The sequence below is a fragment of the Artemia sp. Qi Xiang Cuo genome, chromosome 7 (assembly GCF_049724085.1).
Source record: "Artemia sp. Qi Xiang Cuo chromosome 7, ASM4972408v1, whole genome shotgun sequence".
NCBI lineage: Eukaryota > Metazoa > Arthropoda > Branchiopoda > Anostraca > Artemiidae > Artemia > Artemia sp. Qi Xiang Cuo.
Genome location: NC_142800.1, coordinates 57,701,153 through 57,773,241, shown reverse-complemented (window position 1 = coordinate 57,773,241; position 72,089 = coordinate 57,701,153). Strand labels below are relative to the sequence as shown.

General features: G+C 35.6%; 2 protein-coding genes across 2 annotated transcripts; one reads left to right on the top strand and one right to left on the bottom strand.

The window, feature by feature from the left end:
* Positions 1-5,707: 5,707 nt before the first annotated feature.
* LOC148950489 (uncharacterized) lies at positions 5,708-6,301 on the bottom strand. Its single transcript, XM_089091879.1, has one exon. It carries the CDS (start codon positions 6,299-6,301, stop codon positions 5,708-5,710), a length of 594 nt encoding a protein of 197 aa, XP_088948005.1.
* Positions 6,302-52,343: 46,042 nt separating this feature from the next.
* On the top strand, positions 52,344-55,604 carry LOC148950488 (uncharacterized). Its single transcript, XM_089091878.1, has 2 exons — positions 52,344-52,571; positions 54,966-55,604. The coding sequence occupies exons 1-2, from the start codon at positions 52,344-52,346 to the stop codon at positions 55,602-55,604; spliced, it is 867 nt and encodes a 288-aa protein (XP_088948004.1).
* Positions 55,605-72,089: the final 16,485 nt, after the last annotated feature.

Genomic DNA, 72,089 nt, shown 5'->3' with positions numbered 1-72,089 from the left:
ATTAGGATTTCAGCGTCAAGAAACACAAACCGTCTATCCAAGACCGTACCCAGATGGGGGGTTAGGGAGTTTGAACCCTATCCGAAATGTCTGTCTGATACGTTAACACGTAAAAAATGGATATAAACAAATTTTGTATGCGTTTATTGAGCTTTTTTGCGCACCCCCCCCCCCCGAAATTTTTTTTTTGAGTAAAATCCCTCCGAAAAAAATCCTGGGTACGGCCTTGTGTCTATCTAAGCACGTTTTTTCTTATTTATTCTATCAAGATTGTTTCTGGCCTCCTCCCTCTGGCCTGTTTTAAAGAAAAGGAATGAAAAAAAAAACAGTTACAAGAATGAAAGTGGTGACAAGCAAGGCCGCATCCAGAGGGGGGGGGGGGGCTCGGGGCTTTGAACCCCCCCCCACCCCACCTTCGGAATTTTTGTTTGACTCGTATAAATGTAACAAAAATGGATATACACAATTTTGTATGCGTTTTTGGAGTTTTTTTTGTGTAACCCCCCCCCCACCCCGAAAAATTTTTTGAGTAAAACCTCCTTAAAAAAAATCCTTGGTACGACCTTGGTGACAAGTGACAAGTTATACATCACTAAGGTCAACCAAAGAGACAGCTAAAATGGTGCATAGACAGGTAAAATATTCCGGCACCAGTCAGGCTAGACACTTCATAAGAGAGAAGAGATAGTAAGACACGTGACATCGTGGAGAAGCCAAATCTCTTTGGCTATTAAAACTGCTGAAGATAATTATATGAGGGAAAAACTATTTATCAACGTTGAACAAAAATAAAACGGTAAATAAAGTTAATTGGCAAACAACATCCCAAATCAAAAATAAAACCATAGGATCCTTGCATCATAGTGCTAGTTTAGCAAAGAAGGATGTTTTAAAAGTCCCCTTCCCTTGGCTTTATGCTCTTGGACAAATTTTTCTTTCCAAATGAACGTCTGTGGGTGAGGTTAGTGTAACTAAAGTCATAAACAGTCAGAATCGGGTGTCTACAAACTACATGCTAGAGAATTAGAACGGCCAGAAAATGCTGAAGGCGATTTGTAAATTATCATTGAATGAAAATTCTGCGAGTTTCCTGGTATTAAGCCCAGAAGACTATAATATCCTTCCCAGTTGAATCAATACTTTATTTGTCTTGGAAGTTACGATAGTGGTATGGCTGTCAGTTAAAAAAATTTTACTTCAAGCTAGTAAGAAAGGGTTTACATAGAGATGACAAACATTTCTGTCATTTTCTCTCAGATATGTCTAATTACATCAAATCATGAAAAAACTCCCTGTCGCTACAAAACTTCATTAATTTTGTGTTTCAATGCTTGTTTATCTTGTCTTTGTTTTCAGGGGGGATGCTGTTTCCAATGCACACACAGTTCAAAAGTCAGGTAGGCTTCTTATAAATAGCCTATCAACGCCGTTCCTAGGGTTAGTGGTGCCTGGGGAAAAATTTATTACATTGCCCTCCTTCCAACTCAAACATAAGCACAAAAAACCGAATCAAAGTGAAAAATAAGATCAAAGTGGACAATCCCCAAGCTGTGAAGGGAGCATCTGACTCTGGTTTCGACCGCGTCCATACTAAAGTGTTAAAAGCAGTATTGCCTTCCCTACTACAACATTTAATACATTTGGTAAACCTCTCCTTAGAGACGGGCGTATTTCCATCACTCCTCAAGAAGGCAAGAATAGTTCCCCTCCACAAAGGTGGCCCTCAGGACGACCCGCCCAATTTTCGACCCATATTTATTCTTTCGGTATTTTCCAAAGTGTTTGAAAAACCTATGAAGTACTAACTTTACTCTTTTCTGGAAGCTAAGGGATTTCTGAACCAACGGCAATTTGGATTCAGACCCGCATATTCGACGGAAGATGCTCTGGCGTCACTGAGCCTATTCATTAATAAAGCACTTGACCTGGGACTTGTGCCAGGTGCTATTTTGCTTGACATAAAAAAAAGCGTTTGATAGTATGGATCATGGGATTCTATTAGGTAAACTAGAGTACATTTGAGTTAGAGGAGAGGCTATACGATGGTTCCGGTCTTACCTTAGTAGCCGACGTGTTTATATAGGAGAAGATCCATTGAATGACACCGTTGTCAACTTCGGTGTGCCGCAAGGCTCAATTTTAGGCCCAATGTTATTCCTGGTTCATGTGAATGACCTAATTCGCGTTCTGAAACGTAAATCCAGAATTTCACGGTGCTGCAAATTATGTTGCGGCCTAAAAATATTGAGCAACGATAATGAATCGGATGAACTTGTAGCGTTCGTGGATGACACTACAATTGCCTCCTGTGACACCGACATGTCAGCGCTCCAGAGTAAGCTTGAGGTCATCTTAGAAGAAACTTACATTTGGATGGATGCCAATGGATTCGTAATAAATGTTGACAAATCTTGCGTTCTCTTCTTCTCAAGGATTGAAACTGTTCTTCCAGAAGTATTGGGAATAACGACTTCGCGAGGAATCATCAGACGACCAAAAACTGGCTATGCCAGGTACCTAGGTGTACTCCTTGACGAAAACTTATCCTTCGTACATCCTATCGTACAAACCCGGCCATGTTGAAGAGTAAAGCGAGAGTCGTAAAGCAATATTAGGAGGAATCGTTATTTTTTTTTTAAGGGATTCAACGTGCTTTTTTTGCATAGAGAAGTTTATTTATGTTTATTTATTTCTGTTTTCTTCAACAAAACCCGATTGAATTGTAAATTCAATTGAATTGAAAATTGAAATTGTGGCAATTCCAAGCCAAGCACTTTTTTCCTGGGCCCCCCCCCCCCCCTAGGAACGGCTAAGATCCGTATCTTAGGTAAGGGCCCGCATTTGGAAGTAAGCAAACTTTATATCAGCAATAACAAAACTCAAACGATTTTGAGAAAGGGTGTTAGCGCAAAGCCCTTCCCTCCTCAACCCCGATGCAAGAGCTGGTGATTCTAAAAGTAGATTTATTACTTCAATAAGAACTATGATCATATTTGAGACTAGGTACTTGGTTTTCTCATCAAATTCAGGAGTAATCGGAGGTTAAGATTTGAGATAGCCATTTTGTTAGGCATGGTTGAATTGTCCAATAACTATGTCTCTGGAGATATCAACCCCCCATAACCCTCAGGGAAAGGGTTGTAAGTTATGGAATTTGCCAAGATTATACTACTGCTTCTGTAGTTACTTCTACTAAGGCCGAGGATATTAAGTTAAATAATTGAGGAAATGTTCAGGAGAAGGTGGAACTGAATCGAAGCATCATATGTGCAGACAGATTGTCAAAGGGGTGTATCAGCAATATATTAGGAACAGCTTAGTTTATGAAGCTGAAAATTTCAGGGAATGACCAAGGGAATGTTCAATGACCAAAAGGTAAATGTGCATACTATTAATGCTGCTTATATTATTGCTACCGCTGCTAATACAAGACTACTACTACTACTACTACTACTAACAACTCACTGCAGCACCAAACCGCCTGAGGCCAACACAGCTACGCACGCTCCTCCTACACCCCAATCTATTCAAAGCCTCCCTTTTTACACCCGCCCACGAAGTTTCCATTTCTTTTAAATCTTTCTTTATGACGTCTTCCCACCCCAGAAGGGGACGACCTGCTTTCCGTTTAGCCCTAGACGGTTGGCTGAAAAGAACAATCTTCGGCAATCTATCATCCTTCATCCGCACAACGTGGCCTAGCCACCTCAACCTTTCTTTCATTATAGCCCCAGAGAGCGGTATTGAACCATATTTTTTGTACAGTCTATTGTTTGAAATACGGTCAGTCAGCCGGGTACCCAGAACAGTCCTTAAGCAATTTCTCTGGAAAACATATAGCAAATCTTCATCCGCTTTTTGGAGCGTCCATGCTTCAAAGCCATATTTGACCACTGTCATCACTATAGCTTCTAATATTCTAATCTTGGTTTGCAGACTTATCTTCCAATTCTTCCAAACTTTTTTTTTAACTGTGAAAAAACACCCTGAGCCTTGGCTATTCTATTTTCAACATCTTCACTGCTCCCACCATCTTTACTAATAATACTACCAAGGTAAGTGAAGCTGCCCACCTGATCAATCTTTTCATTACTCAACGTCACCATTTCATCTTCACTTATTCCTAGCCTTAGTGACTTAGTCTTCTTAACATTAATTTTCAAACCAAGACTACTACTACTACTACTACTACTACTACTACTTCTAGTAGTAGTTCTACTTTTACAACTCCTACAACGTCTACTTTTAGAATACTAGTATTTCTGAGGCCAAGAGTATTAAAGTAAAAAATTTAAGAGATTATTAAGGAGAAAGTTGAACTAAATCAGAATACACTGTGTGTCTTCTGCTTAGTTTATGAAGCTGAAAGTTTCAGGGAATGACCAAGGCAATGTTCAATGACCAAAAAAAAAATATATGCATACTATTACTGCTTCTTATATTACTGCTGCTGCTGCTAATACAAGACTGCTACTACTAGTACTACATCTTTTACTCCTACAACTTCTACTTTTACAATACTAGCACTGCTAAGGCTAAGGGTATTAAAGTAAAAAAAAAAAAGAGATTATTAAGGGGAAAGTTGAACTAAGTCAGAATACACTGTGTGTCTGCAGGTTGTCAAAAGGCGTGGGTATTGAACTGATTTTTTTAAATTGTCAAAAGGGTATACCATCAATATCTCAGGAACGGCTTAGACCATATACTTGAATCTTTCATGGTATATTTAAACGGAATTTGAACTAACGGAAACGAATATGCGCATATTACTACTACTACTATGATTACTTAAACTAGTATGGATAATCGTAATTAGGTGAAGATTTCCGAGAATGCTTAGGGGGAATTTCTACTAAATCAAACAAATTATATGCATGCAGGTTTTGAAAAATGCATAAAACAATATCTGAAGAACGCCTTAGAGCATTAAATTAAAACTTTCAGGATATGTTGAGGGGGATGTTGAACTAACGAAAAGATACTATGTGCGTTTTACCATTATTGCTACTATTATTACTGCTAAGACTACTACTTCTACTGAAGCTAAGGGTATTAAGGATAAACTTTCAGGTAGTGTTTATTTGGGGAGAAGTTGAACTAAATCGAAAAAAACTGTTTGCATTCAGGTTCCAAAAAAGAAGTATGAGATATATGTCTCAGGAAAACCTTAGGCTATTAAACTGAAACATTCAGGGCGTTATGAGAAGGATGTACATGCAATCTACTTACTTGTACTTGTATTTGTTGCACGTTCAAGCCACAACCAGGCTTATCGTGGCGCCCAGCAGACGACGACATGTTTTTTTTCCAGAAATTTCGCTCGAGGGTGGCAGGCTCCATAAATTCAAGCCAGTGACGATCCCAGTGTCGCCCAATTTTTCGAAAACCCCCAATACGCTCTAGGTCAGCCTTGACTGTTGCAAGCCATGTTTTCTTTTGTCCTCCTGCTTCCTTCTTCCATGCTGGTAGTGGAAGGTATTTGAGGCATTTTTTGGTAATATGGTCTTCTAATCTCCGCAGGGTGTGACCAAACTAGCTCAGGCGCCTCATTTTTACAATAGCAGAGACAAGTGGGCGATCCCCACCTCTTCTCCTGCCCTCTTCGTTCGAGACTCTGTCTGAGAGGCGAATGACTAGTATGCAGCGCAGGCATTTGTGATGGAATAAGTCCAATTTTGACGCTTCCGGTGCTTTCAGTGACCAAGTTTCACACCCATAGAGAAGGACAGAGAGTACCACAGCTTCGTAGAGTCGGAGCTTTGTGCGTGGAGAGATTTCTTAGAAAGGCGTTCCTTGCTGAGGATATGCGATTCCGGATCTCCTCTGATGATTGCCCAGCTGCATTTATCATTGAGCGAAGGTATTTAAACGACTGAAAGTTCTCAATTTGACTACCATTTAGGGTCACAGGGGTGTCATCCATCCCAGGTGTCCACATCGTTTTCGTCTTCGGTAGACTTATTTGGAGGCCAGTCAAAAGTGCTCTGCTTACGACTTCATTAATCATGGCCTGGGCATCTGTAACAGACACAGCAAGTATATCCAGTTCATCAGCGTAATCAAGATCCGTGACAGAGAAGGACAGGCTTACTTCCACACCTTTATACTTGTCGAGGGCCACGAGAATCCAATCAATGACGAAGTTGAATAATATCGGTGACAGAACGCATCCTTGACGCACACACTCCTCAATCAGGACCAGATCCGAAAGATCACTATCAACTCTAACATGGGCCTTTGTTCCATCATAATATGCCTTTTGTAGTATGATGATCTTCTCAGGGACTCCGTCCTCCCTCATTGCGACTCATATGGAGTCCCGATGGACAGAGTCAAAAGCCGTTAAGAAATCGATGAGGATTTGGATTCTCTCCTGCTGGTGTTTGAAGCGATGTTTTAGGACCTGTCTTAAGCTAGAGATCAGGTCACAGTAGCCCATACATGGTCTAAATCCTGCTTGGTTGGGTCAAGTTCGGGAATTTCTAGTGTCTCGGAACCTATTTAGAAGTATAATTGCGAACATCTTTGCAGCAATCGGGATGAGGGATATGCTTCGGTAGTTTTTACATTCCATTCGGTCTCCTTTTTTGAAGATGGGGACAATTATCGATGTCTTCCACTCATCAGGAATGTATTCGTCATCCCATACATCCGTAACAAGTTCATGGAGCTGATCTGCGGCCGACTCAGGTAGAGCTTTTAGCAGCTCAGCCGGGGTGCCATCTATTCCAGGACTTCTGTGTTTTTTAAAGTAGTTTAATTACCTGGCCTGCTTCCTTTTTAGTAGGTGGTCCATAGACACATTTTCATAAGAATATGTCTTTGACGGGTTGGGTGAGGCTATGGGGCATCGGATTTCACTGCTAGTAATTCCTGGTCTCAGCAATTGGTGGAAGTATGCCCGCCACCTTTCGCTACGTTTTTGCATACTTTTGAGCAGTTGCCCGTCTTTTGCTTTAAGCAGGGGGATGGTAGATTAATTTTTCTTCCCGGTATATTCTCCAAGAATTTGGTAAAGTTTACTTGTATTATTTCGTGAGACGGATTTTCCATCTCATGGGCCAAATTTAACCAGTAGGCCTTTCTGTCAGCTCTAGCAGACTTATGACATTCATGACGCAGCAGTTTATATGCAGCGGACTTTTTGCTAGATTAATTAAAAAAAAACTTTTTTCCCAAATTAAGGTTTTCAAAAAAAGTAAAGAACTCCATTAAACCAAAAATGAGCAAAAATAAAATAAAATAATCTACGAAGTATGAAACTACCACAAATCAGCATCGATAAATAAATGAAAACCAGAACGAACAGAAATTACAATAAATAACCGATTCAAACTCAAAACGGGCAGAAATTAACATAAGTTGGGCTCAAAACCCCTATGCCTTCCCAAGGCCAGAACATAATTTGCACTTTACTGAAAAAAAAACAAATGAATGTGCATTGTCAGTTGAATATATATATATACTGATATTAAGTAATCAAAATGTTAAAATTATTTATTTTATTAAAGTTATAAAAGTAAAACATTTATATTTTTTTCAGTAAAGTGCAAATTATGTTCTGGCTTTGGGAAGGCATAAGGGTTTTCAGCCCAACTTACGTTAATTTCTGCTCGTTTTGATTTTGACTTGGCTATTTATTGTAATTTCTATTTTCAATCGAATGAGCCCTTTTCGAAGTTCCTACGACAACTTCTTCGATATGTTGTGCCCTGGTCTAAACAACAAAAAAAAAAAAAACAAAAAAACCTTTTACCCACGTCGATCTTAACAAGGGATTATCTTAACTTATCTAATCGATCTTAACTTTATGGGAGGAGGGGGATTTGTCATTCTCAAAGACCTAATTTCCAGAATTTTCGTACTACGTTGAACAAAATGGCTGTCTGAAAAATTTGATTGAATGTGTTTTGGGGAATGGTTGGCGTGAGAGGGGGTATAGTTACCCTCCAATCACTTTCGACTATTAAAAAGGACACTAGCCCTCTCATCTTTAGCCCTCTAATCTGGCTGTCATCTTTAAAGACCTAATTTCCAAAACTACGTTGGATAAAATGGCTATCTAAAAATTTTGATTGGATGTGTTTGGGAAAAAGGTGGCCGTGAGAGGGGGGTTAGTTGCCCTCAAACCACTTTTGACTATTAAAAAGGGCAGTAGCCCTTGACATTTTCAATCAAATGAGTCCTTTTTTAAGTTTCTACGACAAAGATTTCAATAAAAACTTGCATGCCCCCGGGGCATAACTTATAATCCTTGCCCTGAAGACTGTAGGGGGAGGGTCCTGCTCAAAGGTATAATTTCCTGAACGTTAAACTGTATGGAACAAAATGGCTATATCAAAATGTTGATTGGATGTGTTTGGGGAAATGGTGGGAGTGAAAGGGGTTTTAGTTACCTTCTAATTACTTTCGACTATTAAAAAGAGCACAAGCCCTTTCAATTTCGAATCGAATGAACCCTTTTTGAAGTTACTACGACAATGCGTTATGTAAAAACCTTATATCCTCCCAGGGAATAACTTGCAACCCTTGCCCTGAGGGCTTTGGGGGTTGTCATCATTAAAGACCTAATTTCCAGAACTTTCAATTAAGTTGAACAAAATAGCTATCTTAAAGTTTTGATTGAATGTGTTAGTTGCCCTCCAATCACTTTTTACTATTAAAAAGAGCACTAGCCCTTTGGATTTCCAATCGAATGAGCCTTTTTTGAAGTTTCTATGACAACGTTTTTTATAAAAACCTTATATGCTCCCAGGGCATAACTTACAACCTTGACCTAAGGGCTGTGGGGGAGTGTCCTCCTCTAAAACATAATTTATATCTGGATATCAACTACGCTGAACAAAATGGCTATCTCAAAATTTTGACTGGATGTGTTTGGGGAAATGTGGACGTGGAAGGGGTGTTAGCTGCCTTCCAATCACTTTCGACTATTAAAAAGGGCAATAGCCTGTAAAGTTTCTTTGTTCACTTCTCTGTGAATTGTCTATTTCTCTGTACAGTGAGACTTCTTCTCTTTAGGGCCTTATGGTAGCGTTGGCCTATTATCTGGGTTCTACCGGTGGAGGATGCCTAGAACCTCTAACCATCACATAGTCTGTGTTCAGAGTATAAAACGTTTATTTATACATATAATACAGTGAAGGTACATATGGCTAGGACAGATACAGAATTCGAACTGACTCAAATAATTCAAATTGGTACCCACATTCAGATACACATCTGGCCACTTGACAGAACTGATAAAGAGAATTTCTAAGAAGTGGGGTTGTTGATTCTTGACAATTTGCAATGTTTGCATTTTAGATAATGGGTTTATTCCGGGTTCAAGTGACCATGGGAAGAATTACACATACGAATCTCCGACATATATTTAGAATCTTAATTATTGGTTTTAGGCAAGAAAAACCTATTTCCAAAGTTTACAGATTTTCCCCGGGGTTTTCAAAATCTTTTTTTTCCCAAAAAAACGATTTTCTATCCTCAAACAAAGGTACAAACAAAGGTACACTTTACAAGAACATAAAATAAATTCTGACACTAAAACTGAATCAACAAGACACAAGAAAATATTTTCCCAATTGGCACTTTCATTTCACTTTATATTGTCATGCTAAGTTCGCATAAAATTTGCATAGCTACACCTAATAAAAATTTGCACATCGTCAGAATATCTTTTAAAAGAATTTAAATTTGAACAGAACACTAAAACAAAAACGATGATCTTCGACAGAAACACAATGAGATTTTCTTTCACTTTCCTTTTTCCAAAGCTTTAATTCTTTTTTTTTCCAAATTATTCGGTTATTTTATTTTATTTCGGTTATATTATTAATTATTCGGTTATTATCCATAAGATATCAAAAGGAAGTAAATACATCATTTGAAAAGGGTTGGTCAAAAATCTTTCGCTTGTCAGTTTTATCTTTCTATTTTTCCTATTTCAAAGAAAACATTTCTCCTGTTCAGTTAATCAGCATAAAAACCAGCTACATCCTCATTTTGACTTAACATCGAGTCCCAACACCGTTTGTACTGCAGTAACATACTAATCTCCACAATCATCTTACTCTACTTATCTCTCTACAATTGTTTCAATACTCTCTATAATAACCTGGGGGTTTATGTCCTGTTTTCCTATTACTTCTCCCAAGACTACCTGATTCTCTACTCGAGCCTGCCTTAACCTCGATTTCTTCTTTATCTACTTCTACACTAACTAGACTAGGTTCCATTTGAACCTCATGTTGTTCGCTAGAAACGGAGCTATCCTCCATTATTTCTGAAGTTACTACTGGAGTTTCCACAGGAAGCTGGTATACAAATGACGTTGAATCAATTTTCCTATGCCCACGATTCTCTAACTCCAATTCTACGATTCTTGATTCCTCCGATATTGATTTATTTGTTATTACTGGTTGCTTAAGACAATTTTGAACAACCAAAAGTTTAAACACATGGACTGGGTATTTCGGCTCTTCATTTTTTTTCCTAACGTAGGTTTGACATTCTGATGCATTTTATTCCTACGTAAGCACAAATTACAGTTCTCGCAATACTCTCGAACTTGTGCACCCATTCTATCAAATACAAAGATACGGCTCACTCGACCTAATGTCTTCTCCATAGACATGTGACCACCAATGAGTAAGTAATCATGAGCCAGTTTTATTGCCGAATCTACTAGGACACTTGGCAAGACTATTTTAGCTGTTCTAGGGTTCCCTTGGTTCTTGCCAACGCCTCCTAGCGGATAACAATAAAGAACACCTTCCTTCAGAAACAGGCCGTCAAAAATTTTCAACAGCCAAGACACAAAATTATTATTTGTCACTCCCCCTGGCACGGAACTCTTTTCCGCCCTGTCGACTCCTGGCACGGAACTCTTTTCCGCCCTGTCGACTATTTTCCTTTCTGGCACGGAACTCTCTCCCGCCCTGTCGATTCCTGGCACGGAACTCTTTTCCGCCCTGTCGACTATTTTCCTCTCTGGCATGGAACTCTTTTCCGCCCTGTCGACTTCTGGCACGCTCTTTTTCGCCCAGTCGACTATTTTCCTTTCTTGTACGAAACTCGTTTTCCGCTCTGTCGACTTCTGGGACGCTCTTTTCCGCCCTGTCGACTATTTTCCATGGTACGAAACCTGCAGGGTTTTCGAGGTTCGGTGATCCACCACCTACCTCTCTCTTTGCCCATGGGAGCTCAGACCTTCCTTTCCCAGGATCCTCTGAACCCGTTAACCGCTCAGACCTTCCTTTCTCAGGATCCTCTGAAACCCGTTAACCGCTGGTCCGTCGGTCGACCGTCGTCCGCCCCTTCACCAGCCTAATCTCTCTCGACACAACGCCTCATTACGTTGGTTCCTAATAAATTTTCAGTTATCTGGTCCCTCGGTCAACCATAGTTCGCCCCTTCACCAGCCTCATCTCTCTCGACACAACGCCTCATTACGTCGGTTCCTTATAATAAATTTCTTGTCTCTCTTGATAATATACCTTTCTAGATCAATGCCTTATAAAAAATTCTCAGTTTCTCGTCATAATTTTTTTTTCCAAAAATTTCTGCTTAAATTCCTAATATGACCCCTACATCCTGCCCTAAAAAAAATCTACCTCTCCCGCTGGTCACGTATTACGTCAGGCCAGTTCTGACGAAGTTCTTTATTCTGTCCTGTCCAACAAGTTCCAGCATCTACGATTGCTGAAAAAATTCATGTTTTTCTTCACCAATTTCTTTTGCAATAGCTTAAAAACGCTGCGCTATCTTATACTCTTCAGAGAGGGAATTATAAGCATCCTGGTGTTCTAATAAATATCTCTTAATATTTATTCTCGAGCCTTCAATAAAACACTCCAGGCCTATACTATCAAAAAAACCTACTAATTCGCCATACCCCGATCGATATGATTTTGTGGCAATCTCCACCCTCTTATAAAACTGATACAATGTTTCATTGGATGATTGCCTCAATTCAGCTAAATCTTTGAATTTTTTTCAAGCTGTCTTTCCTGGTAAATATGCCTGCGTCATTTCCTTTTCAAGTTCCTCTAAATTAATAATATTGGAGGAATCTCTATCCTCAAAAAAATTAAGTAATGACCCTGTTACTCTAAGCGGTACTGCATCTATTACCTGCGAGTCTGACCAGCCTAGCAATGTTTTTACCCTTCTCAATTGGCTAAAAAAAGGTTTTATAAATTTTGCATTTTCAAGAACTGGAATATTTCCCAGGGGATCCATTACTGACCCAATTATTCTTTGATTCATCAAGTTGCTCTTATCCTCAATAGGTTTATCTGTTATATCATCCTCAGAATTATCCCCCATATTTACACTACTTATTTCCGTGGCATTTTCTTTGGCCATTAAATTACCCAAAGTAGTCAAAAATTTTACGATTAAAGTGGGATTATAATCCCTCCGCTGCCACCACTTTGTAAAGTTTCTTTGTTCACTTCTCTGTGAATTGTCTATTTCTCTGTACAGTGAGACTTCTTCTTTTTAGGGCCTTATGGTAGCGTTGGCCTATTATCTGGGTTCTACCGGTGGAGGATGCCTAGAACCTCTAACCATCACATAGTCTGTGTTCAGAGTATAAAACATTTATTTATACATATAATACAGTGAAGGTACATATGGCTAGGACAGATACAGAATTCGAACTGACTTAAATAATTCAAATTGGTACCCACATTCGGATACACATCTGGCCACTCGACAGAACTGATAAAGAGAATTTCTAAGAAGTGGGGTTGTTGATTCTTGACAATTTGCAATGTTTGCATTTTAGATAATGGGTTTATTCCGGGTTCAAGTGACCATGGGAAGAATTACACATACGCATCTCCGACATATATTTAGAATCTTAATTAATGGTTTTAGGCAAGAAAAACCTATTTCCAAAGTTTACAAGCCGTTCCAATTTCCAATCCAATCAGCCCTTTTTGAAGTTTCTACGACAACTCCTTCAACACGAAGTGCCCTGGTATGGAAGAAAAAAAATTGATTGAATGCGTCTGGGGAAAAGGTGGGCTTGATAGGGAGGTTAGTTGCCCTCCAATCCCTTTTGACTATAAAAAAGGGCACTAACCCTTTGAATTTCCAATCAAATAAGCATTTTTTGAAGTTACTACGACAACTACTTCTATAAAAACCTTATATACCCCCAGGGCATAACTTAGAACTTACAACAGAACTTACAGGGCATAACCTTACTGGAAATCAACTATGCTAAACAAAATGGCTATCTCTAAATTTTGATTGGTTGCGTTTCGAGAAATGGTGGGCGTGGAAGGGGTGTTAGTTGCCTTTCAATCACTTTCGACTATAAAAAAGGGTACAAGCCACTGCAATTTCCAATTGAATGAGCCCTTTTCGAAGCTTATACGACAACTTCTTCGATACGAAGTGCCCTGCTCGAAAAAAAAATACAATGTTCCAACATTGTTCTTATATGCCCCTAGGGCATAACTTAAAACCCTTGCCCTGAGGGCTTTGGGTGAGTTTCCTCCTCAAAAACATATTTTCTATCTGGAAATCAACTACGCTGAACAAAATGGCTATCCCGAAGTTTTGATTGAATGTGTTTGGGGGAGTGATGGGCGTGGGGAGGGCTAGTTTCCCTCCTATTACTTTCGAATATTAAAAAGGGCACTAAACACTCCCATTTCCAATCGAATGAGCCCTTTTCCAAGTTTCTACGACAAATCTTCCGATACGAAGTGCCCTAGTATGGAAAAAAATAACACATTGTGCCAACATCGTTCTTTACTTAGGCAGCGCGATTACGCTGCCTATGATATCTACTTCTTCATTGCAGAGAGTCTTAGTGTTTTTTTCAGAGATTAATTTTTTGGCTTTTTGTTTTACAACTCCGAGGAAGTTTGTTGCGGTTTCCTTTACGTGGCCTTTGAACTTGCTTCATTTTCTCTCTATCTTAACAGCGGGGCATCTTGATGAGTTGGAATCCTGATCAATATCTTCGGCGTCGTCTAGTAGGGTGGCGAAGCGGTTGGAAAGCTCAAGGACAAAGGATTCTCGGCATTTATCTATTTTTAACTTAGATAGCCTACATTTATTTTCCGACTTGGCATATGCGCCTTCTTTGTGCTTAATCTGTACCCTAGCTTGGTCTTTAGCAAGAAGTTGTCGCATCCATTTTTGATCCTGTGTCAGCGCCTCTGTGCACCCTCGAGTCTAACTTTAAAGTCTTCCACCTTCGAGATATAAGCAGGTAATGAATTTGAGCTTTCGTTCTTCCATCGCGGGATTCCCAGGTATATGTGTGGCAAGGCTTGTGTCTAAACCAAGTATTAGCTAAAGCAAGATTGTTCTGCATTGCCAACATGAGCAGTCTGTTTCCATTAGAGCAGCTATCACCGAGACTATGTTTGCCAATCGCCTGTTCGGAGTCGTTTAGCCTGCCACGAACCCTTGCATTAAAGTCGCCTCCAATCACGAGTGTATCTTTTCGGGGGGTCCTGTCAATGACAATCTGAATTTTGCTCTAAAACTGATCTTTTAGGTGTTCAGGCGCATTTCTGGTTGGGGCGTATACGCTAAGGACGTTCATGTTGTTATTTTGGCCTTTAAATCTCTCCCATACAATCTTGCAAATTATTGCCTCATATTCGAGGAGCCCAGTGGCCGCTTTTGGGGACAATATGAGACCTACTTCGGCTAAACCAGAACCATCAGTTGGTCCTGAGTTGTAAAATACGACCTTCTTCCCAGACGGTGCTTCTAGGTTAGAGATGTCACGTCCATTCAGCCTCGTCCCAGAGACGCACAAGTTGTCAAGATTATAAATAGGAAATTCTTCAGCTACAAAAGCTTGTTTATCAGGCACTTTATCGAGCATAGGTTCCAGCAGCCAAAGTTTAGGCCTTGTCTTCTTGATATGATGGTAGCTAGCCAACTTTTCGATGAGGGCGCAAGTCCCATCACATTGCATAAAACCGGGGTTGCGGTAGACAAACTTTTACTCTGCTTCACATTCCTCATCATATTTTTGGTTAGCCCACTTTTCGACGAGGGCACAAGTTTCGTTTCATCGCATAAAACCGGGGATGCCGTAGCCAAACTTTTACTCTGTCACATATTCATTATCTTTGCTGGACGTTTCTTGGGGATAAAATTCACCACAAGGTCCCCAATCTTGCGGTCACACGGAGAGCGTTAACCACCACCTTGCTTGGCGTGAAGCTCTGTGATGTTTACACCCTTTCACCACTTTCAGGTGCGCTGACGGATTTCCTATGCTGCCTAGGGATGGAGGGTCGAGCCTCATTGCCTGGAGTTCCACCACCGCTGCAAAAATTTTCAGGCTTAGCTAGCCTGTGCTCCCACCTAGAGCCAGCAATAGGCTTCAAGAAAGGACATACAGTCTAGACCTACTGCTACTATTACTACCGCTGAGACTTCTGCTACTATTGCTACGAATACTACTACAAACTTTCAGGGAAAGTATTCAGAACACATTGACAGATATTTTTTGTCAGCTGAATACCTATTGTTCTTTGATATGAACCTTTCTGAGGGCTAGAGGAGTTATTGGTAGATGCCACTAGGTACCAAGACTGGTTTATCTGGAAATTTGAGAGAGCAATTTTGGCAAATGTTCTGTCGGTTGAAAATCTTTGGTCATTGAGATGAAACTTTCTGAGGTTGTTAAAGAGATAGAGAAATTCAAAACCATTGCTATAAATAGATTGATTTGACTTTGCCAAAGGCATTTTTTTTTTTGCTCACGTACTTTGATTGTTTGCAAATCTATCATTGATTTTTTTTTAAGAACAGATGATGTAGCATGACTACTTAATTCTCCATTTTTATTTTACGACAATTGTAAAGGCCTGATGATAATTCTCCGTGGAACTAACCCTTTGAAGCAAATTAAATAAAAAACACATTTTTTTCAACTGAATGTAAGGAGCAACATTAAAACGAAGAAGCGCTGCAAGTTATAAACTAGGCCCCCTCCCACGCTCATTTTTTCCGAAAGTCACCCAATCAAAATTTTGAGAAAGCTATTTTGTTCAGCCTGGTCAAAAAATATGATAGCTATGTCTTTCAGGATGACTTAATCCCCCACAGTCCCCAGGGAAAGGGCTGCAATTTATAAAAGACAATAATGGTGTCTGAATATTTGGCCAAAACGTAGTTCCAATATCGGTCTAAGATCTCCTAATATATTTCTTTCTTCACCCAGGGGATCCTGCGAAGCAAAGCGCCCCCGTCTAATGCGTAGATGCAGTTCAGACTATGTTTTTACCCAATAGTATCAATTTCTGAAAGTCGCTTGATAACTTTTCCTAGCTCTGGTTTATTTGGCTTTTGGAACGTGCCAAAATCACCAAAAAGCGACGCAGGATAAGAGCAAAGTTCATATTTAAATGATGATTCTTCGACCATATTGAGTGTTTTGGATATAGTCAGAAGACGCTGAAACAGCAATGAAGAGTCTCAACGGTGGATTACTCCCCATTTGTTTGCTTCACCGTCATAAGAACTGTCTGATCCTTCTCTGTTTGGATCCGGCCCCGTGTAATATCTAACGCATATTAATGCGCGCTTTATCTCGCGCTTATGTGTCTGTGTGTGTGGGGAAGGGGGGGGGGACAAATAACTAAGGGATGGTCAAAACACAGAAATGAGTAAAAAAATGCAAGTTTTTTTTCAAAGTCGGTATTTTAGAAGAAAAGACAAAAAACGTCAATTTCACCACGACCGATTTTGGCCGATTCCTTATATGTTGTAGATAGTTGTTTTCGGTTCAAATTATACCCGAATCAAAATTAATGTAATTTGTTTGAGGTTAATTTGTTATTTGTTGACAAAACAAACTTAGTTTATAATACCATTTATCGTACCTTCACGTGATTGATCTTTTTTTGAAATTTCTATTCATTTCTGAGAAATGAGTGGCTTTTCTATTTAGGGACAGGTCAATTAACTCCCTAAACCTAAAAGTGTATTTCTGTCGAGCTTGTAAAATTTTCCACATGCACATCAATATACAAACCTGTCCCCTTAGTCAACCTTTTGTGTCAAAGCCACTCGCCTAGAGCTACTTTCTTAAGTGCTACTAAACTTTATTTTTATACGCAAATAATTAAAGATCTATTTCTTGAAGAATTTTCCATGAAGGGGGTGCCGGATTTCCCAGCATTGTTTAAAAAACGATCAGAAATTAAATTTAAGACATTAAGTTTGATTTATATTCTTGTTGCTTAATATAAACTCTACACCCTCATTTACTCAGTGTCTAAGAAATTTGATCTTTTAACATTCATTTTTGAATCTAAAGCCCCTAAAACCTCCAAACTTGCTCATTTAATATCATATTTCATCTCGGACACTCAGACAACTTGCATAACATAAGTCTAGGAGACTTTTATCTTCCCATTTGACATCAACAAAATAGATTTGAGCAATTCGGCAGGTAACTAATAAATTATAATCATATATTTTAAATGTTAAGTCTAAGACGTGAAAAGCTGTAGAAACAATCATTTTATAAACCAATAAAAAACTTCGGGAATAAAAAACGAATAGAGATTAATCTTAAAAAAATAGCATAAAATGAACTTTGTCCCAGTAAAGTTATTAAACTTAAGATTAGTAGAAATAATGGTACATCAAGAAATCCACTTGATCGATATCAAAATTCATTTTCAAAATCTAAGCTCCTAAAACCTTCAAATTCACTCATTTAGCTAATATTTTTACCTCGGACATTCGAACCACCTGCATAACCTAGGTCTAGGAGACTCTTCTATTCCTATTTGATTTCAGCATAATACATTTCATCAATTCAACAGTTAAGTAATAAATTAGAAACGAATACTTCAATTTTTTAGTCTAAAACATGAAAAACCGTAGAAATATTCATTTTATATAACACTGAAAAAATGTGGAAACACAAAACAAACCAAAATAAATTTTAAAAAACTTGTGCATAAAAAAAAAATTTGTCAAAGAAAAATAAAGAGCTGCATTAAATTTAAGATTAGCAGAAATAACGCTAAGTCATGATATTCCCTTGATAGATGTTTTCGTTATCGTAATGGTAGGTTAGGCTTATGAATTTTGGGAAGTCTGTCTAATTTAGGGCACAAGGAACTGCTTGGCAGGCATTTGTAATAAAGTTGAGGTGTAATTTTTCCTTCATCTTTTAAGCACTTCAATTCGTTCTTAAACTTATTTGTAAAAGTCTGTTGGATTATACGATAGCTTCTTGTATGTTTTTTCACCATTAAGTGAACTTCTTAATTTTGATTCATAGTCCTCAGTATTCATCACAACTAAAGTGTTACTTTTATCTGCTTTTGTAATGGTAATTGAACCATCCTTTTTCAAGTTTTTAGGAATTATTATGTCTTTGAAGATCGTAACTGGAAATTCCGGTTTCAATACAAAATTATACAGGGATTTTACGGTAGAAGCTCTTACTAAGCTAACATCTTTTATTAGATTTGTGTTTTTATGCAAAGATGTTTCTATTGAAGAGATAATGTCTTCCACGGGGACTTTATCAAGTTTAAAACAAAATTTCGGACCCTTAATTCAATTTACAGTTTAATTGAGATGTGGGGTTGTTTCCACAGATGGAAATTGAGAGGCTAGTACAGCCAATTTTTCAGGATGGCTGGCATCATCGAATGTGCAAGAAACGGATTCTCTGCTCCTCTCAAATGTAAATTTCGTGAGAGCAAGAAATTTTTTATTTTGCTGTGCAAGATAAAGCTCCACAAATCTCGTGGATTCTTCATTCTTTGAAATCCCAAGCTTGAGGAATATAGCTGTACAGACAATAGCTTTGATTGGTTGGACAGAAATACGGAATGGCAATGGAAAAAAGCTAAGGGGATGGTATAGTCGCGAAGCCACAAGCCAACGGTTAGCTGCAGTGGATATGTACAAAAGAAGGAAGAACAGACGATAAACAAGTTTGATGATTTTGGAATTAAGTGGTATATTTGTAAGGGTGGACCAGCTTGGCGCGTGGGTTGTCATTTATCTTACGGGGGAAGGTGTTGGGGTTCCACCCCTGCTTCTTTTCTTTTCAGATAAATGACCCATTTTCCTTTCTGTAATTATATTTGTCTATAAGATAATTTTTAATCCTAAGTTAAATTCTGGTTGCTAAGTTAGATTCTTTCGCAATAAGTAAGCTTTGAACTAAATTCTATTTTGGACTTGCTGGTCTGAGTCATAGAAAGGTAATGTTAAGAAAAAGTAGAATGGATTTTGAATGGGGATTTAGAGGATTAGCCAGGGCCAAGCGAAGGTCCACCCCTATGCAGAGTTTGTGTACAAAATGATTATTATTTTTCAGTTAGTCTACTTTGAGACCCCGTATAGGGAGTCTGTAAGGAGAATTTATATATGTGTTTGTTGTGACCTTTTGGAAGAATACAAGTAAGCTATTTTCTGCAGCCATGTGAGATTATTTTCCAGGAACCCAGACAGGGTAGAAACAGAGTTACGAGATACCTCCATTATTATATTGACAGGGGGTTCGTTACATCCAAGGAGATAGTTAGAAATTAGTGGTAACTCAGGGTGGGTAGCCTTGGCCTTAAAGTAGCCATTTGGCCGCTCGATCACGTTATCATACCCTGGGACAGGGTATACTGTAAATTGGGTATTACCAAACCCGATATTTACAGAACCGGCGTGGAAGACGCGGGCATTCTATAATATTTGGCACTGCCAGGGGCTTTTCTCTCCAATAAGTGGAATAACACCATTTTTCTACCAATAAGTGGTGACACCCGTACATTACCACACCAATATTGGTGGCATTGTAACCTACCAGTAGAACATCTAAAATACACAACTTTAATTTGAGATGAAGCAGAAGATGGAAAAGTTTTCAAAATCACCGCCGGAAAGCTACAGTCTAGCTAAAATATCCCTTCTCATATTGCCCCTCAGATGAACGAGGGAACCGAACGTCTTTCTGATCTTAATTTCCAGATGGCTTATTATTAAAAGAGATGATAGTCTTTTTACAGAAGAATATAGGACTCCTAGGTATATTACCGAGTCCAAAGCATGAAAAATCCGGTCATTACCGGAATCAAGAGGAGGAGAACCATGAGGATCATTAATCACTAAATACTGGCATTTCGCGAGGTTAATATCTAGATCTTTTTTATTCAGCTCATTCGCTAAAATCTTAAAATTTTCAATCAACACAGTCTTCGACCGACTAAGTAAAATAATTTCATCAGCATAAGCCAAATAACTAATTTCAACTGCTAAGTAAATCAGAGAGGTTTTTAATGAAGCAAAACAATCTTTTAGACACAAATTGAAATTAGACGACGATAATATCAGTAGGGGGGACCCTAGTACTCGTGAAATAACCACATGGTAGCACCATATATGGGCATAGAATCCCTAGGGAGAACACCTGTGCTGTCAGTCCCGATCCCACACCATATACGGGCATGGAATCCCCAGGGAGAACACATGTGCTGTCAGTCCGACGGGGCACCATATATGGGCATGGAATCCCCAGGGAGAACGCGTTTCTGAGAAATTGGTGTTCGTCCATGAGAACTGTTTCCGGGCGAAGTCTATTAATGTCTGACGGATGATGTCAAGGTTGATTGATTTGTTGATGTATTTTCAAGGAGAATTGTCTCCGGGCAAAGTTTATTAATGTCTTTGGTGTTCGTCCTGGAGAATTGTCTCCGGGCGAAGTTTATTAATGTCTGAAGAATGATGACAAGGCTGATTGATTTGTTGATATTTATCCAGGATAAATGTTTCCTAACGAACTTTGTGATCCGGGAGATGAAGAGATTAACATGGGATATAGTTTTATATGAATTCCAAATATGATAGCGCACGGTTGTCGAAAAAAAAGGGACACATTTAAATTAAGCTTAGATATCATTTGGGTGAAACTATTTTTAGACATTTTAAACGATGATATAAGTGAAACCGGGTGAAGTATTTTAGAAGATGATTTTAGAAGATGATTTAGAGGAGGATTTGAGGGTGAAACTCTATGGTCGTTATAATACACAAGTTCTATTTGAACAGTGTTGTGAGGTCCTGTAACCCAACCCCAAAGGGCTCCGATCCCCACTGCCCCAACCCCGAAGGAAGGCCCCGGCCCCCAAAGATCCCCCGGGCTCCCAAAGGACCACCCGGCCCCCAAGGGCCCCCCGGACCCCCAAAGGTCCCCCCGGTCCCCAAAGAGCCCCCGCCCCATTTTTTTAATACTTTTTTTGTGCACGTGAGACACAAAAGGGTCCCCATATTTCAAAAGGCTTTATTATATCTTTTCAGAACAAGTTCCTTTCTTAATGTCGTTCCTAAACCCATTTTACAAGTTGAAGTACCCATCTTTTTCACCCACAACTTTACTTTACAGCTTTTTGAATGCCCCAACACCAAGCAGTACTTTTCAAAAGGTATTTCAGAACAAGTTCTTTTTTTATAATGTCCCTCCTAAGCCCATTTTACAAGTTGAAGTACCCATCCTTTTCCCCATAACTTTACTTTACGACTTTTTGCACATCCCAGCATTAAGCAATACTTTTCAAAGGCATTTCAGAACAAGTTCTTTTCTTAATGTCCCTCCTAAACCCATTTTACAAGCTGAAGTACCCATCCTTTTCCCCATAACTTTACTTTACGACTTTTTGCACACCCAAACATCAAGCAATACTTTTCAAAGGCATTTCAGAACAAGTTCTTTTCTTAATGTCCTTTCCAAACCAATTTTACAAGTTGAAGTACTTATCTTTTTCACCACAACTTTACTTTACTACTTTTTGCATACCCCAACATTAAGCAATACTTTTCAAAGGCTTTATTATATCTTTTCAGAACAAGTTCTTTACGTAATGTCCTTCCTAAACCAATTTTACAAGTTGAAGTACTCGTCTTTTCCCCCACAACTTTACTATAAGGCTTTTCGAACACCCCAACATCAAGCAATACTTTTCAAAAGGCTTTATTATATCTTTTCAGAACAAGTTCTTTACGTAATGTTCTTCCTAAACCCATTTTACAAGTTGAAGTGCTTATCTTTTTCCCCACAACTTTACTTTACGACTTTTTTGCACACCCAAACATCAAGCAATACTTTCCAAAGGCTTTATTATATCTTTTCAGAACAATTTTTTTTCTTAATGTCCTTCATAAACCAATTTTACAAGTTGAAGTAGTTATCTTTTTCACCACAACTTTACTTTACGACTTTTTGCATACCCCAAGATCAAGCAATAATTTTCAAAAGGCTTTATTATATCTTTTCAGAACAAGTTCTTTTCTTAATATCCTTCTTAAACCAATTTTACATATTCTAAATTTTTCCTTAGTAGATAGAAAAAGCTATATCATAGTCGTGAATATTTTCTCGAAAGATAAGCAGTTCTATTTCAATTTTAAATTTTCTCAATGAAGTGAAGAAAAGTTCAAGTTCTCTTCGGGATTTTCTCAATTAAAAAGAAATTAGTTATTGATCATTTCTATTTTTCCAAATAATATACAAATTTTCCACTTTAGTTCAGATCTGTCTCGAAGGGTTGGAAAAATTTAAAATACTGTTCCAAATTTTTCATAGAAGATAAAAAAGTTCAAGTTCACTTCTGAATTTTACCAAAGAACACAATTCAATTCTAATTTCTACAGAGAAAATGAAAATCTTCCACTTCATTTCTTTATTTCACAAATACAGAAAGAAATTTCAAGTTATATTCTAAATTTTTCGGTGGAAGATAGAAAAATCTATACCATAGTTGTGAATATTTCCCCGGAAGATAAAAAGTTCTAGTTCAATTTTTAATTTTCTCAACGAAGTCAAGGAAAGTTCCAGTTCTATTCTGAATTTTCTCAATGAAAAATAAATTAGTTATTGATCATTTCTATTTTTCCAAATAATATAAAAATTTTACACTTCAGTTCAGATCTGTCTCGAAGAGATGAAAAATTTAAAATACTGTTCCAAATTTTTCATGGAAGATAGAAAAGTTCAAGTTCTCTTCTGAATTTTACCTAAGAACACAATTAAATTCTAATTTCTACAGAGAAAATAAAAATCTTCCACTTCAGTTCTTTATTTCACAAAGACATAAAGAAACTTAAAGTTCAATTCTAAATTTTTCGGTGGAAGATAGAAAAAGTAATACCATAGTTGTGAATATTGTCCCGGAAGATAAAAAGTTTTAGTTCAATTTAAAATTTTTCCACCGATGTGAAAAAAAGCTAAAGTTATCTTCTGAATTTTACCAAAGAACACACTTCAATTGTAATTTCTCCAGAGAAAATAAAAATCTTCCACTTCAGTTTTAAGTTCCCCAAAGACATAAAATAATATGAAGTTCTATTCTAAATTTTTCCGTAGTAAATAGAAAAAGCTATACCATAGTTCTGAATATTTTCCCGGAAGATAAAAAGTTCTAGTTCAATTTTTAAGTTTCTCAACGAAGTGAAGAAAAGTTCAAGTTCTATTCTGAATTTTCTCAATGAAAAAGAAATTAGCTATTGATCATTTCTATTTTTCCAAATAATATAAAATTTTCCACTTTAGTTCAGATCTGTCTCGAAGAGATGAAAAATTTAAAATACTGTTCCAAATTTTTTCACAGAAGATAAAAAAGTTCAAGTTCTCTTCTGAATTTTACCAAAGAACACAATTCAATTCTAATTTCTCCAGAGAAAACAAAAATCTTCCACTTTAGTTCTCTATTTGACAAAGACAAAGAAATTTAAAGCTCAATTCTAAATTTTTCGGTGGAAGATAGAAAAAGTAATACCATACTTGTGAATATTTTCACGGAAGATAAAAAGTTCTAGTTCAATTTCAAATTTCCTCAACGAAGTGAAGAAAAGTTCAAGTTCTCTTCTGAATTTTCTCTATGAAAAACAAATAAGTTATTGATCATTTCTATTTTTCCAAATAATATAAAAATTTCCACTTCAGTTCAGATCTGTCTCAAAGGGATGAAAATTTTTTTAAAACTGTTCCAAATTTTTCATAGAAGATAGAAAAGTTCAAGTTCTCTTCTGAATTTTACCAAAGAACAAACTTCAATTCTAATTCTCCTGAGATAAAACTAATCTTAAACTTCAGTTTTAATTTCCCCAAAGACATAAAGAAATTTAAAGTTCTATTCTAAATTTTTCCGTAGTAGATAGAAAAAGCTATACCATAGGTCTGAATAGTTTCCCTGAAGATAAAAGTTCTAGTTCAATTTTTAATTTTCTCAACGAAGTGGAGAAAAGTTCAAGTTCTGTTCTGAATTTTCTCATTAACAAAGAATTTAGCTAATGATCAATTCTATTTTTCCAAATAACATAAAAATTTTCCACTTCAGTTCAGATCTGTCTCAAAGAGATGAAAAATTTAAAATACTCTTCCAATTTTTTCACAGAATATAAAAAAGTTCAAGTTCTCTTTTGAATTTTACCAAAGAACACAATTCAATTCTAATTTCTCCAGAGAAAAAAAAATCTTCCAGTTCAGTTCTTTATTTCACAAAGTCATAAAGAAATTGAAAGTTCTATTCAAAATTTTTGGTGGAAGATAGAAAGAGTAATATCATAGTTGTGAATGTTTTCCCTGGAGATAAAAGTTCTACTTCAATTTTGAATTTTCTCAACGAAGTGAAGAAAAGTTCAACTTCTCTTCTGAATTTTCTCTATGGAAAAGAAATAAGTTATTGATTAACTCTATTTTTCTAGGAAAAATAAAAATTTTCCACTTCTGTTCTTTATTTCACAAAGACATAAAGAAATTTAAAGTTCTATTCTAAATTTTTAGATGAAAGATAGAAAAAGTAATACTATGATTGTGATTATTTTCCCTGAAGATAAAAAGTTTCACTTTATTTCTAATTTTTCCTAAATTCAGTTCCGATTTTTCTCAAAGAGATGAAAAATTTAAAGTCCTTTTCCAAATTCTTCATAGAAGATAGAAAAAGTTATACATTGATCGTGAATATTCGACATGAAGATAAGGAGCACCACTTTAATTCTGAGTTTTCTCGAAGAAGTGCAAAATGTTCAAGTTCTCTTCTGAATTTTCTTAAAGAAGAGAAAAAAGTTAGCTCAATTCTGAATTTTATCAGTGAAAATGAAAAAACCTTCCACTTCAGTTTTTAATTTCTCAAAGACATAAAAAATTTAAAGTTCAGTTCTAAATTTTTCTGTAGAAGATAGGAAAAGTTATACTATGATTGTGATTATTTTCAAGTGAAGATAAAAAGTTTCACTTTAATTCTTATTTTCTTAAATTCAGTTCCGATTTTTCGCAAAGAGATGAAAAATTTAAAGTTATGTTCCAAATTTTTCATAGAAGATAGAAAAAGTTATACATTGATTGTGAATATTCAACATGAAGATAAGGAACTCCAGTTTAATTCTGAGTTTTCTCGAAGAAGTGCAAAATGTTCAAGTTCTCTTCTGAATTTTCTTAAAGAAGAGAAAAAAGTTAGCTCAATTCTGAATTTTACCAATGAAACTGAATTACAATATGAATATTATCAAGAATTGTTTACAAGTCAGGTTGGCCGAGTGAAAAAGGAGCTAGACTTAAGATCTGGTCCCCATACAGGGTCGTGGGTTCGAACCCCACACCTGACAATTTTTTTTTATATACTTTTTTTCTTTCATCATGTCTTGTGATTTCACTAAATAACTTCTGTAAAAGGATTTATGCAGAACCTAAATTGTTAGGGCCTTTAAAAGATTAAATAAAAAAACTAGTTTTTTTATGATAACTGAAAGTAAGGAGCGACGAGGGCTCTGGAGGCTCTGTGTTCTCCGACATGCTGAATCTGAAAGTGTAATTTTCAAGGAGATTCTTTAACCTTTTAGAGTTAACTTACCCTTCTAGGGTTGACCTTTTAGGGTTCTCCGACATGCTGAACCGGAAAGTGTGTTCTCCGACATGCTGACTCTGTACCCACGGGGCCGAAAGCCGACCACGGGCGGGACCCCTCCCCCAGGTTAGGTTAGGTTACCTAACATTTCTAGGGTTCAGAGGGTTTCTAGGGTTTCTAGGGTTCAGGTTACCTAACATTTCTAGGTTAACTTACACTAGGTTAAGTGGCACGCCACTTAGCTCCTTATCTTCCTGTCGAATATTCACAATCAATCTATAACTTTTTCTATCTTCTATGAAAAATTTGGAACAGAACTTTAAATTTTTCATCTCTTTGAGAAAAATCGGAACTGAATTTAAGAAAAATTAGAAATAAAGTGAAACTTTTGATCTTCATGGAAAATAATCACAATCATAGTATTACTTTTTCTATCTTCCATCTAAAAATTTAGAATAGAACTTTAAATTTCTTTATGTCTTTGTGAAATAAAGAACTGAAGTGAAAAATTTTTATTTTCTCTAGAAAAATAGAGTTAATCAATAACTTATTTCTTTTCCATAGAGAAAATTTAGAAGAGAAGTTAACTTTTCTTCACTTCGTTGAGAAAATTTAAAATTGAAGTAGAACTTTTTATCTCACGGGAAAATATTCACACCTATGATATTACTTTATTCTATCTTCCACCGAAAAATTTAGAAAAGAACTTAAAATTTCTTTATGTCTTTGTGAAATAAAGAACTGAAGTGGAAGATTTTTATTTTATCTGGAGAAATTAAAATTGAATTGTGTTCTTTTGTAAAATTAATAAGTGAACTTGGACTTTTCTATATTCTGTGAAAAAATTGGAACAGTATTTTAAATTTGTCATCTCTTTGACACAGATCTGAACTGTAGTGGAAAATTTTTATATTATTTGGAAAAATAGAATTGATCAATAACTAAATTCTTTTTCATTGAGAAAATTCAGAACAGAACTTGAACTTTTCTCCACTTCATTGAGAAAATTAAAAATTGAACTAGAACTTTTTATCTTCAGGGAAAATATTCAGAACTATGGTATAACTTTTTCTATCTACTACGGAAAAATTTAGAATAGATCTTTAAATTTTTTATGTCTTTGGGGAACTTAAAACTAAAGTTTAAGATTTTTATTTTCTGTGGAGAAATTAGAATTGAAGTTTGTTCTTTGGTAAAATTCAGAAGAGAACTTGAACTTTTCTATCTTCTATGAAAAATTTGGAACAGTATTTAAAATTTTTTCATCCCTTTGAGACAGATCTGAACTGAATTGGAAAATTTTTATATTATTTGGAAAAATAGAAATGATCAATAACTTATTTATTTTTCATAGAGAAAATTCAGAAGAGAACTTGAACTTTTCTTCACTTCGTTGAGAAAATTTAAAATTTAACTAGAACTTTTTATCTTCCGTGAAAATATTCACAAGTATGGTATTACTTTTTCTATCTTCCACCGAAAAATTTAGAATTGAACTTTAAATTTCTCTGTCTTTGTCAAATAGAGAACTCAATTTAGAAAGTTTTGTTGTCACTTGAGAAATTATGATTAAATTATCCTCTTAGGTACAATTCAGAAGAGAACTTGAACTTTACTATCTTCTGATACCAATTTGAAACATTATGTTAAATTTTCCATATCTTCGAAGGGTATCGGAAGTGAAGTAGAACTTTTTTATATTATTTGGAAAAATATAAATGATCAATAACTAATTTCTTTTTCATTGAGTAAATTCAGAATAGAACTTGAACTTTTCTTCACTTCGTTGAGAAACTTAAAATTTGAACTAGAACTTTTTATCTTCCTGGAAAATATTCACAACTATGGTATAGCTTTTTCTATTTACTACGGAAAAATTTAGAATAGAACTTTAAATTTCCTTATGTCTTTGGGGAACTTAAAACTGAAGTGGAAGATTTTTATTTTCTCTGGAGAAATTACAATTGAAGTGTGTTCTTTGGTAAAATTCAGAAGAGAACTTGAGCTTTTCTTCACTTCGTTAAGAAAATTTTAAATTGAACTAGAACTTTTTATCTTCCGGGAAAATATTCACAAGTATATTACTTTTTCTATCTTCCACCAAAAAATTGAGAATTGAACTTTAAATTTCTTTATGTCTTTGTGAAATAAAGAACTGAAGTGGAAGATTTTTATTTTCTCTGGAGAAATTAGAATGGAATTGTGTTCTTTGGTAAAATTAAGAAGAGAACTTGAACTTTTCTATCTTCAATGAAAAATTTGGAACTTTTTCAATTAAGGTTTAATGTTACGTTCTTCTTTGACATAAATTTTAAAAAAACAAGTTTTTTCAACTAAAAGTAAGGAGCAACAGTAAAACTCAAGTTTAAGGTCTAATCTTCGGTTTAATGTTGCGTTCTTCTTTGACATAAATTTAAAATAAACAAGTTTTTTCAACTAAAAGTAAGGAGCAACAGTAAAACTCAAAACGAACAGAAATTATTACGTATATGAGGGGTTCGCCCCATCGTCAATACCTCACTATTTACACTAAAGTTCGAAATTTGTCCAATTCTATAAGAACGAACCCTGAATTACAAAGGCCGTTTGATCAGATGAAATAGCTCTTTTGAAAGTACTAAAAACTTTAGCGTAAAGAGCGAGGTATTGACGATGGCGTGAACCCCCTCATTAACGTAATAATTTCTGTTCGGTTTTAAGTTTTAATGCTGCTCTTTACTTTCAGTTGAAAAAACTTGTTTTTTTTTTAATTTAATTTCTGATCGTTTTTTAAATAATGCTGGGAGATCCGGCGCACCCTTCATGGAAAATTCCCTTCCTCCATGAAAAATTCCTTCATGGAAAGATCCTCTCACGCAACCCTCTCCCTCCCCCCCCCCCCGACCCCTCCTCAGAAAAAATCCACCCGGAAAACGTCTGTATGCTTCCCAATAACCAATACTATATGTATACAATTGGCAAAGTTTATAACTTGCTGCTCTTCCCCCGGGGACAGTGGGGGATTAATTCATCCTCAAAGACATAGCTATTATATTTTTTGACCGCGTTGAACAAAATGACTATCTCAAAATTTTATCGGGTGACTCTGGGAAAGTACACCCAATTCTTCCTCTCAAAACAATAAAAACCACAGCGATACCAGTATCTTAGAAATAAACTAAATCTCTTTTAGGGTTCTTTCCTATCATACCCCGATAGGTATTCTCCCACTGACCAGATTTATCATAGTGACAATTGAAGCATAGGTGTCCTCTAGGGTGAGAGTCACAAATCTGTTCAAAACAAGAATTACAGCCTTTAATTTGTACTGCACATTCTCTATGCAATTTAAACGGGTCGTATAATCTAAGCTTTTCATCATACTCGTCAATAATTGTATAATTCTTACATGATGACCAGCTGCCCAGTGTATGCATGCATGGTGGACCTGTATAGAGTATTTTTTCAGTATTGACACTCTCATCACCAAAATGAAACTGACATACCATCGATAAATAGAGAGAAAGAGAGGGAGAGAGAGGAGTAATCGAATGATATCAGAAAGCCTGTTTGAACAGCATCTTTCAAATTCTCGATTTATTATTCCCATTAAAAAAATTAATTGGATTTGGTCTTAAATTTTTAAGGTAGTGGGTTCAATAGCAAATCCACGGCATCATTTTGTTTTGTTTCAATTATATGTCAATAAATTTTGCAAATGCGTTTGGACCACGACATAAAAGTTTCATACAATAGGCCAAAATGGAGAATCATTTCTCAATATTACGTTAAGTATTCTTTGAGAAAATATTTTCTATTGAAACGATAACTCCAGAAAATCCTCATCTAGAATCAAACATTTTTCCATAATCATAAGATTCTGTATATTTTTTTGTTTCTCAAATCCATCCATTTTTTTTTTCACTCCTAACACTCTCACAAATAACTTCAGACTAACTGAGATTCTCTCTACTTCAGGAATATTCGATAATCTACTATAAAATATATTTTCGATTTAAAAACATTTTTATTATATCTCATTACAATAATAATAATCACTCTATTACTGATACAACTTATTTCTCTCAATATATTTCACTATTGTTTTTAAATCAACTTGAATTCTATTTATATGCACTATATCAAGTTTTGCTGGAAAGCATAACTGCTCCTCCAATTTAAATTTACTCAATGATATCACATATCTTGCATACATATCATCCCATTCAAGGCTTAGTCGAGATCCTTTTCTAATTTCTACTGGTACGTTTGGTACTCTTGTCTGTATATCATTGCGGCTACCTGCTCAACAATCAACTTCTATTAGTGTAAACATTGCACTCATTTTTTCTAATATGTATATATATATATATATATATATATATATATATATATATATATATATATATATATATATATATATATATATATATATATATATATATATATATATATATATATATATATATATATATATATATATATATATATATATATATATATATATATATATATATATATATATATATATATATATATATATATATATATATATATATATATATATATATATATATATATATATATATATATATATATATATATATATATATATATATATATATATATATATATATATATATATATATATATATATATATATATATATATATATATATATATATATATATATATATATATATATATATATATATATATATATATATATATATATATATATATATATATATATATATATATATATATATATATATATATATGTATGTATAAATATATATTGTCAAATAAAAGAATATAAACAAACTGTTCTCTCTGCGAATTCTATTCTGTTACTAATATGAATTACATTGAAAATCCCTCCTTATATTGAATGTGGTTAGTATCGATGGTTGCTAGGGCCTCATAGCTATGCATCATGCAAGTACTAATGATGAATATATTAAGTATAATCAGTATCAGTTGCTACGGTTTAAACCCTCTGGCTTTAAGCTCCGTATTGCATACTATTTTGGTCCGAATATAACCTGTTCTGATTGGTTAATACGATGTTAACCCAGTATATATTACAGCATTACTCGCTCAGGCTGTAAGTTCCGTATTGTATAGCATTTTGGTCGGAAAATAACCTGTTCTATTTAGTTTATATGATGTATCCCCAGTTGTATCCCCAGTATGTAAAGGAGAATTACTTCTTTCATCTGCCGTCCTTGTATGAACCACATTTACCACAAACGAAACAAATTGAAAAGTTGTTTTTTCACACTAATCTTTTATTCTAATCTTAATTTTTTTTAAATTACCATAATAATTATAAATTATAATTAATAATTATAAACAATTTTGTTGGTCTATTGAAAATAGAAATGATTAACTTCATCTAAATGTGTCATATTTACCCATATTACTGCCATTGTCTTATACGACAAATTTTAGGATACAAAAGACAAAAGAAAACCATTGTTAGGCCATTCTTTTTTAACCTGTACTTTTGTTTCAATTTAGAGTTGACTATCACTACCTCAAAATTTACGGAACAACGATATTTCTTCGAGTTACGAATAGTTCGACTTGTGCATAGTTCGAGTTATAGAGGTCATTCTACACAAAATTCGACTTAAAAAGGTAACGAGCTATAGAGGTAAGCCAAAAGAGAATTCGAGTAACAGAGGTACAAAATCACTAAATTTACTCCCTACAGCCACTACAAAGCTAAAAATAACTTTATTAGTGTATTATAGACTTGACATATCAAGACTTGACTTTCAAATGTAAAGACTTGACTTCTAAATGTCAAGACTTGACTTTTAAATGTCAATAACAAATTCAGTTTGCTAGGAAATAGACACCTGAACATTAACAGAATCAAATACAAAAATATCTTAAACAAAATTAACACATACCAAAGTCTACACGTTGCAACCTGCATACCGAGGTTTCGACTAACGGAGTTCTGTTGGAAAACTTTCGAGATACCAAGGTAAACTTTGACTTGTGGAGGTAAAGTGAAAATTAGATGACAACTTTTCTACTGAATTTGAAGTTATAGAGGTAATTTTCGGGTCAGTTCGACTTAAATAGGTAAGAAAAAACCACAAACTTATGTCGAGCTGTGCATTGTTTTTTCTTTGACTTCGGAAGGTTTTTCCAAGGCGATTGAAAATAATTCGAGATATCGAAGATTTCGAGTTATCAAGGATCGAGTTATTGAGTGTCGACAGTAATTGTCTAGTAAGGCATTGTTTTCATAGCAAGTGGTGCAGCAGAAAAATCGCGCAGTTCTGAACCTTATTTTTGGGGTTTGGAAATAAATCCTCAAAATCTTGCGAATAATCCTTTTGGCTGTAGTACTTTGCTGTGTTGCCAAACGTTATCCAACTTTCATAAAATTTCATCACCGGAGAATCCAATTGGATGGTGTATAGCCTTAGCCTCAAGTCACAGAAAATGTTTCTCGAGAAAATGTTTCGGCGAAAATATGTAACAGTTCTTCATTTAAATTTTCCCGGAAAAAGAGTCTTAGCGACGGTGATATTTCAGTGCTCAGCTCGACCAAGCTTCTCTATTTTATTTTGTTGTGTTGATTTTGTTGTTGTTGTTTTTTTAGTTTGTTTTTTTCTGTTAAAGAGGCACTGAATCTGAGCTTTGGTCTACAGAATACAATTTTGAAAGTGAAAACGACGAATAAATAAACGTACGCTATGACGGATGCGCAAAAACGCTAACTAGTTACATATTTCCCCTTGTAGAAAAAAGCGGTTGTAAAGTTTCTATCTTATTTTATTCATTTAATGCATTATTTTTTCTGGTTTTTGTGTATTATACGAGAAACATTCGAGAAGTGAAGTTTGGTTAGTACTAATGAAGGTTAGGTTAGGTTACACTTCCAAAGATGTTGCTAACCGATTGCTGTCTTATCTGATCTTCGCGATCCAAATTCTCGAGTGTTTCTCGTATAATGCATAAGTACTTTTTTCAAGCTCGCGCTCATTTTGGTTCAAAATGGCACTTTTTCTTCGAAAAATAAGTACCATTTCGTATTCCAGGAGGAACAAAAGTAAAGATTTTTTACTTTGATCGAATTTAAATTTTTGCAGAGCATTTGTCCATTTTTAGATATAGGGTGGTATGATAACGCTCCACCGCTGAAGACACATTGAAACTGTAAATTATGGACTGAGTACAATTCAAGCCAAAACATTTTTATGACGTAAAACTGCTTTTCTCTCTTTAGCCGTTATTGTCAAGATCAGATTTTAGCCATATAATATTCAAAAAATTATTTCAGTTTAAAACCAAACACACACCGTCATAACAAAAGAAAATTACGTAGAAAAGAGAATTTAGGCCAAGAAATACATGCAATGTAGCATGTAATTCATGAGAAGCTTTGCCTTTTAGTGTTTCAAATTTATCAACAAGTTATTTCCAACAGGATGTATCCAAAATAATGCAGAAATGCGCACCATGTACACGTCCTAAGGTCGTGCTAAAGTTTCGCACGTGGGACCAAAGTACAAAAAAACATACAAGTTGATAACAGCCAAAAGATAGTTGTTATTACACCTCGACGGATATGCTTATCCCAGGTTCTTAGACACAGGTAACATAATTAAGGAATAATATTCAAAGCCACGTGATTTAATCCCACTAAAAAGAGCTTGAAAACACTCATGGTGAAATATTTATTATATAAACATTGAGAAAAGTAACTCAAGAGTTTAATATATGAATTTTAGAATACATGGACCATATCCATGTATATAAGGTTTTTATAGAATATGTTGCCGTAGAAACATCAAAAAAGGCTCATTCGATTGGAAATTCAAAGAGCTAGTGCCCTTTTTAATATGTCGAAAGTAATTGGAGGGCAACTATCCCCCCCACGCCCCTCATTCCCCCAAACCCGTCCAATCAAAATTTTGAGATAGCCATTTTCTTCAGCGTAGTTGATTTACTGATAGGAAATATGTTTTTGAGGAGGACACTCCCCTTAACCCTCGGGGCAAGGGTTTTAATTTATGCCCTTAGAGCATATAAGAACGCTGTTGGCACAATGTATTATTTATTATTTTTTGCTTTAGAGCAGGGCACTTCGTATCGAAGAAGTTGTCGTAAAAACTTTGAAAAGGGCTCATTCAATTGGAAATTAGAGTGGCTTGTGCCCTTTTGAATAGTCGAAAGTGGTTGGAAGGCAACTATCATCCCTTCCACGCCCACTATTTCCCGAAACACATCCAATCAAAATTTTGAGATAGCCATTTTGTTCAGTGTAGGTGATTTCCAGATAGAAAATTATGTTTTTGAGGAGGACACTCCCCAACAGCCATTTTGTTCCACGCAGTTAAAAGTTCAGGAAGTTATACCTTTGAGCAGGACACTCCCCCCAAAGTCTTTAGGCCAAGGGTCATGAGTTATGCCCTGGGGGCATATAAGGTTATTATTGAAATCTTTGTCATAAAAGCTTGAAAAAGGGCTCATTCGATTGGAAATCCAAAGGGCTAGTATCCTTTTTAATAGTCGAAAGTGATTTGAGGGCAACTAACCCCCCTCTCACGCCCACTTTTTCCCCAATTATTTTTTTTCCTTTAGAGTAGGGCACTTCGTATCGAAGAAGTTGTCGTAAAAACTTCAAAAGGGCTTATTCCATTGGAAATTGGAGTGGCTTATGCCCTTTTTAATAGTCGAAAGTGATTGGAAGACAACTAACACCCCCGCCACGCCCACCATTTCCCGAAACACATCCAATCAAAATTTTAAGATAGCCATTTTGTTCAGCACAGTTGATTTCCAGATAGAAATTGTGTTTTTGAGGAGGACGCTCTCCCACAGCCTTCAGGGCAAGGGTTGTAAGTTAGGCCCTGGGGGCATATAAGGTTTTTATAGAAGGCGTTGTTGTAGAAAAATCAAAAAAGGCTCATCCGATTGGACATTCAAAGTGCTAGTGCCCTTTTTAATAGTCGAAAGCGATTGGAGGACAACTAGCCCTCCCGCCACGCCCACCATTTCCCCAAACACATCCAATCAAAATTTTTAGATAGCCATTTTTTTAGACAGCGTAGTTGATTTCCGGATAGAAATTATGTTTTTGAAGAGGACACTCCCCCACAGCCCTCAAGGCAAGGGTTGTAAGTGATGCCCTGGGGGTATATAATGTTTTTATAGAACGCGTTGTCGCAGAAACTTCAAAACGGGATCATTTGATTGAAAATCGAAATGGCTAGTGCCCATTTTTATAGTCGAAAGTGATTGGAAGGCAACTAACACCCCGTCCAAGCCCACCATTTCCCCAAACATATCCAATCAAAATTTTGAGATAGCCATTCTGTTATACGCAATTAAAAGTTCAGGAAATTATACCTTTGAGCAGGACACTCCTCCCACAGTCTTCAGGGCAAGGGTTATGAGTTATACCCTGGGGGCTTATAAGGTTAATATTAAAATCTTTGTCATAGAAAATTGAAATAGGGCTCATTCGATTGGAAATTCAAAGGGATAGTGCCCTTTTTAATAGCCGAAAATTATTTGAGGGCAACTAACCCCCCTCTCATGCTTGGAAATTCTCTTCGATTGGAAATTCAAGGGGCTAGTGCCCTTTTTAATAGTCCAAAGTGATAGGAGGGAAACTAACACCCCTTCCACGCCCACCATTTCCCAAGACATATCCAATCAAAATTTTGAGATAGCCATTTTGTTCCACGCAGTTAAAAGTTCAGGAAATTATACCTTTGAGCAGGACACTCCTCCCTTTTGAAGTAGAAACTTCAAAAGGGCTCATTCAATTGGAAATTGGAGTGGCTTGTGCCCTTTTTAATAGTAACAAAGTTACTGGAAGTAAAACTAACACGCCTTCCACGCCCACCATTTCCCAAAACAAATCCAATCAAAATTGGGAGATACACATTTTGTTCAGCATAGTTGATTTCCAGATAGAAATTGTGTTTTTGTGGAGGACGCTCCCCCACAGCCTTCAGCGCAAGGGTTAAAACTTATGCCCTGGGGGCATACAAGGTTTTTACAGAAGGCGTTGTTGTAGAAAAATCAAAAAAGGCTCATTCGATTGGACATTCAAAGTGCTAGTGCCCTTTTTAATAGTCGAAAGCGATTGGAGGGCAACTAGCCCTCCCGCCACGCCCACCTTTTCCCCAAACACATCCAATCAAAATTTTTAGATAGCCATTTTTTTAGACAGCGTAGTTGATTTCCAGATAGAAATTATGTTTTTGAAGAGGACACTAGTAGAAGTGACCCTATAACTCCGAACAGGACCACGTGGTCCTGTCGGCATTTTTAATGCTGACGGGGCACCAAATAAGGGCATGGAATCCCTGGGGAGAATACGTGGTTAATGGGGTCAATGACCTCTTTTTCCAAGGTCGATTTATTTGGTGTTTCTATGTGTAATAACTCCGGAACGAAGGTTGCACATGCGCATTGAATTCTAACGGGAACAATGTTATTGATCTAGGACTCGAAGGGGAAGTGAATTTCCGAGAAATTGATTGCGTAATCAAAGTGTGTCAACAACAACAACAACGACCTTGACATTCGCTGAGAGCGTGCACTTACAACAACAACAACATCGAACTTGGAACACCTGTGCTGTCGACCTCAATTCACCTATCGTGAATCAATAATTCCCCTTAGAAACAACAAATTAATTCCCCTTTCTTGACAGATCAATCAACCAATGACATCATCTGTCAGACTTTAAAAATTTTCGCCTAGAAACATTTCTCCAGGAATAGATCCAAGTCATTAATGTCTTCGCCTCGGGAACAGTTCTACTGGTCGAACTCCAAAAGATATTAATAACCAAAGGCCATGGAAACAGTTCTCCAAGAAACATCATAGTGATGAATTGTTTTAGCGCGCGAAAAGGTTTCTTATTAATTTGAAATGCGTTAGTGCAGAGATGCCAATAAAAAAGGAATACGCTGAATTTACGTTTAGGGAGTATTTGGGCGAAACCGTTTTAGACAGGTTATGGAATTATATCGGCGAAACAGATAGAGACATTTTAAAAGAAGATTTTGGAAGAGATTTTAGAAGAGAATTTAATGGTGAAACTCTGTGGTCGTTATAATACACAAGTTTCATTTGAACAGTGTTGTGAGGTCCTCTAACCCAACCCAAAGGGTTCCAATCCCCACCACCCCAACCCCGAAGGAAGCCCCCGGCCCCCAAAGGTCCCCCGGACCAGAGAAGCGCCACCGGGATGCGCCGTGGGCCAGGAAAGCGCCGCAGGATGTGCCGCAGGGATGCACCGCGGGTCAGGAAAGCGCCGCAGGGTATGCGCCACAGGGAGGCACCGCAGGAAAGCGCCACAGGATGTGCCGCAGGGATGCACCGCAAAAAAAAAGTAAACTAAACAGTAACACGTTCGATCACAGCAGGGCATCCTCCCCCCAGTGTCCCCAAGGCCCCCCAAAGTGGGCCCGCTCCATTTTTTTTTAATAATTTTTTATTGCGTTTTTATTTACATTCTTACCAATTTCAATTAATAATGGAATTCAGAAAACTAATTTACAACCACAAATAGTACCCACCCCAATTCATAAATACTTTCTTGAATTTTTTAACATGGTATTTTTTTAACTTTTTACATATCTTAAAATGACATGAAATATGTGTACGGCTCTACCAATCATACTCTGTGCTTGTTCATGGACACGACGCGGCTTTTCCACTGATACTCTATGGCAGGTTATCGACACTAGCGAGTTTATTGCATGCATTAAATCAGTATTTTTTATGCAGTGGAAGGATCAACACACAATTCATATCTGTAAAAAGTGAAGATGAATTATTCGACGAAAGTCTGTGCACATGAAAAAATCATTGTCGTGTTGAACGCTGACAAGGAGAAATACCTGAACTATGAAACGAGTGCAAGTGGAGATCTTATTGGGAATGTATGCATACGTTGTCATGACAGTGAGGAGTTAAATTCCTTTGGTGTATACAAGAATTTCCATCATGCAAGTGGTGGATATGCGAGAGTAACATTACCAGAGAAATTAGTAGTCAAAGAGAATGCCAACTTAAAAATAATAGTTGATGAAGAGGGACAACTTCTAGCTAATGGTTCTGGTAGCATGTTAGCCGTTGATAGATCTTATCGCAATTCTTCCGGTGTTAGCATTCGAATGAAAGCAAAAGGAAAAAGAAGACAAGCATACAGCTGCTTCAACATCATAAATCATATCATGTCATTGTGCCAAAACTGTTATCTATGTAAAAATAATGTGACAATAGACAGTGAAATCGCAGGTACAATAAAAAGGACATTAGCAGACAATATCATCAATGAATATAAAGATGAATTGACGGAAAGTGAAGCGCAAGTGTACTAATAATGTATAATAATGTATTTAACATATTTTTATATTATTATTCTACATGTCTTTATTTCATTAAAATATCTTATTCGTTATTTTGTTAAGTGTTCATTATTTTTAGGGTATGCTAGAACGTCAAAAGTTCAGAATATCTATTAAAAAAGTCAGAGATGTAATAAAAGTAATTTTAGAGATAATGATACTACTATTCCAAATTATTCATATAAGATAGAAAAGTTCAAGGTCTCTTCTGAATTTTAACAACAAACACAATTCAATTATAATTTCACCAGAGAAAATAAAAGCTTCCACTTCAGTTTTAAGTTCACCAAGACATTAAAAAATTTAAAGTTTAGTTCTAAATTTTTCCTTAGAATATAGGAAAAGTTATACTATGATAGTGATTATTTTCCATGAAGATAAAAAATTTCACTTTCATTCTAAATTTTCTTAAATTCAATTCCGACCTTTCTCAAAGAGATGAAAAAATTTAAAGTTCTATTCCAAATATTTCCCCGGAAGAAGAAAAGTTCAACTTCAATTCTGAATTTTCTCAATGAAAATGAAATAAGTTATTGATCAATTCTATTTTCCCAAAATAATATAAAATTTTCCACTTCAATTCAGATTTTTCTCAAAGAGACGAAAAAATTTAAAATATTGTTCCAAATTTTTCTTAGAAGATAGAAAAGATCAAGTTCTAATCTGAATTTTACCAAAGAACACAATTCAATTCTAATTTCTACAGAGGAAATAAAAAGCTTCCACTTCAGTTTTAAGTTTACCAAGACATTAAAAAATTTAAAGTTCAGTTCTAAATATTTCCTTAGAAGATAGGAATAGTTATACTTTGATTGTGATTATTTTCTATGAATATAAAAAGTTTCACTTTAATTCTAAATTTTCTTAAATTCAGCTCCGACCTTTCTAAAAGAGATGAAAAAATTTAAAGTTCTGTTCAATATATTTTCTCGGAAGAAGAAAATTTCAACTTCGATTCTGAATTTTCTCAGTGAAAATTAAATGAGTTATTGATCAATTCTATTTTCCCAAAATAATATAAAAATTTTCAAATTCAATTAAGATTTTTCTAAAATATATTAAAAATTTAAAATAATATTCCAAATTTTTAATATAATATATAAAAGTTAAATTTATCTTCTTAATTTTAACAAAGAACACAATTCAATTATAATTTATACATAGAAAATAAAAAGCTTCCACTTCAGTTTTAAGTTCACCAAGACATAAAAAATTTAAAGTTCTGTTCTAAATTTTTCTGTAGAAGATAGGAAAAGTTATACTATGATAGTGATTATTTTACGTGAAGATAAAAAGTTTCACTTTAATTCTAAATTTTCTTAAATTCAGTTCCGACTTTTCACATAGAGATGAAAAAATTTAAAGTTCTGTTCCAAATTTTTCATAGAATATTGGAAAAGTTATACTTTGATCGTGAATATTCAAGTTCTCTTCTGAATTTTACCAAAGAACGCACTTCAATTCTAATTTCTCCAGAGAAAACAAAAATCTTCCACTTCAGTTCATTATTTCACAAAGACATAAAGAAATTTAAAGTTCAATTCTAATTTTTCGGTGAAAGATGGAAAAAGTAATATCATACTTGTGAATATTTTCACGGAAGATAAAAAGTTCTAGTTCAATTTAAAATTTTCTCAACGAAGTCAAGGAAAGTTCAAGTTCTCTTCTGAATTTTCTCAATGAAAAAAAAAATTAGTCATTGATCATTTCTATTTTTTCCAAATAATATAAAAATTTTACACTTTAGTTCAGATCTGTCTCGAAGAGATGAAAAATCTAAAATACTGTTCCAAATTTTCTCAACGAAGCGAAGAAAAGTTCAAGTTCTCGTCGGAATTTTACCAAAGAACACACTTCAATTCTAAATTTCTCCAGAGAAAATAAAAATCTTCCACTTCAGTTCTTTTTTTCACAAAGACATAATGAAATTTAAAGTTCAATTCTAAATTTTTCGGTGGAAGATAGAAAAAGTAATACCATACTTGTGAATATTTTCATGGAAGATAAAAAGTTCTAGTTCAATTTAAAATTTTCTCAACGAAGTGAAGAAAAGTTCAAGTTCATAGTCTGAACTTTACCAAAGAACACACTTCAATTCTAATTTCTCCAGAGAAAACAAAAATCTTCCACTTCAGTTCATTATTTCACAAAGACATAAAGAAATTTAAAGTTCAATTCTAATTTTTCGGTGGAAGATGGAAAAAGTAATATCATACTTGTGAATATTTTCACGGAAGATAAAAAGTTCTAGTTCAATTTAAAATTTTCTCAACGAAGTCAAGGAAAGTTCAAGTTCTCTTCTGAATTTTCTCGCTGAAAAAAAAATTAGTCATTGATCATTTCTATTTTTCAAAATAATATAAAAATTTTCCACTTTTATTAAGATGTGTCCCGAAGAGATGAAAAATTTAAAACACTGTTCCAAATTTTTCACGGAAGATAAAAAAGTTCAAATTCGCATGGGAATTTTATCAAAGAACACAATTCATTTCTAATTTTTCCAGAGAAAATAAAAATCTTCCACTTCAGTTCTTTATTTCACAAATACATAAAGAAATTTAAAGTTCAATTCTAAATTTTTCGGTGGAAGATAGAAAAAGTAATACCATACTTGTGAATATTTTCCTGGAAGATAAAAAGTTCTAGTTCAATTTAAAATTTTCTCAACGAAGTGAAGAAAAGTTCAAGTTCTCTTCTGAACTTTACCAAAGAACACACTTCAATTCTAATTTCTCCGGAGAAAACAAAAATCTTCCACTTCAGTTCTTTATTTCACAAAGACATAAAGAAATTTAAAGTTCATTTCTAATTTTTCGGTGGAAGATAGAAAAAGTAATACCATACTTGTGAATATTCTCACGGAAGATAAAAAGTTCTAGTTCAATTGAAAATTTTCTCAACGAAATCAAGGAAAGTTCAAGTTCTCTTCTGAACTTTACCGAAGAACACACTTCAATTCTAATTTCTGCAGAGAAAACAAAAATCTTCCACTTCAGTTCTTTATTTCACAAAGACATAAAGAAATTTAAAGTTTAATTATAAATTTTTCGGTGGGAGATAGAAAAATTAATATAATACATGTGATTATTTTCACAGAAGATAAAAATTTCTAGTTCAATTTAAAATTTTCTCAACGAAGTTAAGAAAAGCTCATGTTCTGTACTAAATTTTACCGAAGAAAACAATAAAATTCTAATTTGTCCAGAGAAAACAAAAATCTTCCACATCAGTTCTTTATTTCACAAAGACTTAAAGAAATTTAAAGTTCAATTCTAAATTTTCCGGTGGGAGATAGAAAAATTAATAACATAATTGTGATTATTTTCACGGAAGATAAAAAGTTCTAGTCCAATTTTAAATTTTCTCAATGAAGTGAAGAAAAGTTCATGTTCTTTACTGAATTTTACCAAAGAACACAATTAAATTCTAATTTCTACAAAGAAAATAAAAATCTCCCACTTAAGTTCTTTATTTCACAAAGACATTATGAAATTTAAAGTTCAATTCTAAATTTGTCGGTGGAAGATAGAAAAAGTAATACCATACTTGTGATTATTTTCCCGGAAGATAAATTGTTCTAGTTCAATTTAAAATTTTCTCAACAAAGTGAAGAAAAGTTCAAGTTCTCTTCTGAAATTTAAAAAGTAACACAATTCATTTCTAATTTCACCAGACAAAATAAAAATATTACACTTAATTTCTTTATTTCACAAAAGACATAAAGAAATTTAAAGTTCAATTCTAAATTTTTCGGTGGAAGATAGAAAAAGTAATATCATACATGTGAATATTTTCACGGAAGATAAAAAGTTCTAGTTCAGTTTAAAATTTTCTCAACGAAGTGAAGAAAAGTTCAAGTTCTCTTCTGAACTTTACCAAAGAACACACTTCAATTCTAATTTCTCCAGAAAAAATAAAAATCTTCCACTTCACTTTTAAGTCCCCCAAAGAAATAAAGAAATTTAAAGTTCTATTCTAAATTCTTAGATGGAAGATAGAAAAAGTAATACTATGACTGTGATTGTTTTCCATGAAGATCAAAAGTTTCACTTTATTTATAATTTTTCTTAAATTCAGTTCTGATTTTTCTCAAAGAGATGAAAAATTTAAAGTTCATTTCTAAATTTTTCTCTAGAAGATAGGAAAAGTTATACTACGATTGTGATTATTTTCCAGTGGAAATCCACTAGCTCAATATTGGGGTCTCAGTCCACCAGTCTGAATGGTGGAAATTCACTGTTTAAGTTAGGTTAGGTTAACTTATCATTAGCGCTCATGATAAGTTAACCTAACCTTTTCCGGCGAGTATGGTTAGGTTAGGCTAGATTAAGTTAGGCTAGGTTAAGTTAAGTTAGGTTAGGTTAGCCCATGTATGCTTCACTTAGGTTAGCTTAGGTTAGGTGAGAGACAGGCAAAAAGTTAGGTGTATGATTAGGTTAGGTTAGGTTAGATTAAGTTAGGAGAGGTTAAGTTAGGTTAGGCTAGGTTAGCCTACGTACGCGCGCGTACGTAGGCTAACCTAGCCTAACCTAGCCTAGTGTTGCCTAGGCCAGAAATATAACTCGCAACCCTCGTAAAGTGGAAAATTTTTATATTATTTGGAAAAAATAGAAATGATCAATGACTAATTTCTTTTTCATTGAGAAAATTCAGAAGAGAACTTGAACTTTCCTTGACTTCGTTGAGAAAATTTTAAATTGAATTAGAACTTTTTATCATCCGTGAAAATATTCACAAGTATGGTATTACTTTTTCCATCTTCCGCCGAAAAATTAGAATTGAACTTTAAATTTCTTTATTTCTTTGTGAAATAATGAACTGAAGTGGAAGATTTTTGTTTTCTCTGGAGAAATTAGAATTGAAGTGCGTTCTTTGGTAAAATTCAGAAGAGAACTTGAATATTCACGATCAAAGTATAACTTTTCCAATATTCTATGAAAAATTTGGAACAGAACTTTAAATTTTTTCATCTCTATGTGAAAAGTTGGAACTGAATTTAATAAAATTTAGAATTAAAGTGAAACTTTTTATCTTCACTGAAAATAATAACTATCATAGTATAACTTTTCCTATCTTCTACAGAAAAATTTAGCACAGAACTTTAAATTTTTTATGTCTTGGTGAACTTAAAACTGAAGTGGAAGCTTTTTATTTTCTCTGGAGAAATTAGAATTGAATTGTGTTTGTTGGTAAAATTAAGAAGAGAAATTGAACTTTTCTATCTTCTATGAAAAATTTGGAATATTATTTTAAATTTTTCATCTATTTGAGAAAAATCTGAAGTTAAGTTTAAAATTTTTTTATTATTTTGGGAAAATAGAATTGATCAAGAACTTATTTCATTTTCAATGAGAAAAGTCAGAATCGAAGTTGAACTTTTCTTCTTCCGAGAAAATATATTGAACAGAACTTTAAATTTTTTCATCTCTTTGAGAAAGGTTGGAACTGAATTTAAGAAAATTTAGAATTAAAGTGAAACTTTTTATCTTCATAGAAAATAATCACAAACAAAGTATAACTATTCCTATCTTCTAAGGAAAAATTTAGAACTGAACTCTAAATTTTTTAATGTCTTGGTAAACTTAAAACTGAAGTGGGAGCTTTTTATTTCCTCTGGAGAACTTAGAATTGAATTGTGTTCTTTGGTAAAATTCAGATTAGAACTTTATCTTTTATATCTTCTAAGAAAAATTTGGAACAATATTTTAAATTTTTTCTTCTCTTTGAGAAAAATCTGAATTTTAGTGGAAAATTTTATATTATTTTTGGAAAATAGAATTGATCAATAACTTATTTCATTTTCATTGAGAAAATTCGGAATCGAAGTTGAACTTTTCTTCTTCCGGGGAAATATTTGGAATAGAACTTTAAATTTTTTCATCTCTTTGAGAAAGGTCGGAACTGAATTTAAGAAAATTTAGAATGAAACTGAAATTTTTTATCTTCATGGAAAATAATCACTATCATAGTATAACTTTTCCTATCTTCTAAGGAAAAATTTAGAACTGAACTTTAAATTTTTTAAGGTCTTGGTGAACTTAAAACTGGAGTGGAAGCTTTTTATTTTCTCTGGTAAAATTATAATTGAATTGTGTTTGTTGGTAAAATTCAGAAGAGAACTTGAACTTTTCTATCTTCTATGAAAAATTTGGAATAGTAGTATCATTATCTCTAAAATTATTTTTCTTACATCTCTGACTTTTTTAATACATATTCTGAACGTTTGACGTTCTAGCATACCCTAAAAATAGTGAACACTTAACAAAATAATGCATAAGATATTTTTAATGAAATAAGGACATGTAGAATAATGATATAAAAATATTACATTATTAGTACACTTGCGCTTCACTTTCCATCAATTCATCTTTATATTCATTGATGATATTGTCTGCTAATGTCCTTTTTATTCTGCCTGCGATTTCACTGTCTATTGTCACATTATTTTTACATAGATAGCAGTTTTGACACATTGACATGATATGATTTATGATATTGATGCAGCTGTATGCATGTCTTCTTTTTCCTTTTGCTTTCATTCGAATGCTAACACCGGAAGAATTGCGATAAGATCTATCAACGGCTAACATGCTACCAGAACCATTAGCTAGAAGTTGTCCCTCTTCATCAACTATTATTTTTAAGTTGGCATTCTCTTTGACTGCTAATTTCTCTGGTAATGTTACTCTCGCATATCCACCACTTGCATGATGGAAATTCTTGGATACACCAAAGGAATTTAACTCCTCACTGTCATGACAACGTATGCATACATTGCCAATAAGATCTCCACTTGCACTTGTTTCATAGTTCAGGTATTTCTCCTTGTCAGCGTTCAACACGACAATGATTTTTTCATGTGCACATACTTTCGTCGAATAATTCATCTTCACTTTTTACAGATATGAATTGTGTGTTGATCCTTCCACTGCGTAAAAAATACTGATTTAATGCATGCAATAAACTCGCTAGTGTCGATAACCTGCCATAGAGTACCAGTGTAAAAGCCGCGTCGTGTCCATGAACAAGCACAGAGTACGATTGGTAGAGCCGTACGCATATTTCATGTCATTTTAAGATACTTAAAAAGTTAAAAAAATACCATGTTAAAAAATTCAAGAAAGTATTTATGAATTGGGGAGGGGACTCTTTGAGGTTTTAAAATGGGTTTAGGAATGACATTATGAATGGAAATTGGTCATAAAGTATATAAAAAAGCAATAAGAATGTATTAAAATAAAGGGAGCGGGCCCTGTTGGGGGGGCCGGGGGGACCCTGGGGGGAGGGTGCCCTTCTGTGATCGAAATTTTTACTGTTTAGTTTACTTTTTTTTTTGCGGTGCATCCCTGCGGCACATCCTGTGGCGCTTTCCTACGGCGCCTCCCTGCGGCGCATCCCCTGCGGCGCTTTCCTGACCCGCGGCACATCCCTGCGGCACATCCTGCGGCGCTTTCCTGGCCCACGGCGCATCCCGGCGGCGCTTCTCTGGTCTGGGGGACCTTTGGGGGCCGGGGGCTTCCTTCGGGGTTGGGGTGGTGGGGATTGGAACCCTTTGGGTTGGGTTAGAGGACCTCACAACACTGTTCAAATGAAACTTGTGTATTATAACGACCACAGAGTTTCACCATTAAATTCTCTTCTAAAATCTCTTTCAAAATCTTCTTTTAAAATATCTCTATCTGTTTCGCCGAAATAATTCCATAACCTGTCTAAAACGGTTTCGCCCAAATAATCCCTAAACGTAAATTCAGCGTATTCCTTTGTTATTGGCATCTCTGCACTAACGCATTTCAAATTAATAAGAAACCTTTTCGCGCGCGAAAACAATTCATCGCTATGATGTTTCTTGGAGAACTGTTTCCATGGCCTTTGGTTATTAATATCTTTTGGAGTTCGACCAGTAGAACTGTTCCCGAGGCGAAGACATTAATGACTTGGATCTATTCCTGGAGAAATGTTTCTAGGCGAAAATTTTTAAAGTCTGACAGATGATGTCATTGGTTGATTGATCTGTCAAGAAAGGGGGATTAATTTGTTGTTTCTAAGGGGAATTATTGATTCACGATAGGTGAATTGAGGTCGAAAGCACAGGTGTTCCAAGGTCGATGTTGTTGTTGTTGTAAGTGCACGCTCTCAGCGAATGTCAAGGTCGATGTTGTTGTTGTTGACACACTTTGATTACGCAATCAATTTCTCGGAAATTCACTTCCCCCTCGAGTCCTAGATCAATAGCATTGTCCCCGTTAGAATTCAATGCGCATGTGCAACCTTCGTTCCGGAGTTATTACACATAGAAACACCAAATACATCGACCTTGGAAAAAGAGGTCATTGACCCCATTAACCACGTGTTCTCCCCAGGGACTCTATGCCCTTATTTGATGCCCCGTCAGCATTAAAAATGCCGACAGGACCACGTGGTCCTGTTCGGAGTTATAGGGTCACTTCTACTGACACTCCCCCACAGCCCTCAAGGCAAGGGTTGTAAGTGATGCCCTGGGGGTATATAATGTTTTTATAGAACGCGTTGTCGCAGAAACTTCAAAACGGGATCATTTGATTGAAAATCGAAATGGCTAGTGCCCATTTTTATAGTCGAAAGTGATTGGAAGGCAACTAACACCCCTTCCAAGCCCACCATTTCCCCAAACATATCCAATCAAAATTTTGAGATAGCCATTCTGTTATACGCAATTAAAAGTTCAGGAAATTATACCTTTGAGCAGGACACTCCTCCCACAGTCTTCAGGGCAAGGGTTATGAGTTATACCCTGGGGGCTTATAAGGTTAATATTAAAATCTTTGTCATAGAAAATTGAAATAGGGCTCATTCGATTGGAAATTCAAAGGGATAGTGCCCTTTTTAATAGCCGAAAATTATTTGAGGGCAACTAACCCCCCTCTCACGCCCACCTTTACCCCAAACACATCCAATCAAAATTTTTAGATAGCCATTTTGTTTCACGCAGTTTAAAGTTCAGGAAAGTATACCTTTGAGCAGGACACTCCCTCCATAGTCTTCAGGGCAAGGGTTATGAGTTATGCCCTGGGGGCATATAAGGCTAATATTAAAACCTTTGTCAAAGAAAATTGAAAAAGGGCTCATTCGATTGGAAATTGAAAGGGCTAGTGCCCTTTTTAATAGCCGAAAGTTATTTGAGGGCAACTAACCCCCCTCTCACGCCCACTTTTTCCCCAAACACGTCCAATCAAAATTTTGATATAGCCATTTTTTTCAGCGTAGTTGATTTCCGGACAGATATGATGTTTTTGAGGAGGATAATCCCCCACAGCCCTCAAGGCAAGGGTTGTAAGTGATGCCCTGGGGACATATAATGTTTTTATAGAACGCGTTGTCGCAGAAACTTCAAAAAAGGCTCGTTCGATTAGAAATCGAAATGGCTAGTGCCCTTTTTAATAGTCAAAAGTGATTGGAAGGCAACTAACACCTCTTCCACGCCCACCATTTCCCGAAACACATCCAATCAAAATTTTGAGATAGCCATTTTGTTCAGTGCAGTTGATCTCCAGATAGAAATTGTGCTTTTGAGGAGGACACTCTCCCACAGCCTTTAGGGCAAGGGCTGTAAGTTATGCCCTGGGGACATATAAGGTTTTTATAGAAGGCTTTTTTTTAGAAAAATCAAAAAAGGCTCATTCGATTGGAAATTCAAGGGGCTAGTGCCCTTTTTAATAGTCCAAAGTGATAGGAGGGAAACTAACACCCCTTCCACGCCCACCATTTCCCAAGACATATCCAATCAAAATTTTGAGATAGCCATTTTGTTCCACGCAGTTAAAAGTTCAGGAAATTATACCTTTGAGCAGGACACTCCTCCCTTTTGAAGTAGAAACTTCAAAAGGGCTCATTCAATTGGAAATTGGAGTGTCTTGTGCCCTTTTTAATAGTAACAAAGTTATTGGAAGTAAAACTAACACCCCTTCCACGCCCACCATTTCCCGAAACACATCCAATCAAAATTTTGAGATAGCCATTTTGTTCAGCGTATTTGATTTCCAGATAGAACTTATGTTTTTGAGGAGAACACTCCCTTACAGCCCTCAAGGCAAGGGTTGTAAGTGATGCCCTGAGTAGAAAGGCCTCAGGAGGTCCTGACCCTACACCATATATGGGCATAGAGTCCCTAGGGAGAAAGTTTTCTCACTGAGAATGGAAAAACAGGATTTTTCTCACTTTGATGGATGTTTCATGGTTTCGATGAAATTGATTTACATAATCGAGAGGAATTATTGATTCATGAACGGGGAGAGAATTTCTGAGAACTTGATTTACATAATCGCTAGGGGAATTATTGATTTACGAAAAGGGGAATAAAGAAACAAGTATGGCTTCTTTGATCTTAGGTCTGAGGGATAAACGTTCTTTAGGTCAGAGAGAAAAATTAATATTCTATTTTTAAATAGAGCTTCATTGATCTTTAGTGTCAGGAATTAGAAATGACATCACTTGTTATCTTGGAATTATGCGGGAGTCTAAAGAGATAGAAATTCTATTTTTAAATACTGCTTCACTGATCTTTAAGTCGGAGAGATAAATTGATATTCTAACGGAACCTTAATAGTGTAGCTAGGAACATTTATGAGATGAAGAGATTAACGCAGGAAATGGTTTCCTAGAAATTTCAAATGTGACAGCACAGGGATGCCAAAACAATAGGAACACGCAGAAATTACTTTTAGGGGATTATTTGGGCGAAACCGTTTTAAACATTTTAGGGAATTATTTCGGTGAAACAGTTAGACAGATTTTAAAGATGATTTTAGAAGATGTTTTAGAAGAGGATTTGAGGATGAAACTCTTTGGTCGTTATAATACACAAGTTCTATTTAAACAGTGTCGTGAGGTCCTCTACCCCAACCCCAAAGAGCCCCGATCCCCCTACCCCGACCCCGAAGGAAGCCCCCGGCCCCCAAAGGTCCCCCAGGCTCCCAAAGGACCACCCGGCTCTCAAGGGCCCCCCGGACCCCTAAAGGTCCCCCCAGGCCCCCAAAGAGTCCCCGCCCCATTTTTTAATACTTTTTTAAGGCTTTATTATATCTTTTAAGAACAAGTTATTTTCTTAATGTACATCCTAAACCCATTTTACAAGTTGAAGTTCCCATCCTTCTCACCCACAACTTTACTTTAAAGCTTTTTGGATACCTCAACACCAAGAAATACTTTTCAAAAGACATTTCAGAGCAAGTTACTTTCTTAATGTCCCTCCTATACCCATTTTACAAGTTGAAGCATCCATCCTTTTCACCCACAGCTTTACTTTTCAGCTTTTTGGATACCTCAACACCAAGAAATACTTTTCAAAAGACATTCCAGAGCAAGTTCCTTTGTTAATATCCCGCCTAAACCCATTTTCCAACTTGAAGTACTTAATGTTTTCCCTAACAGTACTCATCTTTTCCCCAACAACTTTACTATACTGCCTTTTTGGATACCACAACACCAAGCAATACTTTTCAAAGGGCATTTCAGAACAAGTTCTTTTCTTAATCTCCCTCCTAAACCCATTTTACAAGTTGAAGCATCCATCTTTTTCACCCACAACTTTACTTTACAGCTTTTTGGATACCTCAACACCAAGCAATACTTTCAAAAGGTATTTCAGAGCAACTTTTTTTCTTAATGTCCCTTCTAAACCTATTTTCCAACTTGAAGTACCCATCCTTTTCACCCACAAATTTACATTACAGCTTTTTGGATACCTCAACACCAAGAAATACCTTTCAAAAGACATTTCAGAGCAAGTTCCTTTCTTAATGTCCCTTCTAAACCCATTTTACAAGTTGAAGCATCCATCCTTTTCACCCACAACTATGCTTTACAGCGTTTTGGATACCTCAACACCAAGAAATACCTTTCAAAAGTCATTTCAGAGCAAGTTCCTTTCTTAATGTCCCTTCTAAACCCATTTTCCAACTTGAAGTACCCATCCGTTTCACCCACATGTTTACTTTACAGCTTTTTGGATACCTTAACATCAAGCAATACTTTTCAAAGGCATTTCAGAACAATTTCTTTTCTTAATATCCTTCCTAAACCAATTTTACAAGTTGAAGTACTTATCTTTTTCACCACAACTTTACTTTACGACTTTTTGCATACCCCAACATCAAGCAATACTTTTCAAAAGGCTTTATTATGTCTTTTCAGAACAAGTTCTTTACGTAATGTCCTTCCTAAACCAATTTTACAAGTTGCAGTACTCATCTTTTCCCTCACAACTTTACTATAAGGCTTTTCGAATACCCTAATATCAAGCAATACCTTTCAAAAGGCTTTATTATATCTTTTCAGAACAAGTTCTTCTTGTAATTTTCTTCCTAAACCCATTTTACAAGTTGCAGTACTTATCTTTTTCCCCACAACTTTACTTTACGACTTTTTTGCACACCCAAACATCAAGCAATACTTTCCAAAAGGCTTTATTATATCTTTTCAGAACAAGTTTTTTTCTTAATGTCCTTCTTAAACCATTTTTACAAGTTGAAGTAGTTATCTTCTTCACCACAACTTTACTTTACGACTTTTTGCACACCCCAAGATCAAGCAATACTTTTCAAAAGTTCCTTTTCAGAACAAGTTCCTTTCTTAATATCCTTCTTAAACCAATTTTACAAATTCTAAATTTTTTCTTAGGAATATTTCAGTAGTGTTTTGTTATGGTTTACCTTGTCACAGTTACATTCTCAAGATTTTTCAAAGTTCATTTCTAAATGTCTTTCGTTGAAATGCAAGAGTTGGAATATTTCAGTAGTGTTTTGTTGTGGTTTACAGTGCCACATTTACATTCTCTTGATTTTTCAAAGTTCTTTTTGGAATTTCTTTCATTGAAATGCAAGAGTTGGAATATTTCAGTAGTGTTTTATTGTAGTTTACCTTGTCACAGTTACATTCTCTTGATTTTTCAAAGTTTATTTTGAATTTCTTTTGTTCAAATGTAAGAGTTGGAATATTTCAATAGTGTTTTGTCATGGTTTACCTTGTCACTGTTACATTCTCTTGATTTTTCAAAGTTCATTTTGCATTTGTTTCGTTGAAATGCAAGAGTTGGAATATTTCAGTAGTGTTTTGTTATGTTTTACATTGTCACAGTTACATTCTCTTGATTTTTCAAAATTCATTTTGAATTTCACTCATTGAAATGCAAGAGTTGGATTATTTCAGTAGTGTTTTGTCGTGGTTTATCCTGTCACACTTACATTCTCTTAATTTTTCAAAGTCCATTTTGGTTTTCTTTCGTTGAAATACAAGAGTTGGAATATTTCAGTAGTGTTTTGTTGTGGTTTACCTTGTCACAGTTTCATTCTCTTGATTTTTCAAAGTTCATTTTGGATTTCTTTCGTTGAAATGCAAGAGTTGGAATAATTCAGTAGTGTTTTGTCGTCGTTTACCTTCTCACAGTTACATTCTCTTGATTTTTCAAAGTTCATTTGAATTTCTTTCATTGAAATGTAAGAGTTCGGAGTCTTGATCCAGAGCTTGTGGCGTAAAAAACTCTTTCCTTGGATAAACCCCAGTTTTACATTGTGAGTAATTTCCCAGTGGACGCTTATTTAAACACTTTACTTAATTAGCTTATCTATGGCTGGGTTATTTGATAGCTTTGATTTCCCCTGGGAACAATTAATGTAGCTCTGTATTACCGGTTAAAAGTTGTCAATAGAAGATTTTATTACGCAAATCTAATAATACGATATTCGTAGGTAATTACGCTGAGATTGAGGTGGGGAAAGAAAAGTAAGCAGAAGAGGGGTGGAGAGTTGTTAGCAAGAGCCTTGGTACCCGCTGGGCTTGCCTCTTAAATTGCGGGGACAAGGTAGACGGCCTCCAACACTTCACTTACTTCTCTCATCACATTTTTGATACCTGTATATTTATTTCATAACGAAATTGGACCGTCTCCGGCTTGTGTTTACCTGCTACCCGTTAAATGATATTTGATAGCGTTTTGGCCTTATGAACTACAGATATACTCTGAGCGAAAAATTTGTTTATTCGGCGCTGTTGAAATTTCTTTTCTGTTCGCTGGATAATGGCAATATGTTATTGCAAGTAATTGACTTCAAAGATAAGTTCCATGAAATGGACAGGATAAATGAAGCCTGAGCTTTGCTGCTTGAAATCACGCACTTCCGAGCGGTTGTCTATGAAAGTCAAAGATGAAGATAACGTTAAAGAACTATGTCGTACAATGGTCTCGGCGGTGAAAGATCAGAAATGTAAGCTTCCAAAGTTTGTAATAGTGGACCCACAAGAAGTTCCTACAACTGCAGACGAAATCAGTGCAGTCGTAATTACCCGTGTCAATGAGATTTGCAGAAAGGTAAACGGATTCATAGAATCGCAAAGCCAACAAAAATTCAGTCAACTACTAGCCCAGACTGCAAAACCTCCGTCCCCCCTCCCCAACCGTTATCCTACACTGCAGCAGTAATAAAAAACTTTCCACATGAATTGAAAACTCCCAAAGCCCGCAAGGAGTTTATTTCCAAATTGTACTAAAATGACTGTGATGAAGTTGTTGAACTGAAGCTTTTTAAAACTTAAACTAAGCTGCTTTTTAAGAACAAAAACACCGCCAATCGCACCGCCGAAAAAATAACAAAGGCTGGTTCGAACTTAAGAAGCCCGTGCAAAGGCCCCATCATACATTGGTATCGTTAAGCAAGTGCCTCGTGATGTTACAGAGGTGGAATTGAAGGTTCTCTTCATGGGCCTAATTTAGGTCATACGTTGTGGTACTGCAAAGGCATTTGAACTCTATTTGAAAGCCATAGCTGACCTCAAACGTGCAGTGGACATCACACCAAGGGATTTAATAGAATGATTAAATGTGGTAAACTTCATTTTTTGTCTCTAAAGAGTTACAAAGACCATAAAAATTGATATGGGCAAAGCCGCTTCGTTTACAAATGAAGTATCTATGGCCGATACGAGAGTCCTAAACACATTTTATCAAATAACAGCCCTTGTGAAAAGCCGATGCGTTGTGTAGCTTGTGATTCGGCGTCTCACACCTGCTATTACGTAAGATGCCCTGAAAACCAAAAAGTGATTGCAGAGAAGCCTAACCATGGAAGTTAGCGTCATTTCCTGGAATATGCATGGTGATGCTCTTAATAAGCGCCCTGTAATTGAAGAATTCTTGAGGAATCTAGACGTGTTGTTCTTGCAAAAACATTTCCTAATTGAGTGCAATAAGGACCTCCTTGAATTCCCTGGTTCCCACGTGTTATTTTTTTTCGCCAGCCAAATGCCTTCTAAGCCACGGCAGACCCTCTGGCGGCATTGCTACCCTAGCTTGCAAAGCACTTCCCAATGTCCTCGCGGAGACCTCAGCCAATCATATTGCTATGCAAATTACAAATTTGACTGTTATTAACACTTACCTTCCGACAGATTACAAGTCCGAAAAATCTGAAAAATGTTTTGCTCTTGCGGCCAAACCTCTTGCAAAATGTGTTAGCTGCAATGCTATGCCCGATAAGCTCCTGATCGGGGATTTTAATTGTGACTTACGTGACTTGACCTCAACTTAATCAAATCTTATCCTGCAGCTTACCAGTGATCTAGAAGTTCTAATGAAAAATCGTGACGCACCTTATCTTCATCATACGGGGGCCACTACCAACATCGATCACGTTTTAGCATCGGGAAATCTGTCTCAAAGCCAAGTGAAAGTCCTCTCTTCAACATACACTTCTGACCATTTTCCGATAACAGTCAAAGTAAATATTTCTGCTGCTGCCCCGACAGCCAAGATTCCGGTCTGGTTTGTCAAGGAAGAGTGGGAAAAGACAGACGCATCATCTTTCCAATCGGTCTGTGATACAATTCTTCGTAAGATTAAGATCCCTTTCCTTCTTTTACAAAAATTTGCAGATATTTCCCTTGACGACGCTCGTAAGCTTATTGACATTTATTGTGATTTTCTTTGCCATGCCATTAAATGTGGCGTATAATCTGCTGTGCCGACAGTGAAAATCAGGCGTGGAACGCGAATTCAAGGTTGGTTCCGGAACCCCGAACTGAAGTCTGCATGTCAGAAATCTACGTTTTGGTTCCAAGTCTGGCTTGATTGTGACAGACCACGAACAGGCTGGGTTAATTTTGTCCGGAAAAACGCAAACCGTGTATTTGCCAGAGCTCTAAACAAGCACAGGTGCGATTGCATAACCAATTTTTCTGAAAGCGTGAAGAAAAATCCTAGTGCCCTGTGGAAACATGCCTTGCGACCCAAACGTTATGCTACGCCGGATTCTGTTCCTCGTGAAGATTTCTGGGAAGACCATTACCGCCGAGAGTTTGCGCCTCCCTCCTCCAATCTTAGTGTAGAACATGCTGAAAAGCTTAACTACAGCTTACAGTGCCATGCAAATAGTGATTTTGTCGTGAGACGAAGTATGGTTTTCTCTGCTATAATGAAATTGAAAAAGAAATTCAGTAAGGGTACTGATGGTATCTCCGGGGCTGCTGTTGATTTTAGTAGTGATCTTCTGATTAACGACCTGAGCTCACTATACCAAATGATATTCTTCACTAGAATAGTGCCAAAATCTGTATGTGAAGGTAAACTGATCCCCGTGTTAAAGCAAGGCAAATCTCACCCCTTTGCAGTTCGTATAGACCCATTACTATGTCGAATGTTTTTTGTAAGTTATTTGAGTTGCTAACATGCAATGAAATTCGGTCAAAATGTTAAGTTCCTTCGGGATAGGTTGGCTTTCAGAAGGGACTAGGGTGTGGGTATGTCCTGTCAGCTCTATGTGCTATACTTTTGGATGCTGATGCAGCTAGTGAATCTCTAGCTCTTGGTAGCCACAATGTGCACTGTGCATTTGATTCACTCGTCCACGAATATATTTTATATTCGGCATATAAGAGGGGGGTCAGCCCTTCGGTGATAGGAGCGTATCGTGATTTATATGGAAATCTCGTAGTCCGTATTTATATTCCTGGTCTGAGTGATATTTATCTTGTTTTACCGGTTTATAAGGGAGTGAGACAGGGATCTATTGTTTCACCTGATTTTTTCAACAATGCCATAATAGAGCCACAATTGCAAATTGAATGTTCATGCATTGTTCGCGGTTTGAATCTAAGTCTAGTTTGTTATACTGATGATGTGCTTACGTCTTGTTGGACCATTTCAGGCGTCCAAGAGAAATTAAAAATTTTAAATATGGAATACCGGAAAATTTATTTTAGTTTCAACGCAGCTAAGTCTGAGATTGCTCTTTTTAATTGGAATGATTCGATTGATGTATCTGTTAGACTTGGTGATATTACCGTTAAGCCAGTGACTTCGTTAACTTATTTGGGCCTCCCTGTGTGCGATCTACCTGCTTGCTCTTAGTTAGCCACCTGAAAAAGCGTATTTTAGCGTCATATGGTAACATTTTGGCAAAAAAACTCCGTTTTAATCGCATAATTTTAGCTAGGTTGTACAACGCAACAGCGCTGCCGCATATTCTGTATATTGCACCTTTCTGGAGAATGCTCCAGAAATCTGACACTCAACAAATTCGGTCTTACTACTTTCGTTATGCGAAGTATCTGTTGAGATTACCTATGTGGACGCGTAACTCATATATTAGCCTTCATTATAAAGTTACAAAATCATGTCAGGCCGTTAGAAAACAGATCAACAATTTTAACGCAAGGCTGTCGCACGAGTGGTCGTCCCTCCTGCGGCAGTAGTGTCGATGTAGTGCTTTTAAGTGCTTGTTCTGTATTGTTTTGTTTTTTTTCTCTTATGTTGCACTCCGTCTTTTTGCTTTTTTGTAGTGACGGGTTAAAAAATAAATAAATAAATAAATAAAAATATGAAGGAAAAATGTACCCTAACAAATAGATTTATACATTATCACTGAGAACTATGACTTGCCATTATTTAAAGGCTTAGCAACAGTTCTTACAATTCAATTTTATACATTTACAATTTTATACAATAAAATTTTCATAACAATTAACGGTTTGCAAAATAAGTTTATTTTATATATTTCCTCACTAACATTTGTTACCACTATATACATTTTCATATACGATTAAACATTTATTTTTCGCGTTTCTTTTTTTTGAATCTTTGTTTTACAACTTTCTTTGTTTTATTTCGAAAAACCTAGTTGTGTCAGCAACTGTTTTTAGCTTACTCTGTGTCGCTTTTTTTATAATTTTTTTTTATTCTCCTAATTCTTTTCATATTTTAGGTACTTGAGACAGTTTAATAACGTCTCCACCCGTAATCTCTTTTTTCATCTTTAATTTCCTTTTGGGACAAGGCTCCGCTTGCAGCTTAGATTTGATAAACTTGAAATTTAGCCATTCACCTTTTTACCTGTTATGACACTATCAACGTACTTGTGCCTGCATCTAAAGTTTGTTACCACAAGTTTCTTCAAGTTGCTCAATATACATTTCCAGGTTCTCTTGTCTGACAGCTAATACCAAAAGGACTGTTATGAGCATACACACAGCAATTAATTAGTTATAGCAATACTTTATATTTGTGGCAACAGTTTTCTCTTGGGCTATTCTCTTATCAAATAAAGTGGCCCTTCTGCAGGGAATATATCTTTCCTTCATGGCTTACAGTAGTTTATTTTAAGATATATAAGTGAACATGACTATTTTCACTTTAACTTCCCAACTTTTAGTGGTCTTTCATTAAATTCAACTTCAACTTAGGTCATTTAGTCTATCTATGTGCCTTTTATAATTGTTTATGCCATGCTATTCATTTTTCAAAAAACGACTCCCACATGAACAGCATAATTTTCCATCTCACCTGAAGCATAACTTCAGTATTTTTAATTAATAACGGACAAGATTACACCTGTGGCTACTAGGTGTAACCTAGCATAATATTCTACTTACTTGTACTAATTTAGTACAAAATTTTCGTTTTAGTATAATTTGGTCGGATTAATATGCACGTATATCGAAGTTTAGCCGGCTCCATTTAATTCTATACTTTACCTCCGTCTGGCTAACAAAAATCTAGTTGTAGCCACTGTATTTTCCGTTTAATTTTTAGATCATTATTTAATCAAATTGTGTGCCCATTTGTTCATACAAATGCAATTTTTACGATATACTGGTTGCAAATTTCATTTTAGCTTTAATTACGGTCTTATTTGTCAAGAATAAAGAGAAATAATTTCATTGGCAATGCTAATAGCTTAGAGTGTGGTGTATGCTATCTGCGGTTTTCATCGTGGACCTATTTATTTCGTGTGTACGTAACTTTCCTAAAAAAAATGTTCAGATCACCACAAATTCTGTTTTTGCGGTAGGGGTAATCGGAGCTTATGTGGTTTCCCTATATCTTTTTATGATTCGCACTGGCCTTTTTTCCTTAGTTTAATTTCTGTCTTATTTCCATAAAGTCATTGAGTGTAATTTTGCCAGTTCACTTGTTTATTTAGGGTTTGACTTGTACGATCCTGGTAGCAGTAGCTTCGATTTGTTTCTCTTTCAAAGCCACTCATCACGATCATAATTGTCATATCCAAAATATCTACTTCGATATATTGACTATTATCTCCAACTTAAAGGTTAATATGATCCTAATTTCTGAAATAAATTTGGTTAGTTTGGTGGATCCCCCAAATGATAAGAGAATAAGCAGTTTTAATATTTAAATGCTAATAGTCTTATCATTTATGCCATTCACCTGCATTTTCTTCGTCCTGATTATTTTTGTTAATTTTGTGTTGTGATTTTATCTATATATGTGAAGTTATCTACGCCCGAAATATCGTTGTGCTTTACCGTACTATACTTTTCAAAATTGTGACAAATTTTATCTACGGATATTACTTATGTATACTGTCCTTATTGGGTAAATATTCATTCGTCATCTTCTAATAATTATAATAAGATCACAGCCAGCTTGTAAATGTAGTCAACTTACTGTAAACTCCTGCTGCCTTTCCTATTATTATTATTTTTAATTTCCGTCAAAGATTTTTTTCAAATTCGACTGTAGATGCTACCTCAGAGGTTCAAAGGTCAGTTGATGCATTCTATGTACTTAACAACGAGAGACCAGCAGCGATTGAGCTCACTCCAAATTTGCTATTTGTGAACAGGAAGCTGTAACGTCACTTAGATCCGAGTTCCTTTTTCTCTGGGAACCGTTTAACAAATCTTTAGGCTATGTCTTTTTAGGGGTTAAAAGTTCTACGTTAATGATTTTTACTGAGGAAATGTATTATGAAGGAAACTTTGACGTTATTTACTTCTCCAACGGTTACTATTATTTTATTTAAATACTAAGCGACAGGGCGCAACACTAGTTCTGCCTCTTTCAGTTTCCTGATCTGAATTTTGGATTCACTTGGTCTTGACTGCATACATTGGACTGAAAAAACAAGACATTTACTGAGTTGATAATATCAAAGTTCAAACATTCTTAGGTTCGACGTTAAACCTTTTGGAATATGCCTTGCATGCATGCACTATATCGGAAAGCAAAATTTGTTTCTCCTCTTTATAATATTGACAAGTTTGTTCGTGGTCTCTATAGTGTGGCATACAAGGTTCCGAATTTGAGCCAGGTTTTATTGCTTCGTCAAATGCCTTAAGCCTCTGTTCCTCTTGACACTCGGCTTTTTTTATTAGTGATTTGGTTAATTTTGTTGCTGAAGAAGGAACTTGCTGTTGCATTTTTGGCTTCTTAACTTTTTTCCATGGTTTTTCGCTTAAAGTGGTTTTTCTTAACGAGGGCCAAGGTTTATTTATATCCGTTTCTGTAGAAGAGTTATGGGTTTCACATTCTATTAGCTTGCGTCTGGTATATGGCGTTTGTTCCATCAACCATTTTTGTGTTAAGATTGTAGGCGAGTCTAGCGTATAAAATTCAGGCAATTCTTGGGTTTCTTCGAATTTTTCTTCTTCTTTGGACTTAACTTATGGTTTATTATCTTTGGAACCAGTAGGTTGTCTTTGGAACTCTTCTCTGTCACTTTCATCGCTAGTATTCAATTGAACATTGCCCCTTTTCTCTTGCTGGTTGTGGAAAGTTTGTAGCCAAGACTGAACCAAATATTCTTTCCATCTCTCCCAGCTGTTGTGGTGGTTAAAAAGGTCATAAAATTCATATGGCCTTCTGATATATACTGGTGCAATTGTTTCAACTATTTCTTTATCTAAAGAGATGGGCCTTAAATTCCATGGTTTCGAGTAAAATCCTTTTTTATTCTATTGTCTTGTACTATTTCTTTTTTTTCTATATACTAGTGCCTTAAAACACAGTTTAAGTTATTTGGTAGAATTTTTATAATTCTGGAAGGTCCGTCCCATTTCGGCTTTAACTTTCTTGGTCCTTCTAGGTTGTTTTTGTGTACATAGACTAAGTCTCCTAAACAATACTTAGTCTTATTTTGTCTTTTTCTGTCATATTTTTCTTTTTGTGCTGTCTTCGCTTTTTCCAAATTGTCTTTAACTTGTTCCATAGCTTTTTTCATACACATGATCATTTCCTGTTTATATAGATCCAGATTGTAATATGTTCTATATAGTTTTAATAGATCTGTAATATAGATCTCAAATATAGATCTGGAATATAGATCTGTAAAATGTTTACATAGGTCTAAAATATGTTTCGTTCAATTTTTCCATTAGCTGACGCCATATACGATGAAGTATACCGGCGTTTTATATCTAAATATTCCGTAATTTCCTCTAATAATTTTGCTCTAAAGCATGTCCCATTGTCATTAAGGTAAGATTCGCGGGAAAATCCAGTGTTTCAAAAACAGTCGGTCTACTAAATCTTTTGCTATAGTGATTGCCTTTTCAAATTTCATTGAGAAAGCGTACAAACATGAATTGAAATGGTCGACTATGGTTAATACACACCGATTTCCTTCCCGGAAACTGGTAAACTTCTTCCTACTCCCCAAATGTCTATAGATATTAATTCTCATACCCTTGAAGGGGTTGGGTATTGACCTAATTCAGCCTTAGGCGTCTTTGGTGACGACTTTTGTTTGGCAAACTCTTGACAGTCTTGTATGAAAGTTTTTACTTTTGAGTAAATTTTCGAAAAATAAAAATTTCCTTTTATTCTACCAATAGTTTTTGCTTTTCAAATGTGACAGCCACTTGTTGCGTGTGCCATCTGTAATTTTTCTCCTTCTAGTGATTTTGGAATTACTGGAATAATTTTTACTTCAGTTTTTCTATACTCCTGTAGCACTCTGTAATATCTTATGAAAATATTTTTACTCTCATCCGGATCAAAATTATCTAAGTCTTTCAAAAACCGTTGGAAGTGTCCCGGTAGCTCTGTTCCCTTTAGTAAAAAGGATTTTAATGGCTGAAAAAAAAAATCATCTTTATCTTGATGATTCGAAATATTGTCATTGGATAATATTTCCACCCTGACCAGGTCGTCTTGGATGGTGGTTATCAAATTTCCTTCCATATATTGGTTCCGTGATAAATAATCTGGTATAATGTTTGTGCGTCCTTTTATATATATTGGGGTATATGAATATGCTTGCAGACGTAGAATCCATCTTGTTTGCCTCGTTGAAGTATTTTTCATCGTATGTAACCAAATCAGCGATTTTTAATCTACGCCTAAAGTGAACTCTTTTCCAAGTAAAAATTGGCGAAAATATTCTGTAAAAACTACAACTGATAGGCGTTCTGTTTTCACCATTGAATATTTTCTTTCTCTGTCAGCGACCTACTGGCGTACTGGACCATTGATTTTACCCCTTCAGAATTTATATTTTAATAATATATCCCAAATTCCGTGCGCCGAACCATCTGTTTTTAAACAGAAGTCTTGTGACAAATCTTGTAGTTTAAGTATTCGCAACTTTAATAATTGCCTTTGTATTTCATCCAGCCCTTTTATCGCGTCTGGTTGAGATTTGAATTTGCCGGATTTTTTTAAAAGGTTTGTCAAAGGCTGTGCTATTGTCACATAATCTTTAATATATCGTCGGAAATAACTTAACAATCCACACACTGATCTGCCACTTTTTTGATCTTTTGGTGGTTGTAATTGTTCTATGACCGTAAATTTTTCCGTATTTGGTTAAATAGTACCTTGGTTTATCAGATATCCAAGAAAAGCAGTTTTGGTACTACTATTTTTAGCTTTTCTGGTTTTAATTTTACCCCTGCTCTTTCGAATTTTCTCAGTATTCTTCTAAGTCCAATTAAATGGTCTTCCAGGTTTTCAGTAAACAATAATACATCATATAAGTAAGCCAATGTATCTTTTTTCTTTCTGTTTCATTATCCTGTAACAATAAATTCATTAGTTGACTAAAGCAGTTTGAACTAAATGATAAGCCAAAAGGCATATGTTCAAATGTAAACGTTCTTCCATTGTCTAAGATTACTGTTGCCATGTGCTTTGTTTCTGGGTCTAAGGCTATTTGCCAGTATCGCGCTACCAGGTGAAAACTAGTTTATTATTTTGAACCTCCCAAGGGATCTACTATCGTATCAATTCGTTGTAATTGCATAACATCCTTTACCCTGACTGCATTTAGCGCAAATCTATGCATAATCTCCAGTTATTGTCATTTTCCTGACTATTACGAGTGGAAAACACCACTTGCTAACATTCTCTTTAATTATACCCTTTTCTTCAATTTCTTTTATTTGGTCATCTAGCCATGGTTTTAAATGATATGGTGTTTTATAAGGTGATATTTTTTAATTGGAGGGCCCCGTGCTGGTATTTTGTGCGTGATTAAGTGAGTTAATCTGTTATCTGCTTTGTGTCTTGCGAATGTCCATCTAAAGTCCCAAAGAATATTTACCACCTGGGCTTTTTTATTTTTCGGTAAATTTACTAAATTAAACTGTTGCAAAAAATCAGTTTTTGTAATTCCATACTTTCTTCCGGTTGCGGTTTCGACAGCATTTGCTCGTGGCTAGTAAAATTTACGCTTAATTCTGAGCTGCTTAGTGATTTTATTTCTGCATTTGAAATCGTTTCCGCAAATCCTAGTGCTATTTGGTTTAGCTTTACTTTATTATCACTTAGATTTGACAATTTCAAATATGTGATACCATTTTCAATTTTAAAAATTTGATTTTCCACGAAAATTGTGGGATATTCTTTGAGGTTATACCCCCCTATTATGGCATCCATAGTTTATTGTTTCCTTCTTTTGTGCTTAATGTTGCTAACACTTGGGTTGATGTTTCCCCTTCTATTGTGAATTTTCCGTTCATTTTCAAGTTATAACCCTAATTGTTACTATCTTTATATGTTGTCACGCAAACTTGCCTATTAGTTTCGTTTTGCTGGTTATGCTTATTTTATCAGTTAGGGTTCCACAAGATCCCATATTTTCTTATAGCATCTACTCCTAGAATACAAGAATGCTAGTTGTTTACATATTATCACCTTTACTGTTGTTTCTCTATCCCCTGTGCTAAAGTTTAATGGACATTCCCCCAAAATTGTCAGCTTGTGACCTGTTACTGATGTCAGGGTATTCTCGCATCTGCTTACGCGATTTTTTACACTAGGAGAAAACCTCTTAAAAACATCCTCTCGAATTAGTGATTTGGACGCACCAGTATTAGGTAAACACAGTAAATTTTGGAAACACTCAATTTTAAAGCAACGCTAAATCGGTAGATTATTATTATTTGTATCTGCATCACAACATTCTAAACTATAAAGAGGTCTTTGTAATGGTTCAGCTCTGTCGACCCTTATCAGCTGGTTTCTCTGTCTAAATGCCAACTGTTTGACCAAATGTTTTCGGGGATTTCCCAGTTTTCTCTAGAGTTACTATTTTGACCTTGGGTGTTGTTTACCCTATGATTTCAAGGCCAATTTCTGCCCCCCCCCCCTGTGCTTTGAATTGGTATATTGTTTTGTATCCCTGGCCTTCCTTATGAATTCCATTCCAACATTCCGCTGCATAGTGATTTGGTTTGCCACAATAACAGCAATTGAATCTTTTCCTATATTTCCTGGTGATTTGCCCTTTCGCATGGGGTCTATAGCTATTTTTGTATATTCTTGGTTTTCCACTGTTTGCTCTACTATTTTCCTCTGAAGGAGGGGTTGGCTGCCCTTAATACTTGGTATTCCAAGTCATTAAGGATCTAATACCATGGGATTGGTCGTCAAATGGGCCGGGGTCAGTCCATGGTGGGAGATTTCGGCCTTCCTCGCGCCTTTTTGTTTCACTATTTGGCTCCCCAAAGCTAACACGCTTTTGCCCCCTTCTATAGTCTACATTTTTTGGTTTTCATTGCTATTTATTGGCATCTGATCAAATTTTTTCATGGCCTCGTCAAATTTTACCTCTGTTTCTACTAAGATAATAGCCTGCTCTAGATTTTCTGGTTTTCTTCATAATATTAGTCTTAATAGATTTTTTATTAACCCTTGCGTAAAAGTATGCAATTGTACTTTTCTTACCGTCTCGTCACTTCCAACTTTCTCTAACTGTAAGCATACAGACCGACAAATGTTGTCTGCATATACCCTGATACTAGTTGAGGTATTGAATGTCACTACGTCTGTTCTTAGCCTCTCGGAAACACTCGTTTCTATGAACCTTGTTTTAAAAGATTCAATTAGAGTGCTAATGTCCTTGGGCTCTTTTTCCTTAATCGCCTCAAAGTGTTTAATGGCGCTTCCCCTAGCTGATCTAGCTAATCTAGCTTCTCTTTAATCCACCATTTTAAATGATAATGTGCAACATTTTAACAATTTTCCTCATAACTTTTAACATCAAAAAAGCTCTTGTGAAATAAGAATTTAATACATATTTTACTTGTATTCGATATTTTATATTATATACTACTATATTTTATGTATTGATTTTACAATTTAATATTTAAAGGATAGTTCGGTATGCTATGTTAATATCAATATCTACATAATTGTTATTATCTTTCTCTTTTTTCTATAACCTTTAAAATCGTATCTTTATCTAATTTTTTTAATTTCTTTTCAAAATCAGCTGCTGTAGATTCAAATCGTTTTGGTGCAAAGATATCAACCATTTTACCTTTAAAATTAATAGTAATAACGGGTTTATTTCCGTATTTAGTTCTTACACATTTCATTGCTTTAATTTCGTACCCAATTCCTAGATTCAAGTCCTCTGCTTTAACGGTTTGATTGTATTTATTTTTGATTTGAATTTCTCTTAAAAGGTTCTCCATTTATTAGGTGATGATTTTATTAGATAGATTTTCTAAATCATAATTTGTATTACCATCCCATTAGTATATAACTCTATACAAGTCTCCATGGCGCACCTGGTTAAAGCGCTTAACTGGTTTAAAGTTCCAGGTTCAAGCGAAGTAGTCAGCAATTTTTCCAGTGATTCTATATGTCAAATGAAACACAAAAGGATTATTTAAAATAACCTTGGCTTTCTTCCCAAGAATCTTTCACTCGGTGAAGGAATTCCGGATAGAAATATAAACACGCGTCAGAGGCCTGTACGCAATCGTGTCTGACTTGTTTAATAGAGCTCTATTACAGAAGCTGGTTTCACAAGCACTCATTTGAAAAGAATTTTCAGCTGTTTAAATCGAACCTTTAGGTAATGACGCGTTATTTGGTTAGATGGCAAATGAGTAACATGTCTCGTGTATAGCTTTAAGGAAAAGTTGTTTATTGCTTTTATAGTTTTGGAGAATATAGCATGGAAAGTAAGAAGGTTCTCTATTTATGGTTACACTTTTACAGAATTTTTGCAACATTAATAACCATTTAATTTCACTTGTTTCATATATTTTTCACGGGGAAAAACTGTAATAATTTCCGTAATTCGTTTTCTAGTTTAATTATTTCTTCATTAGTCAATCCGCCTGATCAATACATAGCAAGTAATTCTAAATAGAAAGAATAAGCAGTTTTACACTCAGCCTTTCTTTTTCTTATTCTTAGATATTTTTCAAGTATTTTATTCTTAACTGTTGCAAGACTTAAAGAAACAAGGGGTAACATAGCAAAAGCACAAATTCATGCGAAAACAGCATCACTGAAATCACATTTAAAATCTTCTTATGAATATTTACATCCATTTACTCTTACTTTAATTCTATTAGGGTTCATATGGTCAAATACCATATTATTTTGCGTGTAACTGATATTTTTTCAGAATTCCGTGACACAGCAACAATTTTCTTGTATTAAAGCTTTCACTGATTACCCTCATTGTTAATTCTTCAACAGTTTTATTATCACTTCTCTAGGTGTTACACGCTTCACTTCTTAATTCAAGTGAGCGGCCCTATCCTAATCCAGCTTTTAATTGTTAGTAGAAATGACCCTATAACTCGTGACATGACCACGTGGTAGCACCAAATATGGGCATAGAGTCCCTAGGGAGAACACCTGTGATGTCAGTCCCACGCCCACACCAAATATGGGCATGGAATCCCCAGGGAGAATGATTGCATAATCGAAGTGGGTCAATGACCTCTTTTTCCAAGGTCGATTTATTTGTTGTTGTTTCTTTGGCCATGTGCACGCTAGGGGCGAATGTTAAGATCCAGGAATAGGAAACAGGATCACTTGTTTCCTTCTAGACCAATCAGAGACTCGGTTACATCTCCTTCTAGACCAATCAGAGGCTCACTTACATATTAGTGATGGAGGATCGCAGGGAATATAAGGAAAGGATTTTTGCTATAGTTTTTATTAGTCTTTGAATAGAATTCAAAGGAGTGAGAAGAAGAACAGTTTGACTTTACTCATTTGGATATATATTTGTGTGTTGATGATAGCGAGTGGAATGTTTACCCTATTAGAAAATGATAGTGGAGTTGATGGTAATAATACAAGAGCACCAAACATTGCGGTGGAAATTACGAGAGGATCACGGCTTTGTCTGGAATGGGATGAAGTATATGCAAGGTATGTGATATCCTTGAGCAAATTTAAAATGGAGGATCAATTATGTTTCGCTACAAAAGTTGATATAGCACATGTGAATAGACTACAATGTTCTTTAAATACATTAGTGAAACATATCGAAGCCAATAAACTGTATCGCTAATTGTACATGCTTAGTATTATTGTTGTTTTTGTAATTATTCAATAAAATTGTTTCGAAATCGAAAATGTTCCCTTTCTTTTCTGGTCAGGTTAGGTTAGGGCTAACGAATCAGGGTCAGTCTAGAGTCAGCAGTCAGAGTGAAAGGATTACAAAATGAATAAATTTGAGAAAGAGAGAATCAGATCAAATCTAGTGTTTATGGAAAAACATTTGATTTTGGATGACGATTTTCTCGAGTTATCTCTTCAACGCAGGATATTCTCTCGTCAGGGAATACTTGAAAATATAATGAAAACTGATTCTCCCCCATTGGACTATTGTATGAAACTTTTAAGATGTGATTCAAATGCTTATAGTCAATTTATTGATATATTAATTGGAACAAAGCAGAATCATATTGTGGATATAATTTTGAAAACATTGCCAATGGATTCAGTGTAGATGGCTCCACCATTCAAAAAAGATAACGTCACAGAGTTACTCCTCTCCCCATTCCCCTCACTGAATTTATCGAGCGAGGACGATCAGTTTCGTTTTAGCTGTGAGAGAGTTGACATCGGAAAACAAAAAATGTTCTTTACATGTCCATTGTGCATGTACACTCTTGGCAGTTGGATTCATTGTGAGAATTGCACAATTATTGATGACTATAGTGAAAAGTGTAAATTATGTAATCCTTGTAAATTACATAGAGGCTATGCAGTACAAATTAAAGGATGTAATTCATGTTTTGAAGAGATTTGTGACTCTCACCCTAGAGGACATCTGTGCTCCAATTGTCACTATGATAAATGTGATCAGTGGGAGAATACTTACCCCGCTATGATTGCAAAGAATCCCAAACGTGATTTTAGTTTATTTCCACGAGATTGGTATCGTCGTGGATTTAAATTATTCTGGGTGGAGGAATCTGGTCTACGATTCAACTCTTGGGGTAACAAGACAATTTGGTTTCTACGTCATCGTTGTGACGACACTGCCTATTTTGACTATAAACCAAGGTATTTTTATTTGGAAGTTATTAAATGTGATTCACCTTTAGAAAACACTGTATGTGATATTGCTTCAAATAGACAGATTGAAACACGTGAATTTCATAATATGAATGCAAATAATATCATTGACTATACAAAGAGATATGACAAGAGTGAAGTTACATTATTACATTTATTATTCAGTGTTCATTCAGAGTTCATGGTGAAAAGACCTGTTTTGGATTCAAACCTATTGCAAAGGATTATATCAATGCAAGCGAAAAAATAGCTTTCTCCTGGATTATGAACAAACCTGTGTGTCAACTTTATCTTTGATGAACTTAATTTACTATTATTCGCTCGTCGCCTGACCATCACGTGTACTTCGCGTGTGTTGGTTTAAATTATTTTTGAAGTGAATTTATAACGAGATGAGCGTTTCCGAGCTTTTGTATTCACCTCTGTTAAACTTTGTTTTGAAAATTTAAGTGGTGTTGATGAAGCCGTTATTTTACGAAAAGGAGTGGACTTTTTTAAAGATGTGAAAACTGTTTAGTCAGAGAAAGCAAAGCTATGGAGTTTTGTGAATGAAAACGATCCCCCTGTCAGAAGGGGCACTAATGCAATTCTTAATCACCTGCAAGATATTATAGACTTTATGAAGAAATGTGATGCCGATGGAAAACAGCTCCCTTGTTTTGTCATCAAAAGGCCAACAGAAGTCCCTGTTATCTCTGCTACAGCGTTTACACACGTCACAGCCAAGCTTACGAGCCTTGAACAAGCGATTTCGCTAGTTTCTGCCAAGATTGATTCGTACAATCTGAACTTTCCTCAAATACCTGTGATTAGCCAACCTGCTGCGTGTGATAAGCATACTACAATTTTGATCTCCGATCCCCCACCTGAGCATGGTGACCCGCTAAAGCGAAAATCCGTAATAGATTCAATTTCTGGACATCAGCTGGTGTCTAGAGTGCAAGCGACTAAAAAGCGGTGGACGGTGAATATTGAGAAATCTGCAGCTGAAGATTTTTGCAAATCAGCAAAGGAAGCTCTACCTGGTTCTAGTGTGAAAGTTTTATGTAAAAAACACACTGGTGTTATTCGAGAAGTCCCGTGTGATTTTAACCTTGAAATGTTACGGAACCAGTTTGGTATAATCGGGTCTAGTCGGTTTGGAACAAGCAAATCGGTTAACCTTGAATTTGCAGACGCGATTACTAAATGATCATTTCTGCGAAACGGTGTGAAGATTGGGTATGAAAACTTCCGTGTTTATGAGTTCAAGCAATTGCCAAAGTGTTGCTTCAAGTGTCGTTCCCCTGGACACTTGGAAAGTGCATGTACTAGTAGCGCTCCCAAGTGCGCTCGTTGCGCTGGACCTCATTTATCTATGAACAGTGATCGTTGTACAGAATCTCCAAAATGGGCTTATTGTGAAGGATCTCATCCGTCTTACAGCCTACAATGCCCCGTGATTAAGAAGATTATTGATAAGGTATATTCTGAGAAATGAATCCGTACATAAGCGTATTCTCATTTAATATTAATGGTACGAGAGGTAAGGACTTTTTGATTGATGATCTGTATGTTAATTACGACGTTGTTTGTCTCCAAGAACATTTACTGACTGCCTTTAGCGAAAATTTTCTGAGATGGAGCAGTGATAACGTTGTTTCTGAGCGTCCAGTTAAAATTACCTGTGACCGTCCTTCTGGCGGCTTAGCATGTGTTTTTAAAAAAATTATTTCTGTTGCGAGTCCTGTGCTTTTCCAATCAGATGACACTTTTCTTGCGGTGCGTCTTGGTAATGTTGCATTAATCAATGTGTATCTGCCATATAATGATCGTTCCGTTCGTTCACTTCAGAATTTCTCTTGTGCTTGTAATGGTCTTAAAACTTCAATTCAAAAGATATCGGATAACGGGTTGCATTTTGTTATTGCTGGTGATTTTAATTCTGATCTGGTTTCTGATAATGTAAAGAATAGTCAGCTTTTTGATTCTCTCCCGGCTTATAAAATTGTTCGGAAGTCCCACGATTATACGTATATTCACCATGCAGGTAGTAAATCAGACATTGATCACGTTATTTGTTCTGCAGCTCTTGTCTGCTCGCCTGTTACGGTTCATCTTGACGAGAATGATCTTGATCACCTTCCGCTGTCTTTTTGTTTATCAAAGTCTGTTGTTTTTTCTGGGAGTATGTCTAAGAGTCCTGGTTTACGTTCTAAATTGTTTTATAAGCCTGTTTGGAATGATGTGAATTTTTATGTTTATCTTATAACTTTGGCTTCACTTCTAAGTACGCTTTATGTTCCTTATCAGCTTTTGCAGTGTAGTCAGAATTTTATTTATGCTAAATATGAAATAGACCGATATTATCATTCTATCATCTGTGCTATGAAAGAAGCTGAAAAAATTTCTGTCCCAGTTAAGCGAATCCGAAAAAATACTCAAAAGCCTCTTTGGTCACTTGACCCTAACCTTAAGGCCTGTAAAAATAAAGCTAAATTTTGGCTAAAAATTTGGACAGATTGTGGTCGGCCCAGGTCCGGTAATGTTTTTCTTATTAAACAGAAAACTAAATTAGAACTTAAGAAGTATCTAAAAAGTGTCCGATACCGAGGGCTTCATTTTCCATCTTCGCCTAAGGATTGGAGGAATGTAATTAATTCAAGTAAAACAGACGATTCTGATATAAGTAGTATTGATATTCCACCAAGTTCTTGGCAAGCACATTATTCGAAGATTTTCTCCGTTTTGAATTATTCTGTTCATAGAAAGTTCGGTGAAGCGTTTGTTAAAATTGTCCCAAGATTTCTAAGTCAGCGCTTTGTTTTGCCTATATCGCGTTGTGAAGTTTTGAATGCTTTGAATCATCTTAAGTCGAAATCTATTGATGCTGATGGTATCTCTAAAATGCATCTAACTCCTCAATGTGCTGAACTTGTGTCACATCTTGCGCTTTTGTTTCAAATGTGCTTGGCATCTTCTATCGTCCCGGAAAGTTTTTTGTGTGGCAGCGTGACTTCAATTTTAAAAAGAGGTAAACCGCCAACAGATTGTTCTTCTTACCGTCCAGTTTCTGTTTCTTGCAATATTAGCAAGGTCTTCGAGTATATTCTTTTACCTAATATAACTCAAAATATTTCTTTCTTTGGTGAAAATCAACTTGGTTTCAGAACTGGTGTGGGGTGCCAACATGCTCATCGTGTCCTTTCTTCTATTCTACTTTCTAATTCTTCTAAGGGTAAAGGCGTATATCTCTGTACACTTGATTTTTCAAAGGCTTTTGATTCTGTTGTTCATAACCAGCTTGTCTTTTCTTTGGCTTCTTCTGGTGTTAATTTTTCGGTTATTTACCTTCTACGGTTTTGGTATTCTAATTCTTACCTCCGCCTGAAATCTTCTCCAGAAACAACTATTAAAGTGCTTCGTGGTGTTAGGCAGGGAGGTGTTTTATCACCAACGCTTTTCAAAATTTGTATTTCTACTGTTCTGGAAAAGATCTCAGGCACTTATTTTTCTGGTTCTACATATGTTTCTTACATTGCCTATGCTGATGACATTCTGTTGATTAGTCGTACCAAGTCTGCTCTTTCTGCGATGGTTTCCTTAGTTTCTCAGTCTATCCTAAATATTGGTCTATCCCTGAATCTTGACAAGTGTGAATCCTTATCTTATTATCTGTCTTCGTCTACTCCTCTGGTATGTAGTGAATTTTCTGTACTTTCTGTCTCTTCCTTTCAGTGGCTTGGTATTACTGTTTCTAATTCTCTAGCTCTCTTTCGTAAACAGATTGTTGCTGATTCAGTAAGAAAAATTCAGTTCAGTTATTCAAAAATTGTAGCAAACCGTGGAAAATATAACAGAAGAGCTCTTGAGCGCTTATTCTCGACTTTTTCTGATCATTCTGTGCTTTATTTTTCGGGTGTTCATTCTGTTCTTAAGCTAAAGGATTTAAAAAAGATTAAAGTTACATATTTCAAATTTTTCAAATTTCTTCTTTTTCTGACACCTTGGACTAGAAATCGGTATTTATTTAATAATTTCTATGTTACGGATGTAACTCAAAAGGTCGGTGTCCTACACAAAAAGATTTCTGCAGATGCATTTTGTAAATTTGGCCCTGACCACGGTCTTTTACAGTTCTTTTCGTAGTTTAATTTAATTGCTAGTGTTTGTTGATTTTTTTTTTTTTGGTTTTGTTTTTCTTTTTTTATTATTATATACTCCACTTTTACTACTTTTTGTTAGTTGTGGGTAATAAATGATTGATTGATTGATTGCACTGTGGAAAATGTGACCCTGACTTTGCAGTCAATCAAGATCAATATACAGTGAATCCAAATGATTTACCAGCATTAGTGGTTCACGACAGTTGCCTATACATCGAAGAAGAAGAAATCTAAAGTGAAGATTTAAAGACATTGTTGTATATATATATGCATTTTATTAATAAACAAATTCACAAACATTTTTTAAGCACTTTACTCGTAGGGCACTGAAATCAATATTATATAGGTCTGAGAGGATATTTTCCACTAGAAAGTCGTTCAGACGTGGATTATCACTATAAATGTGGAGAAACTGCTTGTAAGTATTGCCGCGACATCGGAACACAAAATATAGTAGTGTATGGATGCCAAAGCTTTTAGTCGTTAGATCCTGCACCCTCTCCCGATTTTGAATAATAGTTTTCCCACTGCTCTCAATATAGTTGCTGATGTGGGGTGTGTAGAATGTATAGGGTAGACCAAGAGGATCAAAAAATTCAATCGTCTTCATTGTTTGAAAGACGCACAGCCAATGACCCGTCAACACAGTCGACGGACTGCTATTAAC

What these genes read in the sequence shown, in the direction of transcription:
- LOC148950489 (XM_089091879.1), bottom strand. Translation starts at nt 6,301, where the DNA reads ATGAGGGAGGACGGAGTCCCTGAGAAGATCATCATACTACAAAAGGCA.
- LOC148950488 (XM_089091878.1), top strand. Translation starts at nt 52,344, where the DNA reads ATGAAGCCTGAGCTTTGCTGCTTGAAATCACGCACTTCCGAGCGGTTG. An exon ending in TCAATGAGATTTGCAGAAAG is followed by an intron (nt 52,572 to 54,965) that starts GTAAACGGATTC and finishes CCTTCGGGATAG; the next exon opens with GTTGGCTTTCAGAAGGGACT.